This window comes from Thamnophis elegans, chromosome 13, assembly GCF_009769535.1.
Source record: "Thamnophis elegans isolate rThaEle1 chromosome 13, rThaEle1.pri, whole genome shotgun sequence".
Taxonomy (NCBI): Eukaryota; Metazoa; Chordata; class Lepidosauria; order Squamata; family Colubridae; genus Thamnophis; species Thamnophis elegans.
Genome location: NC_045553.1, coordinates 38,859,295 through 38,931,383, shown reverse-complemented (window position 1 = coordinate 38,931,383; position 72,089 = coordinate 38,859,295).

The following is a 72,089-nucleotide window of genomic DNA, read 5'->3' as shown; positions in this document are numbered from 1 at the left end:
GCTTTTCTCCTTGATTAGTTTCCATCTGTTGTTTCTTGTCTTCATCTACAAAATAAGTTGACCCCTTCTTCTTTATGGCAGACCCTAAAATCCTGGAACACTGGCAGTGGTGAAATTCATTTTTTTTGCTACTGGTTCTATGGGTGTGGCTTGGTGGGAGTGATAAGGGAAGGATACTGCAAAATCTCCATTCCCAACCCACTGCAGGGGAAGGATACTGCAAAATCTCCATTCCTACCCCATTCTAGGGGAAGGATACTGCAAAATCCCCATTCCCATCCCACTCTAGGGGAAAGATACTGTGAAATCTCCATTCCCATCCCACTCCAGGGGAAGGATACTGCAAAATCTCCATTCCCATCCCACTCTAGGAGAAAGCTACTGCAAAATCCCCATTCCCATCCCACTCTGGGGCCAGCCAGAGGTTTTGCCGGTTCTCTGGACTACTCAAAATTTTCACTACTGGTTCTCCAGAACCTGTCAGAACCTGCTGAATTTCACCCCTGAACACTGCTCTGATGTCACTCCTAGTCCTTCTTTTCACTAGGCCAGACATACTCAAAAAGTACACCTAGTTTGCAAGTGATATATCTGATTACACTGCATTTCTCTTCACACCTTTCATCAAAAAAGTACAACAAAGAATGTTCTTTCTGTGCCAACTCAGGAAGCTCAAACTGACCAAAGAGCTGCTGATTCAATTTCACAGAGGAATTACTGAGTTTGTCATCTGTACCTCCATAACTGTCTGGCTTGGCTCTGCAACCCAACAAGACACACATAGATCAACTGATAATTAGAACTGCAGAAAAAACAATTGCTACCAATCTGCCTTCTATCATGTATACTGCATGAGTCAAAAAGAGGGCTGTGAAAATATCTACAGATCCCTCACATCCTGGACATAAATTGTTTCAACTCCTACCCTCAAAACGATGCTATAGAGCACTGCACACCAGAACAACTAGACACAAAGAGAGTTTTCCCCCGAATGCATCACTCTGCTAAACAACTAATTCCCTGTCAAATAATTTACTAAGACTTTCAATTTATGTTGTTTTTATTTGTTTTCTAGTATAATTTGATAGCTTATTAGTAACCTATGACTATTACTTCCTTCCTTGTTGTATCTTTTTATTCTTAATTAATGTCCTTCTGTACACTGAGAGCATATGCACCAAAGACAAATTCCTTGTGTGTCCAATCACACTTGGCCAATAAAGAATTCCATTCTATTCTATATGAATGTTTTTTTTTTTCTTGTTGCTCTGAACTGAAGAGTGGAATGAGTATTTCTGGTCAATGATGGTTAAAATGTGAACTGAACAAATATCTCCTCTCTCTCACTATGCAAATGTTCTCTGCAAGAAGAGCCAGTCACCTGCTCAGTCTCATTTTGACATTGGCTGGTGGCACATGTTTGGAATGGCCAAAGATGAAATTCTGTGGGAACTCCATGGAGAATTTATTTACAGCGACCACCTGCACAATGTTCTTTTGCAATTCCTCCCTGAAAATATTACAAACAAGCTCGGCAGCAGATTGTGGCAAGGTCTGCCCTGGCAGCTGGTGGAGCTCATTTGTAATATCAGATTCTGGAAATTAGCCAACGGTCCACCACTCCGGCAGCGGATGATTTCTATCTACCCTTCTTCAGCGCTGACCACCTTCACCGATGAACAAATCTGAAGGAATGTCGTGGCAACTTTTCCAATTAACAAATTCTGTTCCAAAGAATCAGGGTTTGTGACTTCACTTCGTCAGGTGCCTACAAGTGGCCAGGATGATGGAGGATTTAAACTGGGGTGATGCCAAGAAAAAGGGAGGGGAAGACAGGTTGGTTATGCAAAATGGCCCAATGGGCAACCCAGAAGTCCATTCCCAAACTTCTGGTTTGCGTGTTGGATCGCTTTTCGCCCTCCCGAGGCTCCTAAAAATCCTCTGGAGTCAGTCCAATTCTGGCCTCCGGATGGCGTCCAGGGGAGCAGAGGAGGCCGTTTCTGCTCTCCTCATGTTCCAAGAAAGCCATGTGCACATGCATGGGATAGTGTGGGAGAGTCACACACGCATGCGCAGGGGGCATGGTGCGGGGGACATTAAATTATGGGGGTGGGCATGTGAGAGCATGCCAAAGAGTACTTTAGGCACCCGAGGCGAAAAGGATTCGCTATTCACTGCCCTAGGGGATGGGACTCACAACATTCCCTGCCTCCCTGCCAGAGGTGGGTTCCTACCTATTCGGTAGAACCGGTTCGTCAAATCTACCGAACCGGTTAGAAGAGGTTCCACCATTGGGCCCGGAAAGCAGGCCACACCTACAGAAGAGGTTCCAAAAATTTTTGAAACCCACCACTGCCACACACACACACACACACACACACAGACTGACACAAAGAGAGAGAGAAAGAGAAAAAAGGAAGAAATAAATAAATAAAGAAAAATAAAGAAAAAGAGTGAGAGAGAAATGAAAGAAAAAAAGAAAAAAGCAACAGAGAGACAAAAGGAAGGAGAGAGAGAGAGAGAGAGAGAGAGAGAGAGAGAGAGAACACATGGCTGGCAAGCCACTCCCACAGGTCACATGGCTGGCAAACCACTCCCACAGGTCACATGGCCGGCAAACCACTCCCACCAGGTCACATGGCTGGCAAGCCATTCCCACAAAGGAGGCCACAATCACAGAGTAGGTTCCAAAAAATTTTGAAACCCACCACTGCTCCCCGCTCTGATGTGACCAGCAAGAGTCCCTCAGATAACCTGCTCCCAAGCTCTGTGCAAAACCATGCGGGCCACTGCATTTTGCACCAACTGGAGCTTCCGAATGCTCTTCAAGTTCCTACTCCTGTTTCTAAACCAGCCTGGATATCACACATTTCTTTTTCTATGGATGGGTTTAATGGTTGCACGACTTGCAACAGTATTTTGTTTGCATGTAAAAGAAGATTACGGTCCAGCACTTGGAAAATTCGCACGTGTCATTCTTTTGGTGCTCCCCCCCCCTCTTTTTTTCGTGGAATGCAATTGAGATGAACATCAGCCTTTTCCAATATTTTAGCCTTTCTTGGTGCGCCGTATTTTTTGTCACAAGTTTCTAACTGATGCTGGGTGCTGTTTGCTAGAATGCAAGCAGGTTGCTGAGCACCCAACATGCGTGTCTGTTAGATGGAACAGATGTTGGGATTTTGAATCTGCTGCTATTGAGTCTGTTATGCATAGAGTTGCCTATTGAGGTTCTCAGTCTGGTCCTCTGTTGGAGAGGGAGGGTACTCTCTCCTGATTGGTTGTGGGCTGATCAGCTTCCCTATAAAAGGAGCTGTGTCAGACAGGGAGCAACAGTTGCCTCACAAGGCGGTATTGAATAAAGAGCTGTTAGGAGTCACTCAGGCCTCACCTCCACTCTCCACCCAAAATATAAAAGAGTCATTAAGCGTCAGGTCATTAAACAAGGACTACCCATTTAACGGTCCAGAAGTTTTCTGTCTCCTGTTTCTGAATAACAGAATTGATTTTTTTTTTCAGGGGGAAGAGTGGGAAAACATCTGTGCACTGCTTCGGAACAGTCTTGGATTGTCTCAGGCTTTGACTTTGGTTATTCTAGAAGTCACACTAGATGTCAGCCCTGTATCATAAGTAATAAAATATAATGCTAAAATCAGTCTTTCTATTTCTTGAAAACCTTTCCTGATTGAAGAGTTTGGAATTTGTGGCTGTTTTTTTTATTTCCCTCACGCTTTACAACCCCTTTAGAATTTTTTGGGGGTGGGATTTTCCAATTTACCTTAATTTTGAGGTAAGGTGATAGTAGGCCTTGCTGTTTTTTGTTATCATCACCACCATCATTGTCCTCTTATCTTGATTACCTATTTCCTACTTGGTTTCCCCCGAAAATAAGACCTCCCTGAATAATAAGCCCAATTGGGCTTTTGAGTGCATGACTAAAATAAGCCCTCCTCCCAAAATAATCCCTCCCTGAAAATATTGCAACACAGCAGCAACCATGAGGTGCTTACTCTCTCTGCCTCCTACACCTCAAAACTAATAAGACCTCCCCAAAAATAAGGCTTATTTCGGGAGTCAAAAGAAAATAAGACCCTGTCTTATTTTCAGGGGAAAATGGTAGTTCTTGAATGAAAAGGTTTGGGGAAAATGATTTCTCTCGTCGGGAATGTTTTGGATAGTAGGAAAACTGCAAACTATAGAAGCAACTGCATAAAAGAAGATCATCTACTTGCATTCACAAGCTAAGCCACCTTTTAAAATGCGTAAGAATCCCACACCCTGTCCGTAAAAATTGCTTCATTTTGCCTTTGAAAAATAACGTTAAAAGCAATTTCCTTCCCATTAGGATGACTGAGAATAATCAGGGGAAAAAAACCATATCAAAAAATACATTCACCCAGCTGTACTTAAACAAATCTCTAACGGCAGTGAACAATTTTAAGGAACTTCTCATAGTTAACGGTACTTGGCAAACAGACCATTGTTCTCCCTCTGCTAAGAATAACTGTATTTATTGAACTTGACTTATGCATATGGTTGAAAAATTGTGCTATAGATTAGGGGATAAGAAACAGACATTTCTTTCATAAATTGGTTATAAAGAACTCTAGATTTTAAGTATTGCAAAGTAGGAGAAATCAAAACAGATTCATATTTCCATGTTCTGGGCATTTTATAGTCTTGAGGGAATAGACAGACAGCTAACTGGCCAGATAGATTACCACCAACCAAATCCTAATGGAATTTTTAACTCTAGTCCAACATCAGGAGTTTTCTCCTGTGGTTTAACTCAAACAATGGGCTTGCTTAGCAACCAGGGTGCTTGCTTAGCAACCAGTAAATTAGGGTTGATCATGTGATGTTCTACTTAATGATTGGCATGACTTTAGAATATTAGAATGGGATAAAGCTGGAAGTGACCTTGGAGGTCTTCAAGTCCAGCCCCCTACTCAAGCAGGAGAATCTATACTATTTCAGATAAGTGGCTGTCCAGTTTCTTCTTAAAAACCTAAAGTGATGGAGCAACCATGGTTTCTCAAGGCAAAGCTGTTCCACTGGTTAATTGGCTTATGACCATAATTCTAAGCTCAATTAAGATCACAGGTCAAGGTCTACTGTACATGTGTGTATGTGTGTGTATATATGATAGATAGGTAGATAGGTAGATAGGTAGGTAGGTAGGTAGGTAGGTAGGTAGGTAGGTAGGTAGGTAGGTAGATAGATAGATAGATAGATAGATAGATAGATAGATAGATAGATAGATAGATAGATAAGAAATAGAGAGAGATATAACTACAAAAACACAGATGGCTTAAGACTTGTTTGTAATGATGTCTCTATTTTGTTCCTGTTTTTCTAGAATTTATAATAAATTAGCTTTATCAACACTCTGTGTATCTTTATATATTAGGTGTCACACAGGTATAACTCTGACTGCAACCAGACATTTAATTGGATGAAACTACCATAATATTCGAATACTTACAGCACTGGCCTTCTCTTCCTTTGTACTTATTTAGCTAGATAAACACATGTATAGACACATAGTTCAAATTCATTTCTTGTACTGATGCATTGGTTATATCTGGCTAGGATGCAGTAATTGCAGACATATCTGATCCTAAGTAAATATAATCATATCTGATGTCAAGGTAGGGCAATCAACTCCCTTGCCCTGCAAAAAACTCTGAAGTGTGTATGGATTCTGAAGTCTTGTTAACTTTAGTAAATATTTATTTATTTGCTGTGTACTGCCCTTCAATTAGAAAGGAAGGAAGGAAGGAAGGCAGGAAGGAAGGAGAGAGGGGGGAGAAAGAAAGAAAGAGGGAGGGAGGGAAGGAAGGAAGGGAAGGAAGAAAGGAAAGAAGGAGGGAAGGAAGGAAGGAGAAAGGAAGGAATGAAGGAGAAAGGAAGGAAGGAAGGAAGGAAGGAAGGAAGAAAGAAAGAAAGAAAGAAAGAAAGAAAGAAAGAAAGAAAGAAAGAAATTTTTTTTCAAGTCAGCTTCTTAGTAAGGAGGCTTAGGTTTGTGGATTCAGTGCCATTCTTCACTGACCAAGTTTTTCATATCTCCAAAGGTATTATACAAAACAATCAATAATCAAAACCTTCCATTTCACCCCAAAAAGTCTTTCTAGTCTTCTCATCCTTATCTTCCTTTCAAGCCAGCCTTCCTGACTACCTGCTTATCTCCCTCAGCCTGTGCTGTCCCTGAACTTGTTCCTTAATAGCTTATCGCAGTCACCAAGACAAGATTTTTGGAAGCTACCCATGCATCGGGGAGATCTTGCTTGCACTTCCTTATCAGCTCTTCCCAGATTAAGGAAAAAGATCTGGTTCAGCTTTGAAAATTCTTTAAATCAGATAGATTATGGTAACCGATAGCGTTTCTGAAAATGCTGATTTGTTTAATGCACTTCCTTTGCTCTGCTTTTCTCCATTTCTTTCCTTCCTTCCTTCCTTCCTTCCTCTTTCTTTCTTTCTTTCTTTCTTTCTTTCTTTCTTTCTTTTGGATAGAAAAATAGTAGCTTCTATAAGATGTTAAAGATGCTCGTTGCTTCTGTATCTACATTCCTTATTTTCAGGGTTTGGAATGATAGAGTTTGAAATCTGACAATCCCTTTTACACACACTAGGAAGCTAGAAAAGACAATTGTCCGATTTGATATATAGAGGTAACCCTTGACTTACGAACACAATTGAACCCAAAATTGATGTTGCTAAGTGAGAAATGTGTTAAGTGAGTTTTGCTCCATCTTACGATTTTTCTTGCCACATTTGTTCAGCAAACCACTGCAGATGAGAAGGTAGTAACACCGTTGTTAAGGGAATGTGGCTTCCCCATTGACTTTGCTTTTCAGGAGGTCCCAAAAGGGGATTGTGTGATGCCTGGACACTGCAATCATCATAAATGTGAGTCAGTTGTCAAGCATCTTAATGTAAATCATGTGACCGTGGGGATGCTGCATCGGTCACAAGGGTGAGAAATGCGACTTTTTTCAGTGCTGTTGTAACTTTGAACGGCCACTGTTGTAAGTCGACGACTACCTGTATTTGCAAGGTGCTCTCTCACCACAGGCTAACAAGTCTGTCCGTCAGGGAGATGAATAGTTGTCTGCCACATCTAGTCATCTCCACCCCTTGCCTTTTATCCCCAGAGCTAGGGTGGGGCTTCGCTAGCAGCAATGACTCTTCCTTCCCAAGAATCAGCCCATAGATTTTCACTGCTCTCCTCTCCTCTGCCTTTTGCACATCCGCACATCAGGCATTGGACCCAGCTGTTCCTCCTCTTCTTCATCAGCCACCTCCAGATCTGGGGGCTGATGACTCTTGATCTGAGGCCTGATGGATGGCCCAGGCTCTGTCTCTGTCTGTCTCTGTCTCTCTGTCTCTCTGTCTCTCTCTCTCACACACAGCTCCATTCCCTCTTCCCCCTCAGAGCTCTTGGGTTGCCTTGATGCTGACCCTGACTCCCACGCCTCCTCCTCTGATTCCCCTGATGGAAAGGCCGGTGGCTGGCAGGCCACAACACTATGGAAAGCTACGAAGAACCAACACTGGGTGGAAACAACAGAGGAGCCAGCATCTGGTTCTGACCAAAGCTGGGAAGTATGGAAGTTGTTGTAATAGACTGCACATGGGTACAACAATATCTAGAGACAACCTGAGCAAATGGGGATAGCCAGTGACTTTTGCTTTTTGAGATTGTGGTGACATGCAGACAATAACACATACAGTATGTATACCTGTCCTTTGTGCCCCAATAAGTGTATACCTGGGGACCAGTGGTGGGATTCAAATAATTTAACAACCGGTTCTCTTAATGACCAGCTGGGTAGGCGTGGCTCGGTGATCATGTGACTGTGTGGGTGTTTGCCAACTCAACGTCACTAAGGTCGATGAGCGCTTCGCCTTAGCTGTTGCAATGTCACAAGGGTTAATCAGAGAGGCAGTTTCTGTAAGCAGGGCAACAAAAATTAGCTAGAAATAACACCAGAATGTTTCCTTCCTGCCTTCCTTACAGGATTAGCCTTGTAAAGTGAAAACAAACAAAAGGAAATTTCTTCCAACAACCGATTCTCCGAACTGCTTGGAAAGTTAACAACTGGTTCTCCCGAATAGGTGCAAACCGGCTGAATCCCACCACTGCTGGGGACCTCATGGCAGTGTGACAGAACAAAATTACTGCTTGTTGCTAGTTTCTGGGCAATAACTGTTTAATGTGTACATATTTTCATCTTGTATTTTATATTTTAAATTTTATGTCGCATAGTATGTCTTGTTTTAATTGTGATGCTCCAGAGACAAGTAAACAAACAAATTCTACATTATGTAAAGGTTCTTACAGCACCACAAACCCTTCACAGAAGCTTAGAGCTTGACTCAAGGGTGTTATGGGCTTACTCCTTAATGCTACGACTGTTTCTCATTTTATTTCTTCCTTTCCGCAAAGGCTTGGAGCGATCCTTCCCCAACTCAGCCCTGCCCTGCACAAGGCCTGCACATCCTAATATCTGATTCTTATAGTTTTTGCAAACGTGAATCTGACATCAATCAGTCAGTGAAGAGGTTGAGGAGGAAAATGGGCCAGTCCTGGAGTCTGGGGAAGCCTCTGACAAGGGCTCTGCATTGGAGGCAGAGAGGGGATCAGGGCCGTCTGACAGTTATCAGCTGCCTTCAGAGTCAGACATCAGTGAGGCAGACGAACAGCTGGAGCCTGTTCCCAGTGTGCGCATGCGCAGAGTTGCCAGATGAAGGGAACAGCTAAAAAAACAGGGGTCGACTTGGGAGTAAAGCCACAGATGGATGATGAATGGCCCCTCCCATAGGGAATAAAAGAGGAGCAAAAGGGGTGGGGTGTTTGCAAGAGAAAATTTGTTTATTCCTGTATTCTTGCGGCATTCGGCCTGGACATTCTCCAAGCCTGATAAAGGTCGGTAATTGTGAATCTACCTTGAAAGACTGTGGGAGAGGAAAGACTTTGCTGGAGAGGAATTCACTGTAAATTAAATAAAAGGGGTTAATTGGGATGAGGACTTAGCTTCGTGCTGCTGGGAAAGCCTAGTTCTGAACACCTTTGACGTTTTCCATGTGCCTAAACTTTCCAGAAGTTTGACTAGAAATATTGCCGTTTTTGTTCTACTCTGTAACCATTTAAAAGTATTAGGTCATAAGAGTCGCAAGACTCACGATTTCAAATTTATAAGTGTTAGACTTACACTGTTGCGCTTGAAGATGTCTGCATCTATTGCTGTTACTTGTGGTATACTTCAAGGGGTCTGGAGATTGATTCAATAAACCATTGTCTGCTTGCTATTGTACAGAAAGGAAATTTAGAGGGTGTAATTGGCCAGTCTTATTACTGAAATGTGTGCAGTTCATGGGTCACCAAAATTTATGAGTTTGTTTACACAGGGGAAAAGATATATATTTAACCTTTTCTACTGAATTCAAGAAGAAAGGATTCACTTCCTGCTTTCTGTTTTTTTTCACAGAATCGGTCTTCAGTGGTTGCACCTAGAAGGATTCTCAGGCAAGGCAGAACCAATTTCAGGTAGTCCTTGATCTACAACAACAGCTTGTTCAAAGTCACATCACTGAAAAAAAGGGATGGATAACCATTTTTCACATGACCAGTGCAGCATTCCCCATGGTCACGGGATCAAAATTCTGATGCTTGGCACCTGACTCATACTTATGATGGTGAAAGTGTCTGGGGGGGTTATGTGATTTCCCCTTTTGTGACCTTCTGACAAGCAAAGACATTGGGGAAGACAAATTCATTTAACAACCGTGTGACTAATTTAACAAGTGCAATGATTCGCTTAACAGCTGTGGCAAGTAAAGTCATAAAATGGGGCAAAACTCATTTAGCAAATGTGCCACTTGGCAACAGAAATTCTGGGCTCAATTGTGGTCGTAAGTCAAGGACTACCACTACAACTAGCCCCTGCCTGAATCCTAGGTGGCGCAGTGGTTAGGGTGCAATACTGCAGGCCACTTCAGCTGACTGTTATCTGCAGTTCAGCGGTTCAAACCTCACCGGCTCAAGGTTGACTCAGCCTTCCATCCTTCCGAGGTGGGTGAAATGATGACCCAGACTGTGGGGGCGATATGCTGACTCTGTAAACCGCTTAGAGAGGGCTGAAAGCCCTATGAAGCGGTATATAAGTCTAACTGCTATTGCTATTGCTATTGCCTGTCCCAATACAAGCAGAAATTTAGATTGCTACATAGAGCAAGGATAAAGGTAACATTTCCCCTCACACAAATGTGCTAGTCATTCCCGGCTAGCAAAGTTGAGCTATGAAAGACAGTGAAGGGAGGCAGGGAGAAAGGAAACAAGTGTTTTCTAAACTGGCAATGGCAATTTTCAGGCGTTTCCGATCACCATGCGAAATGTTCCTATTTCATTATCCCAGTAAGGAGACGTGATAATGAATCACAGCACAGTGGTTCAGCAAAAGGATTAGCCTAGGATAACTGGAAGAGATTCTCTGCGATTCACAACTGAATTATGGAGCCCTTGGTGCTCTCTGAACTCAGTTGCTTGCTTGCAGACGTTTCATTAGCCAACTAGGTAACACCATCAGTGCCATTGGTCAGATTATTTAGTTGGGCAAGGGAATGTCTGCAAGCAAACAACTAAGGTCAGACACTGTCACAAACTCCATAGAATGATGATTAGGATTGCTTTCCATTCGAATATTCAAATGCTTTATAATAGATAAAGGTTCCCCTCGCACATATGTGATAATCATTCCTGACTGTAGGGGGCATGCTCATCTCCATTTCAAAGCCAAAAAGCCAGCGCTGTCCAAAGACGTCTTCGTGGTCATGTGACCAGCATGACTAAACGCCGAAGGCGCACGGAACGCTGTTCCCTTCCCACCAAAGGTGGCCCCTATTTTTCTACTTGCATTTTTTTACCTGCTTTCGAACTGCTAAGTTGGCAGAAACTGGGACGAGTCATGGGAGCTCACCCCATTACACGGCGCTAGGGATTCGAACCGCCAAACTGCCGGCTTTTCTCATCGACAAGCTCAGCGTCTTAGCCACTGAGCCACCGCTGAGCAAGGATATATGACAACTTAATAAGCAGGCTCACATAAACCTAGGGAATTTAAAGAACAATTGGACTGACAGTCATAAAAACAGCCATCTAAAAATTGTTGTGAAATCTGCTCTTCCAATAACCAATACAAATTGAGTGCAACGCTGTTGGCAGGCCTCATCACTACTTTCCTAAGATGAATGGGGCTTGCTATGGTCCATTGACCAGATTCTCTGTTAACCTTTCTCTTTGCACTAAAGTTTGCACCATAAACAGGTTTTGCATTTGGATGCATTGCTGGCTCTGTGGCTCCTGATAATTTCAGCTCCAATTTACCCACAAAAAAATCTACAATCGCTCTGCCGAACTCTTGCTACTTTCTATGTAAGTTGAAAGCATAATTTGTCTCAATGTCTCTAACGGGCTCTTGGATTTCTTATTCTTGTGTACATTTTGTTCTATTTCATAAAAGCAGAAAGACTCCAGGCAGCTCATTATTAGGTGATTATTACTGTTCCCAGCTGGTTAAAGCCATTCATTCATTACCTCCTGCCTTGAACCGGAATGAAACCATGTAAAAGGCTACAACTTTTTTGGATCAGAACCAGTTTGAGCTTTGGTTTCATTTGAAATCTGAGATGATAGCATTATCCATTTCATAGCTTGTGGCGGATGTGCTGTTGTGGGTTGAGTAAAGTTAAAGGTTCCCATCGCACATATGTGCTAGTCATTCCTGACTCTAAGGGGCAGTGGTCATCTCTGTTTCAAAGCTGAAGAGCTGGCACTGTCTGAAAATGTCTCCATGGTCATGTGATCAGCATGACTAAACATCGAAGGCACAGGGAACATTGCTACCTTCCCACCAAAGTGGTCCCTATTTTTCTACTTGCGTTTTTTACATGCTTTCGAACTGCTAGGTTGGCAGAAGCTGGGACAAGTAACGGGAGCTCACTCCGTTACGTGGCGCTAGGGATTCGAACCGCTGAACTGCCGACTTTTCTGATCGACAAGCTCAGCATCTTAGCCCCTGAGTCACCATGTCTCGTGTGGGTTGAGTAGTCAAATACTTTTTGATAAAGTGATGAGGGTATCCATTTAGATGGAATATATTGTATAGGCGGCCCGTTTCCTTTTTCTAGTGTTGCGAGTTGCTGCAGTACATTTCTACTTATCTGAATCATGTTCTTACCTAACTCTGGTGGGAATTTGGGTTGTTACTTTGGTGATGGAGCATTTGCTCAGGGGCTAGTTTTTGATAGATTTATTTTTAATTTGCCATTGTAACCTCTGCTGAATTTTAAAATAAAATTCATAAGGAAATAAACCCCACACTCACAAGCACTGATGTGATTACCTGGATGGGTAATGAAACCTCTGCAAGTAAATAACCAAGGGAACATCAAGGACTCCACAATTCAACCCCAAACAACAGATATTCTTTTTTTTTATTGTTTTCTTTCCAACCTATTCCTGGGATTTTTAAGCCCTCCATCTACTACTAAACACATCTGAACTGATTTGTTATAATTGGGTAGGTTGAGTACCTGCTAGGGTATATAAAAAAAAGAACCAGACACTCACTTATGAACAAGTGCAAATTATTTTCTCCCATATCTAACCTACAAAATGCATCACACCTGCTGAAATTCTTATCACCGTCATTTTAACCAGGTTAGTAAACCATAGTTTACTAAATAAATCAAAATTGCTGCATGCAACACTAAGCCCTACAGCAAGATTAATGCTAATAGCTGTATTCACACAATTTATTAAACCAATCCTGCCCTGAACGTTTAGAATAAGACTCAGGAACGCAATCTCTGTGTCTTTTCCATTTCATCTATTACCCAAAGACCTCAAACGTCAATCCACCACATCTGAACAACAACCACAATATAATTTTTGAAGTCCTACCGCATTAACAGTATATCTGCTGGCCAAACTATTTAACCAACAAATAAACCATAACCTGCTTTAGAGTCTAGGACAACTGAACTCAACCCAAACAAACCATTTTTAACTGGGCTGTATTGGGCTTCAGGAGTTAATAACCATGGTCTAAACCTGTGATGCCAAACCTATGGCAAGCATGCCCAAAGTGGCATGTGGAGCCATTTCGCCTGGCACATTTGTCGTCGTCCTCTTCCATGTTTCTGGTGTGCATGTGAATGCAACAATCAGCCGGGCTTCGTGCCTGTGGCAGTGCTGGAAACTGGAAGATCTAGTCTTCTGATTTCTGGCTTGAGTATGCACGCTTGCCAGCTGATTGTCGTGCACGCATGCATACCAGTAACCAGGAGACTAGATGGCTGGTGCATATGCATGCACCAGAAACAAGAAGTTCATTTTCTGGTGTGCACATGTCCCCTGGGCTGCTCCTCTTCTGGTCTGCAGCCCTGACGAGCACGCATAGGGGCGTTCTCCCTTTTTGGCACTCGGTCCTGAAAAGGCTCGCCATCACTGGTCTAAACAATAGGCTTCCTGACATTTGCTGGCATTTTCAGAAGCAAGGTAGTTTCCTCTATAGACAACTGAACAGACACTCGCTCTGTTCAGGCAGGTGTCCTGACTGTTGACTGGTTTTTAGCTAGCTGATTTCTGATTGGAGCAGGATAGTGAGCGCTGGTCTGATTGGTTCCCTTTTTTAATGCCTGATCTCGACTGGTGTTGATTCCTGATTATCCTTTTGTTTATGCCAGCTTCTAATTGGTCATTTTGAGAATGCTGATTCCTGTTTGTCTTTGTACTAGGTCCTGGTGCTTGGTCTATGCAGTGTAAGTTTGTAAGTTGTAAGTTTGATTTTATTTATAGGCCACCCAATCCCGAAGGACTCTGGGCGGCTTACAGAAGGGAAGAGAAAGAAAATAAAGGAAAGTAAAAATAAAATAAGACAAGTTAAAATGACACAAATACATTCATTTCAATTGGGGCTGGACCTCAACAATGAGGTCAACAGCCCCAGGCCTGCCAGAAAAGCCAGGTCTTGACAGCTTTTCTGAAGGCCATGAGAGTGGGTGAGGTCCGGATTTCTGGGGATAGTTCGTTCCAAAGGGTTGGGGCAGCCACAGAGAAGGCTCTCCTCCAGGGAGCCGCCAGCCGACATTGTCTGGCTGACAGCATCTGAAGGAGGCCAACCCTGTGGGATCTCACCGGCCGCTGGGAGGAGTGTGGCAGTAGGCGGTCTCGCAGGTGTGCTGGTCCTAAGCCATGTAGGGCTTTAAAGGTAATAACCAACACCTTGAATTGCGTCTGGAGACCAATGGGTAGCCAGTGCAGCTCACGGAGGATAGGTGTAACATGGGTGTACCTAGGTACACCCCATATCGCTCGCGCGGCTGCATTCTGGACTAGTTGCAGTCTCCGAACGCTTTTCAAGGGTAGCCTCATGTAGAGCGCGTTGCAGTAATCCTGATTGGCTCCATGTCAAAGCGAGTTTCTGATGTCCTCATTTTTGGAACTAATTCCAAAACCCATTTTGTCTCTGGAGATGCCAATCATAGTTGCTGGCAAAATATCAAGAAATCTGTTGTCTAATTGTTTCAAAAGCTTGAACGGCAACAGTGCCCAACAGATACTGGTTGTGAATTCCTACACCAATATAAATCGCTTTAAGTTTTAACCTGTTGTGCAATGCCGAGTGTGTATGCAGTCTTTGTGCTTTATTATCCCGAGTCTGTGGTTTGGCATGCAGACAGAGCTTAGCAGTTATTTTCCAAATGATGTTTTGTCTAAAGAGGTTTAAGTGCCAACCTAAAATGAACATTCCAAATTACAGTCTTCAAAATATTAAGGTTAGGGATTAGCATAGATGCAACTGTGACCTTTATATTTGACATACACCTAAACAACTTAGGTCTAATATATTAATAAATGCTTCTTCTGTATGCTAAATCAGGCACACAGAAGTGGTAGACTTACCATATCTGAAGAGCTTTAAGGAAAAAAAAATGGTGACTAGGGCACAGTTAATTATTAATTGTGCACGTTTTAGCCCATAAGTTGCCTAATTAAATTTGCACTTGAATAAAAATACTAGATCAGGAGGAAAATGAATGACCTTTTTTAGATTATCATATTTTAAAAAAGAAATTTCCTGCTTTTCTTTTTTTTTAAAAAAAAAAAGCAAATAATGTTTTTTAATAAGGTACTTATTATCTGCAGAGTAGAGATGCCTGTGTCCACTCAACATGCTTATCCACCTTTAGTCATTTTGCTGGGTTTACACAAATACACTGGTTTCACATAACATGCTAAAAAGTGGTTGAATGATACTCAGTGTTGTGTGCCAATCAATGGTGGGTTCCTACTGGTTCGGATTGGTTTGGCCGAACTGGTAGTGGTTTGGTTCCCTGGGTCGCAAGTCCCCAAACCGGTTCCCCGGTCTCTTCTCCCATTGGATGTTTCTGTGGATGCACAGACATTTTTCACTAAACTGCACATGTGCAGCAACAAACGGTGGGTGCATGCATGAGCTAAGCAAGCAGCGCCCCCTCTCCCTGAATCAGTAGTAAACCGGTTAGGAACCTACCACTGGTGCTGATGAACAGACTTTTGATTCTTCAAAATCTCACCGCTAGGTCTTTCCCAACTGTCTTGGGTCACAAAAGAGACTGAAGGACTTTTGTATGCAAAGCAGGTATTGAATTACTGAACTATAGCATTACAACAGCTGTGGGTTTCCCCCCCCCACTAGCGCCACAAGTAAGAAAACAAAACAGTTGCAGCAGCTGGTGGGACTTTCACAACTCCAAAGCAGCGTTTCCCAACTTACATACGTTGGCATCTCTGGGAGATAAAAACCAATGTTGCATGCATCATGACCCAGCCCTACAAATAGTCCACAAACGATGCCATTTGCATTGGTGACAGAACCATGCAAATTACATAATTCATGTAATTTGTGCTGTCATGCATGTGGACCAGATGTTTAGGCTAATACCTGGGGATTTATTTTGTTCCAATGACATTGACCTGTCCCACCCTGTCAATCAGGGAGGGTGTGCCACATATCCAGAGATGGGTTCCTACCAGCTCGCACCTATTCGGTAGAACCGGTTCGTCAAATCTAGCGAAACGGTTAGAAGAGGTTCCACCAGTGGACCCGGAAAGCAGGCCACACCTACAGAAGAGGTTCCAAATTTTTTTGAAACCCACCACTGGTCCTTGGATATGATTATTCTACACTATCATGCTCATATTTATAAAACTCAGTGCCTCTGTGAAAGGTAAGGATGACTACTGGGTTTGTGGTGCAATCAGAACATTGCGTGTATTGAAGTTGTTTTAACGCAAACCTTTAAAGGTGCCTTTTAAAAAACAAGTTTACATCATATTCTTATGCATGCCAGTGCTTTGTGTGAGGTAATATAAGGTGGTTCTGACAAGTGTCGTCGACATCTTCATATCTGGACGCATGGGCGGCAAGCCACTCCCATCCAGTCACATGGGCGGCAAGCCACTCCCACAAAGGAGGCCACACCCACAGAGTAGGTGCATATCCCATTGGTCAAGGAGGTTTGACTGATGGGATCAAGGAGGAGGGCCTTCTTAGTTGCTGCCTCATCACTCTGGAACATCTTAACTCCAGAGGCAATAGCAGTAGCACTTAAGACTTACATACCACTTCACAGTGCTTTACAGCCCTCTCTAACCAGTTTACAGAGTCATCCTATTGCCTTCAGCAATCTGGGCCCACATTTTACCCACCTCGGAAGCCTGGAAGGATGAGTCAACCTTGAGCCTGGTGAGATTCGAACTGCTGAACTGCAGGCAGCAAGCAGTCAGCAGAAGTAGCCTGTAGTACTGCATTCCAACCACTGTGTCAACACGGCAATGTGAGCCTCAATTCTTCTGGTTTTCTGGAAGAGAATTGAAATTTGGCCTTGCCAATTAGCACGGGGGTCTAAAAGTATGATGCAGCCCTGGGGATAGTTGGCAGCCTGAGGGCATTCCTTCCCCCTCATTAACCCTCTAGTCTTTTGAATTGTTAAACAAATTTTTTTTAAATCATTTCACTTGTTTTAAATTCAGGTTTTAAAGTGTGCTTCCGTTCACATATTTATATAGTCTTTTTTTAAAAAAATGAAGTTGTAAAGTTCCCAGAGCCTCTTAAGTGAAATGGGCAGGGTAGAAATTAAATACATGCTTAAAATTTGCTCTCCCCTAGAGGTTTGGGGCTGCTTTCCTTGGGCAAAGCCTACATTGCCTGGAAATTAAGAGAGTTGAAATCAGGAGCCACTCGAAAGGGCTCAGTTGGGAAGCTGGTTCTGCTTCATATAGTAACCCATTTGTAATTTAAATGTGGAAAATCTGTTGCCCCCTCCATCCAATGGACGCATCTGTCAGGCCTGGAAACCATCTTTCGCGTTGGGCCTTCTGGCCTGCTACATTCAATGCTGTGAGAAAATGGGGGGGGGGGTATGGGAGAGATATAGTCATAATAACATTCCTTTCTCAGAGAGTCAAAGGCATCTTGCCCTGCATCTGAGTGGTGTCACTGAGATGGTGCCTGATTGGGCCATGTGCAGAGGTGGTATTCAGCAGGTTCTGACCGGTTCTGGAGAACCGGTAGCAGAAATTTTGAGTAGTTCAGAGAACCAGGAAATACCACCTCTGACTGGCCCCATTCCCCATCTATTCTCTGCTTCCCGAGTCCCAGCTGATCGGGAGGAAATGGAGATTTCAATTTCAATTTATTGCCATTTGTATGCCGCCCACTCCCTTGGGACTCTGGGCGGCTTACAGGCAAGACAAAACACACACACACACACACACACACACACACATATAATGTTATATTTGTGCTGATAAATAAATAAAGGGAGACTAGTATAGATCTATTTCAAGCTATTTAGCTCTCATCAGCTAGCCATACCCTTGCTGGGAATCGAACCAGTATGGCTAGCTGATGAGAGCTAAATAGCTTGAAATAGATCTATACTAGTCTCCCTTTATTTATTTATCAGCACAAATATAACAATTGTAACAAAAAGGCAACAGTAAAAAATATTGGGTTTCTGTCTGGATGGTCTCTTGTGACGAGCCGAAGGACAGAGAACAGAAGTAGTGATCTTCCTCCCATATATGGGGTTGTGACTTTAAATAAATAAATATAAATATAAATATAAATATAAATAATATAAATATAAATATAAATATAAATATAAATATAAATAATATAAATATAAATATAAATATAAATATAAATAATATAAATATATATATATATATATATATATATATATATATATATATATATATATATATATATATATATATATATATATATATATATATATATATATAATATATGTATGAATACAATGGTTAAAATTTCACACCATGCATACTGTTAGAGTGGGGCTAGATACTAATCAACAGCCCCAGGCCTGCCGGAACAGCCAGGTCTTAGCAGCTTTACAGAAGGCCGGAAGAGTAGTAAGGGTCCGGATCTCTACGGGAAGATTGTTCCATAGGGCCGGAGCAGCTACAGAGAAGGCCCTCCCCCGGGGAGCCGCCAACCGACATTGACCGGCCAATGGCACCCGGAGGAGGCCCAATCTGTGTGATCTTATTGGTCATTGGGAGGTAAATTGCAGGAGGCGGTCTGTCAGGTAGCCAGGTCCTAAACCATGTAGGGCTTTAAAAGTAACAATTTTGCAGTAACCTTTCCCTGGAGTGGAGAGGGATGGGGATTTTGCAGTATCCTTCCCCCGGCCATGCCCACCAAGCCATGCCCACCAAGCCACGCCCACAGAAGTGGTAGTAAAAAAAAATTGAATCCTACCACTGGCCATGTGATGGACATGTGTGTACTGGGCAGGGATTTGGACTTTCATTTGGATGGGGAAAACCTGGAAACTTTCAGACTCGGGTTTTCCCAGATGTGCCAATATGACATCTCAAATAAAATGGAACTTCGAGGAACTTGAAGCCTCGGATTCTTCTTTCGTTGGGGGTTTCACTTGGGGCCCTGACACGAGAACTGTTGGATCCCTTTTCTTGAAAACAATAATATCAGCATACTAAATTGTCAGAAATTAGACTTGGAGGGAAAAAAATTGTCCGCTGGTGCTTTCTCTTTGTCTAGACATTCTTTCTCATTTGATACTTGCAACGTACAGTTCAAAAATAGCACCAGACATTTCTATTTTATTGAATTTTCATAGCTGGTTCACTTGTTCTTGAAAGATTTATTCAATTTTTCAATATCAGAGACAACTCAGGTTCATATACAACCTGCCCTAACCTAATAACTATTATTTTGTTTTGTTTAAGCCTATCATTCATTTAACAATAAAAATGCCACTATATTCCCAACTGCAGTGCAAATAATAATAATAATAATAATAATAATAATAATAATAATAATAATAATAACTGATATAAACTGTAATTCTCATTATCCCATTATAAAAGTCCCAGATAATCAGATGAGTCCTTGAATAAATGCATGCATTCTTAGGGTGAGAAAGATAACATTGGCTCAACATCTTTAAGAAAGGATAAACATGTATAAACAGATTTATGGCATGTACCTGACTCAGGCCCAACAAGTGATTGATAAGCTGCCAAGCTTAATATGTCTATCATAGCAGGTAGGGAAAAATGTAATAGATGAAGTGGGTTTTTTTGGCCTTGTGGCACAATGATCGGGGGGGGGGGGGGAGAGAATCTTTATTTCCTGGATTTTATTTTTCCATGTGAGCCTGGTCTGGCAGGGCAAAGCAACTCTGTACCAGCGACTACCAAGAAGCCCCAAAATATTTATTGTTAAGTGAATTTTCCCCCATTTTACGACCTTTTGTGACACTGTTGTTAAGTGAATCACTGCAGTGGTTAAGTTAGTAACAGGGTGGTTAAGTTAATCTTTCTTCCGTACTGACTTTGCTTGTCCGACGGTCACAAAAGGGGATCCCATAGCCACGGGAAACTGCAGCCGTCATAAATATGAGTCAGTTGGCAAGCCTCTGAATTTTGAACAGGTGACTAGGGAGATACTGCAACGTTGGTGTGAAAAATGGTCACAAATGACTTTTTTCAGCGACGCTTAACTCTGCATGCTCACTAAATGAACTGTTGGACTACCTGTATAAAAGGTAAAGGTTCCCCTCACACCTATGTGCTAATCGTTCCTGACTCTAGGGGGTGGTGCTCATCTCCATTTTAAAGCCAATGAGCCAGCGCTGTCCGAAGACATCTCTGTGGTCATGTGGCCTGCTTTACTAAACGGTGAAGCCGCACGGAATGCTGTTGCCTTCCCACCAAAGGTGGTCCCTAGTTTTCTACTTGCATTTTTACATGCTTTCGAACTGCTAGGTTGGCAGAAGCTGGGACAAGTAACGAGAGCTCACTCTGTTACACCGCATAGGGATTCGAACCGCCAAACTGCCAATCTTTCTGATCGACAAGCTCAGCATCTTAGCCACTGAGCCACTGTTTCCCTTATACCAGTGTTTCTCAACCTTGGCCACTTGAAGATGTCCAGACTTCAACTCCCAGAATTCCCCAGCCAGCGGACATCTTCAAGTGGCCAAGGTTGAGAAACTATACTATCTGTGTAGACCTGAGCAATTTAAGCATGCTCAGTTTCCAGCAGTGCTTTCCAGGAAAGGTGATTTCATGAGCTCAGGATGGTCTCAAGAGAAATTAAACAAGTAAGTCACCTGCGGTGCTTTCCAGGAATGTGAGGTGTCCGGGGAACTGACAGGCTACTGCCGAAGGTATTCAGATTATAGTGTCATTTTCTAGCCTCTCCCTCATGTTCGAACCCAAGAGAAGAAGCTTCGTGGCCAAAAGAGAAGCAGGATTATTAAGGGGGGGACAAAGAAGAGCCAGAATCAAACATGCTTATTTGTTCCACTGCAGCCAACGACAAGCTTCTAACGTCTATTTCTTTAATTGCAGCTCCAGGGAGAAGGTCAGAAGTGATATTCAGCAGGTTCTGACTAGTTCTGGAGAACCGGTAGTGGAAATTTTGAGTAGTTTGGAGAACCGGCAAATACCACCTCTGACTGGCCCCGCCCCCATCTATTCTCTGCCTCCCAAATCCCAGCTGATCAGGAGGGAATGGGGATTCTGCAGTAACCTTTCCACGCCCACCAAGAAACACCCACAGAACCACTGGAGAAGGTGGACAGGTTGCCAATGTTTTCCTTGGCCTTCGCTCTTCTGCACCTACACAGGCCTGTTTTGCAGAGATGAGTAGGTGAGATCCACCTGCTTCAAAAATTAAAGTTTCCAGCTGTCCTTTTTCTGCCTTCTTGGGCTTAAAAGTCCAGCGAGTGGCCAAACTCCACCTGGCTTTTTTTTTTAAAAAAAAAAGTCAATTTAGAAAGGATCACAAGGGATTTAGGCAGGAGCAACATGTCCAAATTGGAGGCCCTGCCTAAACCCCTGCCTTCTTCCCTATACAGGTAGCCCTGGAATTATCACCACCATTGAGGCCAACATTTCTGTTGTTAAACGAGACATTTGTTAAGGGAGCTTTGTCCCACTTGTTACCACTTTTCTAGCCGTGGTTGTCTAAGTGAATCCCTGCAGTTGCTATATCAGTAACTGGGTTGTGAAGTGGTTCTGGCTTCCCCATTGACTTTGCTTGTCAAGGTTTGATTGATTTTATTTATATGCCACCCTTCCCCCCCCCCCCAAGGTCCCAATAGGGTCTTTTGACACTGCAAAGCTCATAAATACGAAGCAGTTGCCAAACATCTGAATTTTGACCATCAAAATGGGGATGCTGGAAAGGTGGTAACCATGAAAAAGAGTCATAGGTCATTTTTTTTTCAGTGACCTTGTAACTTTGCTCACTAGAGCAGCTGTTGTAAGTTGAGGACTATCTTTATTTCTTAAGGCAGGGCTCAGCAGGCTTGTCTTGACAATTCTAGGGACCCCCTAGAGATCCCATCCTCCCTTATAGACTAGGTCAAATTGGGCCACGAGCAGAGATTTCCTACATGTACTGGAGGAGAATTGTGTATGTGTGTGTGTGTGTGGGGGGGGTATGATGCTTAGTAAGGCTCCTTCAGCTGCCCTTCCATCTCACAGAGTTTTCTTGCCAGGGTTAGCAGAATAACAGAATAATAAGAGTTGGAAGGGACCTTAAAGGTCCTCCAGTCCAACTCCCTGCTCAGGCAAGAAAACCCTATACCAGCGGTGTCAAATTCACAGCATCACATGACACATTGTGGCTTTCCCCCCCACTTTGCTAAAGGGGGGGGTGAGTCTGACACCCCTGCCCTACACCATTTCAGACAAATGCTTGTCCAATCTCTTCTTTAAAAAAACTTCCAGTGTTGGAGCAGCCACAACTTCTGGAGGAAACCAGTTCCACTGATTCATTGCTGTAACTGACAGGAAATTTCTCCTCAGTTCTAAGTTGATTCTCTCCTTGATTAATTTCCACCCATTGCTTCTTGTTCTACCCTCAGGTGCTTTGGAGAATAGTTTGACTCCCTCTTCTTTGTGGCAGCCCCTGAGATATTGGAAGACTGCTATCATGTCTCCCCTAGTTCTTCTTTTCATTAAACTGCAGTTACCCAGTTCCTGCAACCTTTCTTGATATGTTTTAGCCTCCAGTCCCCTAACCCTCTTTGTTGCTCTTCTCTGCCCTCTTTCTAGAGTCCCCACACCTTTCATTTTGTTACATGGTGGCCATCCAAAACTGTATTCCTAGCGTGGCCTTCCTTATCAAAAGTGGCACTAACACTTCGTCTTATCACCCAACCGCCAATAAGCGTTTTTTTTTGCCCAGGCCAAGAGCGGCCTGAGGAGAAAGAGGAGAGCCTCCGCCTCAATGGCGGGCTGCCCTCTCGGCCACGGGTCGCGCGGCTGGCCTTCGTGCGAGCCGGCTCGGAGAAGAGCCCGCTGACCTTCCGCCGCGCGCAAAAAGCTGCGCCCCGCGTCTCCCCGTCCCCCCCCCCCCCCGCTCCAGACGCGCTGAGCTCGAGCCGCCGTTCCGTACCTCGCTGGGGCTGGGCGGAGCGGCTGGCTTGTGGCCCTCGGGGGTCGCTTCCCTCAAACTTGTCAGGCTCGCGTCTCCCCCCGCCCGCCCGCCCGTCTTCCTTCCCTTGGCCAGGAGTTCCTCTTGAAAGCCTTCCCCGCTCGCCGCGTCAGTCAGCCAGGGTTGCAAGGCAGCGGCGGTAGGAGGAGCTCCTTCGCGAGAAGAGGAGGCGGAGGCGGCGGCCGGCGAGGCTCGGAGCTCGGGAATGGAGCGGCGGAGAGCGCGTACATGAGCGACGAGGCCGGCCAGCTCGCCAGTCGACGGGCAGCGAGGGAGGAAAAAGGCTGAGGAGACGCCGCTGTTGCTTCTGCTGCCGCCGCCACCACAGCTGCTTCGCTCCGGCTCCTCTTCTAGCCGCCGTCTTCGCCTCTATTAACCGCCGCAGCTGCAGCCGGGGAAGCTCGGGTACTCGAGAGAGACAGAGAAACAAACCGAGGAGCGCCGGCCGGGAGGATCGCTGGGGCGAGCGCTCCAACTGTGGCTGAGCTCCAGCGCGCAACTTCGTCTCTCTTCTCCCTTCCAACTCCGAGGAATGAAAGCTTTCCAGGCGGATTTGGCTCTGCTCTGCTTCTTCCTTCTCAGCCAAGGTAAGGAAAGGAAGGGAGATTTCCTCGCCTTTGGTGACTTTTTTTCCCCCCTTCCTCCCGAGGATGGCTGGTTCTGGATGGGAAGCCCGCCCGACCTGCGCTAAGAAAGAGAAAAAAAAGGGGGGGACGGGAGAAAACTCCTGACGACTTTCTGCCCGGAGCTCCTCTTGCACCCTTCTCTGGCTCTCCCTGCGCTCCGAAGGGGAGAAGGAGAACAGGAGAAAGGGGGAGATTTGGGGGCCGGGGGAATTTCCCTCTTTCGGAACAGCTGACGGCCGATCGCCTTTCATGGCTCGCCTTGCTTTCTTCGCCTTCTCCTAAAAAAAAAACCGAGTTTGTGCTTTCCCCGCCACGGGTTCGAGGCGCCTTTTCAAGCTGCCCTTTTCTGTAACGTCTGGAAGAGGGAAGGATGGTCGCGGAGGGCTGGACGTAGCAACGGCCCCTTCTTGTCCGCGGTTGCTCAGAAGTAGCGACCGTGGGACTTTTTAAAGGATCCTTTATTCTGCCCTGGGGTGTGTGTGTGTACACCGAAGCGCTGCCCGAACCCTCCAAGTGTTTTTGTCTAGGATTTCCCGGTTAGCGGTTTTGGTCCTCCCTCAGCTCCTCCGTGGGTTTTGTTTAGGTGTTGGTGTCTCTTGAATGCACCGAGAGCAGCCGTTCGATTTTGCTAGGGCAGAGAAAATCCCCTTCGGTTGGATTTTATTTATTTTGGGGAGGGGGATTCGCTTCGGCGGAAGAAGCCTGTAGGGTTAGCGCGGCGGCAGGAATGGCGCGGTCTGGTATGCTTTCAGGGGTCAGCTCAGCATCCTTAAAGGAAAAAAAAACGAGGAAGGCGTGTGTGTGTTTTTGTGTCTGTCTGTCTGCAGGAGAGAGCGCAGAAACACGAGAAAATCCTGTGCCTAAACTTGAATCCTGGCACCGTTTTCTGCTGCAATCGACTTGGCTTAGGAAGCAGATCCGGGATGATTTCTGGAGGTGGGATAAACGGCTTGGATCTGGGATGTTGGGAGGTCACCTGTGGAATTAGGGAGTTGGAGTAACTTCGTGCGCCCTAGAATAACAGCCCCCTCCCCGTGCCAAAGCTGTGGTCCACCTGAGCCTTAAGGTGACATCCACCTGTTCAAGCTTCCTGCCAGATCTGGGAGCTGAGGTTCCTGAGTGTTTTTGTCCTGGGGAATCCAACAGGTTTGTGGGGTGAAATGAAAAGGCAAACGTAGGTGCTTCTGACTGCCAAAAGGTAACCCAAATCTATCATCCTGTCTCCTTTGTTGGAAGTAGGAGACTGGGTAATTATCTCTGTGCTCAGCTGTTTCATATTCGTTTTGTATTTTATTTTGTTTGTGTAAGGGTTAGTTCTCCTCTCCTTTTTTCCTTCTTGAATATAGACCAGAATGGCTTCTGTCTTTCCTCCTTCCCTTTTTGAAATCAAAGTGTGCTTTTTTTAATATAAGCTTGTCCGGCAAAGGCTGCTTCCTAAGAGGCCAAGATTTGAGAGCTGGTCCGGTCCACTTCCTCTACAGAAGTCGGCTCTTGATTATAATTTTTGTGATGATGATGATGATAGCAGCAGTTCTCCTCCTCACCTTGTGGGTACCAGGAATCGCTACATTAGAGGAACATACAGACAGTTAGAGGGACATAACAGACAGGCATTTAACCTGAGATCTAAGCGAGGTTTCATTTCCTTGTCCTCCTGATTTTCTACTTCAAAGTCTGGGGAGGCAGGAGAGGGGAAGACACCTTTAAAAGTAGAGCCATTCAACATCCAAAGTCTGTCCGTCCTGTAAAAAGTGCATCCTCGGGATCTTGTTGGCATCTTTTGAGGTGATAGTGTAGATCTTCTCCCAGAGCTATTCCTGTTCCTTTCTACAGTTGAGTAATTAAACTTGTATGCATGTGTGTCCAGTGTGTGGGGGGGGAGTGTTATATTTGAAGGCACAAAGGATAGGATGGCAGGAAACTGGGTTACTAGTCCACCAAAACTTGCCCTAGGAATTTGGCATTGCTTTCATCCTTTTGCTGTAAACACTAAGCCAGCGTCTAAAATACTATGAAAAGATTGAGCGAAATGAGCCACATGCAAGAAGTTTTCTCTGCCAGATGCATATCTAAATGCATTTGCTACTGCTAGGACTTTTGCCCCACTCATGCATCTTGAGTAGATCAGGACCCGAAGGTCCAATTGTTTTTCCAGGGGTGAGATACTAGAGACATTTTTGATTGGACATGATTTCTTCCTTGGCTGTGAAGTTTGTTGGTCCTAGCACTGCATGCCAAACTCTTCAGTGGCTACTTAAGTTTCACGACTACTACTATATGCTGTCCACAAGGCTGGGGAGACTGAGTTAAAAGCCCAGCAGTCTCAATTAGGAAGCAAGAAAAAGCAGTGTTCTAGCCCTCAAGGCTGCTGGAAGATCTGCATTGGGTTAGGGAGGAAAAATTAACTAGCTGCAGAATAATATATTTGGGAACTGGGGGTGAGAAGGAATCTATAAGGTATTTGTGTCTGGCCGAGGTATATGAATAAGATTACTGAGTACAGAAGTGGAAGGAACTCCAAGTAGAATGCCTGTCTTACCTAGGGTCTCACAAAAACGTACTTTTGTGTGAAACAATGTCCATTCAAGTCCTCCAAATCAGGTGGTCAAAGTAGATGAGCTTTTAGAAAGTGATTCACACTACTCAAATCTTGGGAAGTGATGCCTAATCATCAGATGGCCGTTATCTACTTATTGTTTCCCAAATCACTTGTTTTGTAAGGATTGTTCTGCATCTCTGCATTTCCCCCGTAAGCAAGTCTTAGTTTGACATCTCTTGGCTCGTAACCTCCTGTTGCAAAATACATCCACTTTTTTTCTTCTTTTTTTTTGGAGGAGAGCCTGTTAATATGCTCCTGCCTTCCTGCAGAGCCTCTTAAGCGGTATCATTTTCAGACTTGCTCTTCAAAGCCAAATTTCCATTGTACCACCAACGTGTAAAATGTTCAGGGGTAAATCCACAGTGCCCACTCTTCCACACTTGTGGTATCTTAAGTGAGATTCTCAGTGCTGTACAGTAATTAAAGTGGGAGGAGATATAGAAAAGCACAGATGGAAGGGCTCCATTTACAGTCATCTTAAGTTTCCCTTAAGATGGCACAGCAGCTCAAGAAATTGCTTCTCTGTGGGTGGCATTAGGATTCTTGGTCAGCATGTATATATAACTAGCCTATATCCTGTCTCAGGATGGCTAGATATATATTTGGTCTGTTCCTCCCACCTTACTGATTTTTTCCCCTTCCCTGCTGCTTTTTCTTTCCCTAAGCTGTCAAGACTATATCGTATGTCATGAAAACTAGTATAATGTCATGAGACAATTCACTTCCTACTAGCGTGTGACATCAGTGGTGTTTCTTGGTAGAAGAAATATGTCCCTATCGCAGGCAAAACACAAAAGCTTTTGGTAATTCCTGGTTTTCCCATGTTTTGTTTTGAATTTGAATTTTCCTGCTTTGAAACAGCTTAGGGTAGAAGTAAGGGAAGAGACTTCCTTCTCTCACACCATCTGCTGGGGTCATCACAGCCCTGATAGGATGCCTAGTTTTTGAGTGGTATGTTGCTTTCACAAAACAAACTTCTAGAGTCGGTGGTGTAAGATCTTCCCACCTCTACCACCACCACCACCTCCTCCTCCTCCTCCTCCTCCAGCTATAACATTTGACAAAGGACTTGCATTTCTCAGTAGCTTAGGAAGAAACAGATCTAATAATCAAGATGTCTAAAAACCTTGGGGAAAACTGACTCCATAACTTGAGAATCTGTCATGGGTTGGCCCACTTCCTCTACCGTTATCACGCTTGCCCCATTGACTTGCCTGATACTATTTGATGGAGCTCAGATTTTCTTTTGTTTGTAAGCATGTGAGATGGCAAAGATTGCTGCTACTTCTTCCCTCTGGTCACTTAAGTAGAACAGTTTAATGGTAGGTAGCAGGTACATCTAAGGTTCTGTTATGGGTCTTGCCATGTATGTATGCAATGATGCAGATCTCTGATGCCATTTCCAAAATGGAAATCAGTAGAGGAAACTGAGGTCTTTCTTGGATAAAGTAACACCAGTGAGACAGGTTCTAATCAACTTCTGGTTGTGAAGACCTTCTCTTTATGTATTCGGTGTCCACCCAAAGGAAGACAAGAGTCAGACATTTTCTGCATTCCCTTTGGAGTAGTTTCTCAAGGAGAAGCCATATGACATTTTTCAGGCTTTCCACCAAGACTTCAGATTATATCTTATTCATCAATCAGTTTTTTTCTGCCACTCTTAGCAGTATTTGATATTTTGCAATCTGCAATAATACCTAACATATTTAATGCAGTCTAGTGCAGAAGTGGATCATCTGATCATTGCTGGGTGAAAAACCAACAGGGAACCAGCCACGGTGAATAAAAATGAAAAAGAACTAAGCTATTAAAATTAATAGTGAGATGCTCTTTGGCTCTCAATTCCCTTTGTAAAAGAAAGTTCGTGGAGAATTTAGCTAACGATAATCAGTATTCCTCTTGGAAATATTACCTGCCCAATCTTTTGTGACGGTTCCTCTATCTTTAGATCTAACAGACATTTAAATACATTCCCTGTGTTCGCCCCCCCCCCCAACAACGGTTTTCTAACCGTGTCCTACCAGAACTATAGCGTTTATTAGAGCCTAGTATGCTGCTTATGCATAACCATGTTGTCAAGATTTTGGGTTGAGATACAACATTTTAGCTAAAATATGATTGTGATGCTAGAAGTTGATACAGTGAAATATGAATGGAGTTATGGATGAAGTCTTTTAGAATTCTCATAACATAGGACCAGAATCCTGCATTCACGTGGATTGGTGATTTAAAAAGAAGACCTCTCATGCTTGTTAAGTATTAGTAAGCATTTAAGTTCTTATTCGATAGAGTGTTTTTTTTCCGTAAACCCTTGCTGGGAAATCTGGTTGATGAGAAATCAAGAATCAGGTTCTGGAGTAGGGAGGATTTGAGACACCTGAGCACATTGTTGGAGGATTGATAATTTAAATATAAGAAAGGATAAATGTTTGGGGAAATATCAGAACGTTCATTTTGGGGAAAGATCTAAAAGAGTAGCAGGGTTTGGGGAGATAGAAAATAGTAATTCAGAGTGGATATAGATGGATGGGTAGATAGGTAGGTAGGTAGATAGAAAGATAGATAGATAGATGATAGATGATAGATAGATAGATGATAGATAGATAGATAGATAGATAGATAGATAGATAGATAGATAGATAGATAGATAGATAGAGATAGAGATAGAGATACCGTGTTTCCCCCAAAATAAGACAGGGTCTTATTTTCTTTTTATCCCCCAAACAAGCACTTGGGCTTATTTTGGGGGAGGTTTTATTATTTTTGAGGTGCAGGAGATTGTGAGCGTGGTCACCTCATGGCTGCTGCTGTGTTGCAGTATTTTCAGGGAGGGCTTATTTTTTGGGGATGGCTTATTTTAGTGCATGAGCTCAAAAGCCCTATTGGGCTTATTATCCAGGGAGGTCTTATTTTCAGGAAAGAAGGGTAGATATAAACAAACAATTTGTGGCACATTTGCTGAAATAAGGAAACTGTGATTAAGATAGGTTCCTAGTTACATATGTATATGTATATATTGCAGCAAGCATTACCGCCATGTGGAGAAGCCTTTGAAAGAAGCCGAAAGCAATTTCCCCTTACATCCCTAAGCTGAAGATTTATTTGAGAATTTACTTTGTATCAAGTGGGGGTACCTCGTCGGTATTTTAGAATCTTAGTTTGCTCGGTCTAGGTTTAAATTATTGCCCTCTTAATGAGAAGCATGCAGAAACCTGTTTTTCCCCCTTCCTGCAGTGAGAGACACTTCATATGAAGTCTCTCCAAAGTCTATTTTCCCTTTACCTGTGAGTATTGAACTGCTGCTTCCATCCTGAAGAAGCCAATGTCCCAATGATTTTGATGGGTACTTATATCCTGTGTGTTCCCAGCTTGTCATTAAAGGCAGACTCTCCAAGGAGCCTTTCGTCCACAGGATCTATCTGCCATTCTAATATTCATTATATATACTCCAATGTTCCTTATTTGAGGAGTTCTTGAGCTCTCCGAACTTGGTTGTTTTCTTGCAGACCTTTCATCAACCCAAATGAGTACTGATGATATTACTTAGTGATTGAGTGATGAAATGTATCTCCAAGAAAATATCCAAGCTCAGAGAGCACCAAGGACTCCTCATTTCAACCCTGAGCTACAACTATTCTCCTTTATTGGTTCCTTATAGAATAGAATAGATATAGAATTCTTTATTGGCCAAGTTTGATTGGACACACACGGAATTTGTCCTTGGTGCATATGCTCTTAGTGTACATAAAGAAAAATAAGATAGAATACATTCATCAAGAATCATAAGATACAACACTTAGTGTTAGTCATAGGTTACCAATAAGCAATCAAATCATACTAGGAAACAAATAAACAATATAAAATTTAAAGAGACAAGCAACATGGTCATAAGTGGAAAGAGATAGGTACTAGGAAGAGAAAAATAATAGTAATACAGTCTTAGTAGATAATTTGACAGTGTTCTGGGGAGTAGTTGTTTAGCACAGTGATGGCATTTGGGGAAAAACTGTTCTTGTGTCTAGTTGTCGGTGTGCAATCCTCTCTAGCGTCGTTTTTAGGGTAGAAGTTGAAAAAATTTATTTCCAGGATGTGAGGGGTCTGTAGATATTTCCACAGCCCTCTTTTTGACTCAGTGGTTAGAGTGCAGCACTGCAGTTCAGCAGTTCGGCTGTTCAAATCTCACTGGCTCAAGGTTGACTCAGCCTTCCATCCTTCCGAGGTGGGTAAAAAGAGGACCCGGATTGTTGTTGGGGGCAATATGCTGACTCTGTAAACCGCTTAGAGAGGGCTGAAAGCCCTATGAAGCGGTATATAAGTCTAACTGCTATTGCTATTGCTATATTAGTATATTATATTAGTATACATTTACTTACCATATACTAAGCCATTATTTGGCAATGGCTTAGTATATATAAGAAGACTCCGCCCCTTGATCTGTCAATCCTGGTTTGTAAAATCCTTTCATGCATGACATGATGGTTTGGGGCAACAGAGAATGCCTTCATGGGATGGGTGAACTTAGCCAATGAGTCAGCGGATAGCAATAGCAATAGCAATAACAGTTAGACTTATATACCGCTTCATAGGGCTTTCAGCCCTCTCTAAGCGGTTTACAGAGTCAGCCTATCGCCCCCACAGTCTGGGTCCTCATTTCACCCACCTCGGAAGGATGGAAGGCTGAGTCAACCTTGAGCCGGTGAGATTTGAACCGCTGAACTGCAGATAACAGTCAGCTGAAGTGGCCTGCAGTACTGCACACTAACCACCGCATCATCTCAGCTCTTATAAGCGAAGCATTGTTCTGAAATGTTTGCAGAAACTAAAGGCTCAATTCGTGAGCATTGTACGTGGTTTGGCTACCCCCCCCCCCCACTGCCCCCAATCAAGTCGATTAGGAGACTATTCTCAAAGAATTGGATTCAACAGAGGATTAGGTGGAAATGGGCAAAGATAATTATTGTAATCTAAAACCAAAGTTGCTTATTTATTTATTTGTCTTGAATTGGTTAGCAGTTAGCAGTTAGACTTATATACCGCTTCATAGGGCTTTCAGCCCTCTCTAAGCGGTTTACAGAGTCAGCATATTGCCCCCACAGTCTGGGTCCTCATTTTACCCACCTCGGAAGGATGGAAGGCTGAGTCAACCCTGAGCCGATGAGATTTGAACAGCCGAACTGCAGAACTGCAGTCAGCTGAAGTAGCCTGCAGTGCTGCATTTAACCACTGCAGCACCTCGGCTCTAATAGGCTTTCTTTTTTTTTGTGCTTTTTAAAATATCCAAGCTTTTAAAAAAAAAAAAAAATCGGTGAGGTTGCTGTCTTTTTTTCTTTCTCTCCTTTTATAACACAGTCTCTGGTCTGCCTGTTCTTTGCCTGTTCCATTTCTGTTCAGTTTAAATCATGAGCCAAACTTTTTTTAAAAGAGAAATCTGTGCCTTGAGGGGATACACTTACTATACCTACATACTTTCTAATTGATGGAGCAGACCCCCCAACCTCCTGGAAGCATTGTTGTGTCCCGTCCCCCCCCCACCCAATTTCTGTTTAAAGCTTTCAGAGAAATAGAGGTGCCATATCTATGGAAAGATCACTTACTTGTTCACGGTGTTATCTCTCAAAGTCTTTTCTACAAACTGTTAAAGAGATTCCAGTTCTTAATTAGTGATTATCTCTGCACTATTTCTGATGAATGAAAGTTAAGCTAATGATTTTATAGACGGAGTGGAATAGTTTTCCCTTTATTACACTGCTTAGAAGCATTTATCATCTGCTCGAAGATGGCATTTTCTCCCAATACAATACCTGCTTTTTGTTTTTGTTTCTTTAAATGGAGTAGGTGCTTTCCCCAATCTAGAGGATGGTTTCTCTCTTTCCAGAGGTTTTAAGGAATGCAAAATGAAAACGTAAAAACATAAAGGTGTGTGGGAGCTTTTCTCCTGTACAATAGATTGGAATACATTGGAGACTCACATTTGGAGATTCCTGCATTTTATGCCTTCTCACAATAAAATGAGCATTCAACCTTTTCATGGTGAACCTTTCCTCCTTCATCCACGCCTTAACATGAGAACAGACTGGAACTGCACTTCATAACATGGTACTCAAAATGCGGAGGAGTTAACATAAGCTACAGAAATTCAAGCACAGGATTTCAGCTGCCATTCATGCTTCTAGCCTTGGAATATGGTTCATGACCTTCTGTTTTCAGAAGATGTTTTTTTTTTTAAAATCAATTATTGGTGTCGGGTAGATAAATGTCATTTGATTCTTCCCAAGTTGGTTTATTTTGCAACAGGAAAGGATGTCATACTGCAGGGGTGAAGACCTCAATTATGCAAGGAGGGTGTTCGCCAATTTAGTTTGCTGAACCTCATGACCAGGAGGACCCTGCCATCTTGGGTACGTAAAGGTGGACCAGAAATTCCTTATTGTAAGGCGATAAGGAAGTTCTGATTCAGATGTACCAATGGAGGAATTCAATTTTTTTTTTACTTCCGGTTCTGTGGGCGTGGCTTTGTGGGCATGGGAGGGGATACTGCAAAATCCCCATTCCCTCCCCACTCTCAAAATTTCTGCTACTGGTTCTCCAGAACCTGTCAGAACTGGCTGAATGCCACCTCTGAGCTGTACCTACACAACATGATTGAACTGAGGCACAGCAGATGAATTCAGCCAAAGCGGTAGGGTGTTTTGGTTGAAATGTTCAATGTTCCTCCTCCTCCTCCTCCTCCTCCTCCTCCTCCTCCTCCTCCTCCTCCTCCTCCTCCTCCTCCTTCCATATCCATCATCAGATGTTGGCAATTATGTTGGTGATCCTATTTTTATCAACAGCCGCACAAAAAAAGTGCAGCTGAGTTTTGTCCAAACCATGATTTTGAAGCCATGATGTTCTTCTTCTCCCTGGACTTCATTTGCCTTCAGCCTTTCCTTGGAGGATTAAGTGAAGGATGCCGTATTTTCTGGGTGTCGCATCACATGTCCAAAATTTAGGTTTGGGAAGTTCCTATTCTAGTCAACTACAGTCATCTATGTTCATTGGTGTTTTCGGGCCAGTTGCTCTCTTTCAGTGCAGGTAGCTCCACAGGGCTGCTGTGGGGAGAATTTGGAAGAAGTTGTGCGGCGAGAATGGTACCCCCACTCTTGAAGGAATGGTGGGATATGAATCTCCTTCAAAAGCTGAGTATATTTGGCTTTGTGGGGCTGCTTACTCAGCTCCTCTGCCTTCTGTTCCAAACGACAGATAAACACCAGCACAGAACATTGTTGCACATCACCTTTAATTGTTAAAAAATATTTGCATGCTGCTTCGTATTTTCAACACCTGGCAGCATTTTGCAATAGTAACAAAAGAGACAATGCCTGGCAAATAGTGCAATTTGTTCGAAGCAAAATTGGGGAAGAGTTCATGCTTTGAGGAGGGCACTTAAGGGGATCTGATTTTAAGTGATACACACAGTTGCACGGCATCACAAGAGGAAGTCATTTGATCGGGCAAGTATTGCTGTTCTTAAGACTCATTGCAAGGAGCAGTCACGCTGGGAAATGCAAATACACCCGTTTCTAAATGATTTTGATCATTTTTTAAAAGACCTGCTTCAGAACCCAGCTTTTCCTTATAGGTAGTTTGCCTAAAGCAGGGGTGTCAAACTTGATTTCATTCAGGGCTGCATCAGGGTTGTGTTTGACCTCAGGGGCCCGGGGATTGGTGTGGCTTGGATGGGCATGGCCAACTCAACATCCCTTGTGACAGGGGCAACTGTGGTGGCCAAGTGCGTTTCAGAGACCCTCCCTCACTCTCATTACAATCTTCCTTCCTTTTCTTCTTTTTCCTTTCCTCTTCATTCTCCTTTCTTCTTCCTTCCCCTCTTTCCTCCTTTTTCCTTCCTTGCTCTCTTCCCATCTTCCCTTCTTTTTCTTTGTCTCCCCTCTTCCCTCTTCTCCTTTCCTGTCCCTTCCTGCATGTTCAAATGCAAAAGGGGAAACAGTTCTTTTGTTTTGCTAGCCCTCTGCCAGCCAGAAGAGAGTGGCAGAAGCACTGAAGGGCAGTCTTCTGCTGTTTCCAGGATGGCCCTGCAGGCTAGATCTAAGCATCCAGCCCATGGGCCTTGAGTTTGACACCCCTGGCCCAGAGGAAGTGCTGTAAGTGCCAGCATAAGACTTCAAGTGGGAATCCACAGCTTATGCCCTTATTTCCATTTTAAGGAAAGGGAAAGACTATCTTGTTTATGGAATCCACTGGACCAAAGCGCATCTCATCATTGCCCACTGAAAAAGCAAAATAACTTGGTTGTGTTACCTAAATGCATTCACAGTAGGAACTGGAACATGGGTTATATATCAAGAGACAGTAAATGCCAGTGATGGCTAAGTGTTTCCTTTATATTGCAACAATTTAGCGAACTCATCTTGGAAACCCATGTCTTGTAAAACTCAACATTTAAGCCGACTGTCAACAGTGTTATGAAGAACAAATAAGTGTCAGGGCTGTTTATGTGTGCAGCAACAATTTAGGAATGTTAGTCTTGCAACGAAGATCTGCGCTCAGGCCAACTTTTCTGTGGGTGGCAAGGGGAGGAACAAGAGACCCTAATTTTGGCATGATGCATTCCTGGTTTCTCTGGAAGACAAGTCAAATCCTCTTTCATAACAAAGAGTCATTGGCTGAGCTAGCTGCAAATGTTGGGAGTTGTTGTTAGTTGTGAAGTCATGCCTGACCCATCACGACTCCATGGACAACGTTCCTCCAGGCCTTCCTGTCCTCTACCACCCCCCACCCCCCAGAGTCCATTTAAGCTCACGCCGACTGCTTTGGTGACTCCATCCAGCCACCTCATTCTCTGCTGTCCCCTTCTTAGCCCTCCATCGTTCCCAGCATTAGGCTCTTCTCCAGTGAGTCTTCCTTCTCATTAGGTGGCCAAAGTATTTGAGTTTCATTTTTGGGATCTGGCCTTCTAAAGAGCACTCAGAGTTGATCTCCTCTAGGACTGACCAGTTGGATCGCCTTGCAGTCCAAGGAGTCTTCTCCAGCACCAGAGTTCAAAGGCCTCCATTCTTTGGCACTCAGCCTTTCTTATGGTGCAACTTTCACAGCCATACATTGCAACTGGGAAAACCATAACCCTGACTATATGCAGTTTTGTTGGCAGGGTGATGTCTCTGCTTTTTATGATATGCTATCTAGATTTTTCATAGCTTTCTTTCCCAGGAAAACTATGACACATATAGCTATGACACATATGCAACACATCATACATAAACATATACATAAATGTCATACATAAATGTATGACCCCAGGAAAGCTATGACACATATGTAACACAGCCTTACCTAAAGATGCTACATGGGAAAAGATCCTTCAAAGCAAGCATTCTGTTACAATAAGAATGAGCCTGCTGGATATCAATGGAAAAGGGATAATTTCCCAACTTTTGGAACTTCAGTTTAACAAGAAATGTAGAACTGGTTCGTCAAATCTACCGAACAGGTTAGAAAAGGTTCCACCAGTGGACCTGGAAAGCAGGCCACACCTACAGAAGAGGTTCCGAAATTTTTTGAAACCCACCACTGACACACACACACACACACACACACACACACACACACACAGAGAGAGAGACAGACACAGACTCACACAGAGAGAGAAAGAGAAAGAAAGAGAAAGAAAGGAAGAAAGAAAGGAAAAAAGAAAGAAAGAAAGAAAGAAAAAGTGAGAGAGATGAAAGAAAAAAAGGAAAAAGGGACAGAGACAAAAGGAAGGAGAGCAAGAGAGAGAGAGAGAGAGAGAGAGAGAGAGAGAGAGAGAGAGAACACATGGCTGGCAAGCCACTCCCACCAGGTCACATGGCTGGCAAGCCACTCCCACAAGGGAGGCCACACCCACAGAGTAGGTTCGGAAAGTTTTTGAAACCCACCACTGGTTTGGTGGTTTAAACCTTGAGGAAACCTGGAGGTTTTTAAGAAGAGATTGGACAACCATTTGTCTGAAATGGTATAGGGTTTCCTGCTTGAGCTGGGGGATGGACTAGAAGACCTCCAAGGTCCCTTCCAGCTCTGTTATTCTGAAAGCCCTGTTTAGACCTGTGTATGTGCATAGAAACCCAGAACTGCACCATTTTTACACTCCTGGAAATTGGAACGGATGTAGGTAAACTTGAGAGCTTCAGGGCACTCTCTTCTGACTTTTAACTTATTTTTAATTCAGCTTTAACTCTGTTTTTAATCTCATGCCTTTATAGCTTTTATTTATAAACTGCTCAGAGTCAGTTAAACAGCAAGATGGACATTATCTAAATCGGACAAATAAAAATGAAATAAAATAAAAGGGGGGTAAAGAAAATTGCATGTTGCTGACATAAAAGAATGAACCCTTCTTGGTTTATGCTGAACATTTATTTTAAGGGACGGCCTGATAGATGAGCCGGGCAGCGTTGAATGTGGGATATTCAAATGTGAGTATAAAAACAAGACCAGGATCCCTTGTGAATGGGATGATGGAGATGATTACTAAGTCATTCATGATTGTTTTTGGAGGGAAGCCAACAGGCCTTAATGTTCTTACATGAGCGCACAGGTGGTAAGTTTCAAAAGATGCAGATTTGCATTGGAATCTCATCAGGCTAAGCTGGAGGTATATTTGATATCCTTTCCTACAGTAATTTTAGCATCTGGCTTATGTCTGTATTTACAGCTCAGTCTGCGTAGGACAGAAGGATGCCCAGAGAATGTCTACCGCAGCCTCCACTAGTCCATGAAAACGATTGTCCCTACTTTTGCAGTGGTTAATGCCCAATTTCTTGGCACTCTTATTATAGACATTCTGTAAAAGAGGTAGGGAAGGTTGTGATAACTATATCAGTGCAACTATCCTAAAGAACGGTTGGCCAAAATGCTAGCATTTTAAAGCAGAATCAGCACGCTGGCTCCCCAAAGTGTGAAAGAGCCTGTAATTCTGACTTGCCAAAAATAAAATGAGGGGTTATAGCAGGGGTGGGTTCCTATAGAAGAGGTTCCACAAATCTACCGTGCCATTTAGAACCGGTTCCAGCTCCCTCCCCCCGCCCGTCCACACATCATCAAGATGAAGAGCGAGAGGAGGAATTCTGGGAGTTGAAGTCCACAAGTCTTAAAGCTGTCAAGTTTGAACACCCCTGGGTTTTTTTTCTAAAGGGTTAGGGGTGCACGGGTCTTGTAACTGGACAGCTTTAAGACTTGCACACTTCAACGCCAGAGTTCCTGAGCCAACATTTTTGTTGCTAAGCAAGAGCGTTGTTAAGTGAGTTTCACCACATTTTACAAGTTGGCCACACCCAACCAGTTACATGGCCGGCAAGCCACTCCCACAAAGCAGGCCACACCTACAGAAGAGGTTCTAAAAAATTTTTGAAACCCACCACTGGGTTATAGGGTCTGTTTGTAAAGAATAGTTGCAGCTTTCTGCAGTGGTTGACTTTTTTTAAACAATTCCCAACAGAATACCAGCAGATACTGTTCTCCTTAGAGTATGAAAGTGGCTTAGTTTTGAAAGTAAGTGTTGCTTCTTCGCGCTCCTCTTCCTTCATTGTCCGTGACGCAAATGTTCACTTCATTAAAATTGAAATAATACGGGCTTTTCTTAAAAGGAACCTATTGAAGAGCATCAGTTTAGACACCATTCCTCAGTTTCACTTTGGTGGTTATAAATAAAGAACTTCAGACAGGTCATGTAAAACAGGCAAGAGTGCACCTTGCAGAGGAAGACTTGAGAGGGAACAACAATTTCCATTTTGGCATTTAGTTTAGTTCATTTTACTTTATTGTCATTGCACAACAAAATTACAACAAAATTAAATGCCATCTTCAGTGTACATTATACCTATAAAAATAAAAGCACAAGCAAACATCCTTCACATTCCATACAATTGAATTGAAAACCTCTGATATTGCATTAATATTGCACTATACCGTAGAATTCAGTATAGTGACTGCCCTGGGATAGAAGCTGCTTTTCAGCTTATTTGTCCTTGTTTTTATTATCCTGTACTGTCTGCCAGATGGTAATAGTTCAAAAAGAAAGGGTGCCCTGGATGATTTGCTAACTGGGTACTGTGAAAATCCTTGGGGAAAAACTATATTTCATCTCAACGTAGTTGAAAAGTTTTCAGAGAATGTAGCAGAGGTGGGTTCCTACCAGTTTGCACCAGTTCGGTAGAACCGGTTTGTCAAATCTACCGAACTGGTTAGAAGAGGTTCCACCAGAAAGCAGGCCACACCTACAGAAGAGGTTCCAAATTTTTTTGAAACCCACCACTGACAGAGAGAGAGAGAGAGAGAGAGAGAGAGAGCGAGAGAGAGAGAGAGAGAGAAAGAAAGAGAATGAAAAAGAAAGGAAGAAAGAAAAAAAGAAAAAAGAAAAAAAAAGAGAGAGATGAAAGAAAAAAATGAAAAAGGGACAAAGAGACAAAAGAAAGGAGAGAGAGAGAGAGAGAGAGAGAGAGAGAGAGAGAGAGAGAGAGAGAGAGAGAGAGAGAGAGAACACATGGCCGGCAAGCCACTCCCACCAGGTCACATGGCCGGCAAGCCACTCCCATAAAGGAGGCCACACCCACAGAGTAGGTTTCAAAAATTTTTGAAACCCACCATTGGAATGTAGGGTCTGTTCAGTTTCCTGTGAACTATACACACCTAGGTTGCTTCAGGTACCCATCGGATATGGTTCCAAATCAAAGCCCCCAATTGAGTATTGGACTTGAATTGAGCCTACAGTGTACTCTTTTGCACCAGCTCACTTGGTCTGCTCATAACTGCTCGGATTAATTAGACATTGAAAGATGGCTTTAATCTAGATGCCAGTGAAATCAGATCATTAACCATAATGCCACTTACGTAATAGATAATGCATCTGCTTTTCAAGCTGCTGCCTAAGGATCAATCTGACTTCCATAGCTGTATGTCCCCCATGCATCCCGTCAGCTGACCAGAAGTCCTGAAGCTTGCCAGGACTTAGCTTTTCCTTCAAGAGTGGAGAGCAATATGACCAGGAGGGACACCAAGTGAAGAAAACGTATCAACGTGCGGTCATATTTATGGCTTGTAGACAGACGACTCCTTCGCTTCCAGGTGATTGCAGCTTTGGTGACTTCTGGGCTGGGTCAGAATCGCTGCGGTGATTAGACTGAAGTAGAAGAACTATTTGGGGCTTCCTAATAAATTGCTCCTGGCTCCTCTTTGCATTAAGCTTGTTTCCTCCAGCATGTCCTTTACTGCTGCGCGCCTGATAATTTGGGTCTGATTGGTCACTGCCCACTATTAAGCGATTTACAGACAATTGAACAGTTTTTTTCCCCACCACTGCCTAACTGTTGTGCTTCTCTTCTGCTTGTGCCTCTGGGGAAGCACTGGGAAAACACCCTGTGCGTTAAAGTGGGATGCCCTTATAACCTCAATATTTGGAAAGGAGGAAGACAGCTATTCTTCCCTCCCCCCCCCACGCACACAGAATGTAAATTCAAGACTCAAAAGGGGCCAGGTGGTGCACTGGCTCTCCTAAAATTGGTCTGTTGGTGGCAGCAGCAGCTCTTCTATCAGAAGGAGCGAGCAGCTGTGTCTGGAAGCAGCAGAGTTTTCGTTTGCTGCTGTTTCGACCAGAGAGATCCAAAGATATGATGATTCTATAGGTAGGATGCTCGTAGTTGGGCTACCGAGGCTCTACCAAGCAACAGCAAGATAAGATAATAAGATAAGATCACCCTTATTGTCACTTTTTTTTTTACTGTGAACACACTGCCACAGTTTAAAAATTGTAAAGCAAATTCTGTTGCCTGCTCTCAAAACAAAATATATTTATATCCACGTGCATACATCTCTCTCTCTCTCTCTCACGATAGATAAATAGATAGATAGATAAATGTAGATTTGTGTGTCCATGTGTGTGTGCATGCACGCGTGGAGGGAGGGAGGGAGGGAGGGAGGGAGGGAGAGAGAGAGAGAGAGAGAGAGAGAGAGAGAATGAGAATACTGTGTGGCTAACTCACTGCTCACTCCACGAGTTCAATTCTGAGCAGCTCGAGGTTACTCAGCCTTCCATCCTTCTGAGATTGGTAAAATGTGGACCCAGATTGTTGGGGGTAAGATGCTGATTCTGTAAAAGGGTTTAGAGAGGGCTGTAAAAGCACAGTGAAGTAATATATAAGTCTAAGTGCTATATCTATCTATATATCTGTATGTCTTATCATTGTCCATTTTGAATACATAGCGGAAAGGGGAAACCTGAGGTTTCACGAGGTTGGTACTATAGGGAATAAAGCTGTAATTGAATCTGGATGTTCAGCTTCAGGTACCACACAGCCTTCTCCCAGAAGATAGTGAGGAAAACTGGTCATGGAGAGGATGTGTAGCAGTGGTGGGTTTCAAAAATTGTTCGAACCTACTCTGTGGGTGTGGCCTCCTTTGTGGGAGTGGCTTGCCGCCCATGTGACTGGGTGGGAGTGGCTTGCCATCCATGTGACCGGATATGAAGAGGCTGACGACACTTGTCAGAACCACCTTAAATTACCTCACACACAGCACTGGCATGCATAAGAATATGATGTAAACTTGTTTTTTAAAAGGCATCTTTGGTTTGCGTTAAAACAACTTCAACACACGCAATGTTCTGATTGCACCACAAACGCAGTAGTCATCCTTACCTTTCACAGAGGCACTGAGTTTTATAAATAGGAGCATGATAGTGTAGAATAATCATATCCAAGGACCAATGGTGGGCTTCAAAAATTTTTGGAACCTCTTCTGTAGGTGTGGCCTGCTTTCCGGGTCCACTGGTGGAACCTCTTCTAACCGGTTCGGTAGATTTGACGAAATGGTTCTACCGAATAGGTGCGAACTGGTAGGGACCCACCTCTGATGTGTAGCATCCCAGACAATACTGTCTGTAGGCCTTACTCAAGCATCGCTTATATGCCCTGTCCTGGATAGAAGAAAATGAACTTCCAATAATCTTTTCTGCCATCCTCACCACTCTCCGCAATGCCTTAGTAAGCGTAATGAGAGGTGCATGGGATCATTGTTCTGGGACATACCAATGTTTATTTGGAAGCCACTGAACTTAAGAGGTGCAAAGTTCTTGGGGTTTGACTGAGCCTGAATGTCTCTCTAATGTTCCCTACTGAGATGAAATGGATAAATAAAGCTGGGTCCACACAGTGCACTAAATAATGTGATTTATTTAGTGCTGCCTTAGCATGCTGTAAACCTAGCTATTGTGATTTATGAGCCCCGATGGTGGTTTAGCATATTGTGCGAATATAACCAATGGTGACTTATTCTGCAGACTGGTATTAAGCAAATAATGGCTAAATGCAATGTATAAATCCTGATCAGACACTAACTAATGTTTATCGCTTAAGGTGGTTTATGGTGGACAGTTGTTCCTCAAGTGCTTATCATTTTTTTAACTTGTCCATATTCTCAAAGTGAGTGAAAGGGTCATTAGATTGGGAAGAAAAAGATGAGAAACCGAGCAAAGACAAATTTTGTGGATCAGTTCTTTTTGTGGAATTATTGGCATTTCTTGTAGTAAAATTAAATCAGGGGGGGGGGATTTCAGGCACAGGCTTAATATTCCCCTAACGGATTCTGGAGAAGACACAGAATGCCTCTGCTATTTTCTTGTTCACCAAAAGTATTATATTTTGGTCTGCCTCCATTAGTGCTATGAGTTAACAAGACCTGTTCTTGGAACATTATTCCTGAAAACATCCCAGGAAAACAGAGATACTATACAATATGTATAACACTACTCTTTCACCAGTAAAAGTGTGCTTTCATGCCTCTTGTAGTATAACAAACACAGGTAACATCACCTTTTTCTTTTATTATCCTACAATGCTCCATTATTTATGGGCCTTTATCATTTTTCTCATCTTGTCTTATTGATGACCTCTGCTTAATCCGAGTTTGGCAGCTGCCGCTGTGGTTATTATTTAAATCTATATGCTGCCTGGCTCCCAGTGGCTCTGGGAGATTTACAAATGATTTAAAATATGGAAAACAAGACAATAAAAGCAACAAGAAACAAAGGAAGAGTAGGGATGCCAGAATAACAAATTGGTTGGAAACAATAACAACAACAAAAAACTAAAGTTAAGGTGAGGTTTCAGTCATCCTCACTAAAGGCCTGCATGAAGAGCCAGGTTTTTAGACCCTTTTAGACCAGCAGGATAGGGGTCCATTTTGATCTAGGGGGAATTTATTCCAGAGATAAGGCATGTGACAGGGAAGACCTGATTCTGGGATCCCAATAGATGACATTGCTTAACTGAAGGAACCTGGATTACTCTGCCAGAAGAAATTGGCTGGGCAGATGGTATGGGAGAATGGCATACTCTCAAGTAACCAAGTCCTATGCCGTCCTTGTCTATGTAGCTTCTCAGTCATCCAGGTCATGGTTGTCCCAAAGGTGCTTTTTTTCAAAAGGCAACTGGATTTTCGTTTTTCCTTGAAGACATTTCACTTCTCATCCGAGAAGCCTCTCCAATTCTGATTGAATGTTAGAGAATGGAAGGTGTTCTAGCTAGGAGAACACAGTCAGACAATGGAGGTGAGCCAGGACTTCAAGTCAGCTAACAGTTTCTTTCTAACAGGTTGCCAAACGTGGCACTTCACATTTCGCGCGTATTAGCTAACTGGCAACAGCTGAGCTCTTTATATACCCAGCTGTCAAACAGGTAACCAATCAGTAACAAGGACACGCCCCCCCCCCAGCCAAACGGACCAGAGAGGAAACTGTAGTACACAACAGAAGGATTTATATTCCTGGTCATTAGCACTCTTTCTGAGAGCCATTGAGGCCACCTGGAGGTTTTCCTTTGCCCCCAGGGCTACCTGAAGAGTGCAAGTGGGTGTGGTACCTTCTTGCAACTACTGAAAGAACTCTGCACCTCAAAAATATGAGCTGTGTGGGAAAACAAACATTCTATACGAATCCGTTGTGCATTTCGGTGTTCAATCACTGCACAATCTCTGCTTGCCATCTCATGTGAGCAATAGAGTTTTAGCAGGCTGTTCTTAGATTTTTCATGACACCTGTGGTTGAAACTGTGAGTCAGCCCCACTCTTTTTATCATATTTGCAACCCAAAGCATAATACTGTATATGAGTAAGAACTTTTTTTTTAAAAAAATGATGTACTGAAATCCTGAAACTTTGCATGAGATCAGAAGTAGCTTTGCTGTTGGATCCTATGATAGCTGAAATGCTATTCAGATGGTCCATTAATGTAGCATGGTTAAGTTGGATGAAAGCCTGTGGGGTTTGCATTCCTTTCTTTTTTCCCTTCTAGAAGAATGAAATATTTTCAGAAATATTTAAAAAGGCAGGATAAACTATTCCCCCTAAAAGAGAAATAAAAAATCTTAAGCGAGACAGAAACTCAGAGCCCTAACTATCTGCCCCCCCCCCCAAGCAGATACTGAGCTGGGCCAACCTTTAGAAATACAGATTTGGCAATTCATTACTCCCTGCAGCAAAATCTGAACAATGGCAGAGTGACAGGATTAGCCCTGGTTCAACATCCAAACCAGGACAAAGCCATTAAGCCATAATATGATTTGCCCAACATCCTTTCAGAACAGAAAGCTTTGCATCATCTCAGCAGTCCAAACCTCAACCAAACCTGGGAGCTCAGACAACCTATAGAGCCAGCTATGACTCCTACAACAACCAATAGAATACATGTTCTTGCACAGGAACAGGAAGCTCAAGTGCAAAGCCCAAGAGAAGGTATGAAAAAACTCCCACTCTCAACTCCATGTGGCCAGCTGCCCAGAATCACAAACATGTGGTTCTGCTTCATCATTAAATCCTCTTTCCAATCAGCCTCCAGCCTCCATTTTGTCTCCAGTGCCTTTCTCCCAGCTTGGAACTGAACCAGATGGATATTTCTTCCAACAAGCTTATGACATTTTTGGTTGTTGCGTGTGAGCAGGTTTCTCTTTTCTGCATTCGGAAGAATTTTTGAAGGTGATGGCTTTCTTGGGTCACATTCCAGATTACAGTGTTGGTTTAAATGAGAGAAAATTTAAAACAAAACCAGGTAACACAGAAGTTTGTTTTCTAATCTTCGGAGCCCTTTAAATGATTTTTTTTAAAAAAACTGGGGTCATACTGATGTCTCTATTCTGGTTTTTTTTTAAAAAAAAAACCTGATGAAATATCATCTTTTCCTAACATCCCATTCATCTTTTCTTCATGAAATCTAACATAGAATTGCTGTATCTGTTGCTTTATAGGCATGTTTCTAAGTAAAGTACTTCTCTTTTACAGTTTTGGTCTCTTACTGCTTTTCTTTAACACAATGGTATCATAAGAGAGCAGAAAGGGCCACCTGAATGAAATGAAAAAAATGTAAGAAGAATAGAAGTAATATAGAGTATATGAGAAGAAAATATGTGTTGTAGGACATGATGTCTTTAACTTCACAATGGAGTAGGTAACCTGGCAATAAGCAGTTGAAGCCTTTTGGCATCTCACCACTTGTTTTTTTTTTCCTCTTCTGATCACTTCTTAAAAAAAAAAAAACAAGTAACAATCCATATTTTGGAACAAGCCACCTGGTAACTTCTTAAATATTTGGAACTGACAGTGGCTGATGGGAGCAGGTTATATTGGTTGGTGTACAAGTAAGTCTTCAACTTATGGCCACAATTTCCTGGGACCAGAATATCCATTGAAAAGAGATGCGGCTATTAATTTAATTAATTAATTTAAGAAAAAAAATATATTGCTGCCTACTCACCCATGGTGACTCAAGGCAGCTTAAAAGGTAAAGGTTCCCATCACACATATGTGCTAGTCGTTCCCGACTCTAGGGAGCAGTGCTCATCTCTGTTTCGAAGCTAAAGAGCCAGCGCTGTCTGAAGACCTATAAATTCCTGAAAGAAAGCAGGATCGTAAATGATGGCACAAACGCATCGTTTTGCAATCGGGAGCTTTTCCCAATAGCTGCAATGATGATCATAGTTTGCAACCTAGGAACTCTATAACTTTTCGTGCATGCAGGAGATAACAGCTTGCCTAAACCCAGAGACTGGAGATCAGAAAAGACAAGCCTATGGCATGGGCTGTTTATTCAAGCGAGCAAAGTCAAGCCCAACAGTTTTTGCAGATTCTTTAGAACTGGGTAGAAATGGACTAGAGGGATTAAGATTAAGCTCGCTGATAAATTTGTCTATGAAATTGACTAAAGACCCCCACCCCCACCCCCCAGTGCAGAAAGCAGGAAGGTAGCTGAGGCAAGATTTCTAAACCATACAGTAAAAGGGAGAAAAAGTTTGCTTCCTTAAAAAAGAAACAGGATGAGAAGCACACACGTTAGTCCAATAATTGTGCAAACATTTAAGACACTAAAAGATAAAGGTAAAAGTTCCGCTCACATATACGTGCTAGTCATTCCCGACTCTAGGGGGCAGTGCTCATCTCCGTTTCAAAGCCGAAGAGCCAGCGCTGTCCGAAGACGTCTCCATGGTCATGTGGCCAGCATGACTAAATGCCAAAAGCGCACGGAACGCTGTTCCTTCCCACCAAAGGTGGTTCCTATTTTTCTACTTGCATTTTTACGTGCTTTTGAACTGCTAGGTTGGCAGAAGCTGGGACAAGTACGGGAGCTCACTCCGTTACGCAGCGGTAGGGGTTTCGAACCGCTGAACTGCCGAACTTTCTGATCGACAAGCTCAACATCTTAGCCACTGAGCCACCGCGTCCCATCAAGGCAGCTTACACAATATAAAAGCATCATATCAAATAGAAATAATAAAATAATAAAATAATAACCCCCACCCTGGTGACAACACATTTTTATACAAGCCAATTATGGTTTCCATCCCACTCTGGGTTCTCCAGGCCCACTGGCAGAACCACGTCTTCAGCACCTTCCGAAAGAATGTTAAGAGTGTAGTTCATTATAATTTCTGGGGGATGTTCTAGAGAGATGAGCCACCATGAAGAAGGTCCTTTTCCTGGTCCCACCAGATGTATCTTCCTAGGGAATGGGACCCACAATATTCCTTGCCTTCCTGCCCTAGTGGGCAATTGCATCCAATTTTGCTGTGGTGGTCTTAAGCAAATCATCACAGTCATTAAGTGAATGTTATTTCTTGATGTTCCTCTGAAACCTAGCTACAGGTTTTGTTTTTTGTTTTTTTGCTTTTTATTAGGTTGCAATCAACCTAATTGAGGCCTATGGCAGAACCCTTGTTTATTCTCATAAAGCACTATTCAGTACATTTTATTCAACCCAGAGTTGTTACTCAAAGCACAAATGACCAGACACATTATGTAAAAACCTGGGTCTTTGAAAAAAAAAGTCTATAATGCTGGGGAAGGGTAAAGGAAGGAAGGAAAGAAGACCTGTAACAAGGTGTTTAGTTTTAGGTATGTGAAAATGGGAGTAGAATTGGAAGATTGTACTACGAGTTGGCGCAGACTTGATGGTGGTTAATCAGTTACCCCTACAAGCTGGCATAATATAGATTCTGATCTGTCCATATTCCCCACATATTCAATATGTGTCTTTGATCACTGATCTTTCTCTCTGCAACTGGAGTGTTTCAAACAAGATACAGGGTCAATACAAGCATCATCACCAATTTTATGAGCTTTGTAAATGTTATGTGAATATTGACCGGTTATTCAGTTGTTTATCTTGGATTTTTTAAAAAAATTGTATTGAATTTATTGTCCGTTGGTTTGTTTGACTCCCTCTGCAGTGGGCATTTATTGTGTACTCTAGATCTATTGTAAACCCAGTAAAGAGTCTGACTGTGATGAACATAAATCTGATAAATACATAAATTAAAAAAAGGGATGGTAACATCGGCTTATGTAGGGAACCGAACATCAAAACCTTGTAAAGTTTAGTGAACAAGCAGCTTAATTTCTCTTGGCAACCCAAGCCTGATACTTTGGTCTGTGTGTGTGTGTCTGTGTGTCTGTTTTTTTAAGACTACGAGATAACTGATGGGAGTTGGCTACTGTGATTATACGATGCCCATGTTTTCATCAGCTGCACTGATGCTGTATCCTTATTGTCTCAATTAAAGTATCTTTGGATACAGGATTTTAGTGTCCTTAGGCTTCAGATACACTGCTTCTGAATCAGACTTGGCAAAGAGTTCACGGATGCAGCTTTTGTCAGTTTGTTACATTGCCTTTAAGAAAGTTTGTCGGGGGCTCACACTACGGACTGTTTTGGCCCGTGGCGAAAGCATTTCAGACTTGGTAGCGTGTAAGTGCCAGCCCTTAAATATATTTACTTGGCCTCCCTGTTGTGTTTTACTGTCTTTTCATTTCTTTCCTTTGTAATCCACCACCACCACCACCCGAACCTTTCCCCCCCACGAGCCGATTTAGCATATCAATGCACATCCAATTTTGTATAAGCCATGTTGACATTCCTCCGGAGTTGAAAGGCGGGTGGATAAGTATTACCACGCTCAACTTCGGACTGTTTTCTGCTTCACCATCTATTTTGTTTCGTTTGGGTCGTGACAGATCCCTTTCTGCTGGATAACAGCAAAGGGGAACATGACTTGGGGGTCTTTCCTCTTGGAAAGAGCCTTAATCTGTTCATAATTACATTAGAAATTCCCAGTGATTAAAAAGGTGCTGACAAAATTCATTTTGCCTCTGTGCAAAGAAACCAACAGAAACCCTTTGAGGCAATACAAACTGATTGATAGGTAGGAGTGCACAGAATAGTAATTCTCTCTCTTTTCCCCCCTCCCCTCCTGTATGTTTAATAAAGTGGTGATTAATGACAAAAATATGGGCCATTCCTCCCCGCCCCCAAAAGGCCAAGAGAGGCAGTTAAGCATTGGAGCTGCTAACTTAATGAGGCTCTGCAATAAAAATGAAACATAATGAGCAAAGTATAATAGTCCCGTTATGTTTATAACAGTACTTCATCAGCAGAGAGCTACAGGCGGATTCAGAAAGGCTCTGGTTGGGGCAAGATCTTTGCAGATGGCTGGATCCTATAGATTTGGCAAAATGCAGATGTTGAGGATCAAGGAAAATAGTCCCAAGGATTCTCCTGGTCCGGTCCTTTTAGTACAATAGATGGTTTTGTGTTGTGTTGATTTAGATCTAGTAGAATCTTTCTCAGTAAGGGAATTGCTCTAGCTCGGGGGTGTCAAACTCGATTTCATTGAGGGCCGCATCAAGGTTGTGTTTGACTTCAGGGGGTGGAGTGGGCGTGGCTGGGCTGGGTGTGGCCAGCTCTACATCACTTGTGTCGGGGGGAGGGCTGTGGTGGCCCGAGCATTCTGCCAGCGAAAACGGGCTCCAAAGCTCCGTTTTGAGCTGGGATGGCCTCCTGCAACTGTCTGCCAGCGAAAACGAAGCTCGGGAGGGCTGGACACAGTCCTCATAAGCTCTGTTTTTGGCTGCAATGGCCTCCTGCAGCCCTCCACCAGCCAAAATGGAGCTACATTTTCACTGGCAGAGGCACTGTGGGCCAGTTATTTGCTGTTTCCAGGGTGTATCTAAGGGTGGATCTAAGCACCCTGCAAGCTGGATCCAGGCCTCAGGCCTTGAGTTTGTCTACCCCTGCTCTTGCTCCTTAATCATTATTTTTTTGCTTTAATTTTTTCCTCTTCTTTTTTTTCTGAATATCTTTTCCAAATCTTTGGTGTCTTCTTCTGAAGCTTGATGACCAATTCATTCTAAATTAAGAAAAAGATAAAGTAAAGTAAAATCCTATGGATTTTACTCTGCTAGTCATTGCTGACTATAGGTGGAGATGCTCATCCCCGTTTCAAGGCCATTGACCCAGCACTTTCTAAAGACATTTCCATGGTTGAGTAGCCAAGAATGATGTCACAGAATGTTTCCCACCAAAGGGGTACCCATTTATCTACTTGCATTTGCATGTTTTCAAATTGCTAGGTTGGCAGGAGCTGGGGCAAGTTACAGGAACTCACCCTTTAGGTGGTGCTCGGGTCCCTTTGCAGCTGACAAGCCCAGTGTCTTAACCACTGAACTATTGCACTGCCGTAAATTGGGAAGGAGGTATTAATATATCAGGAGCCTGATTTTCAACTGTTTTCCAAGGAAGGATTTTTGCTAAAATTATTCACTGAAATACCAGCCACTAGGTATGCGCAAATTAAAGCAAAAAAAGCTGTTGTTTGGCATAGTGCAGTTTTTTATGTGAAGAGTGAAGTGATTATTAATTGGTGCTTATAGTTTCTTTGATGTGAAAATGTGCATTCATAATGTCGTCTTCTTTGGCCGCCCTATAGAATAATGGCAGGGAAATTGATACCCTTTAAATGAGCTGAATAGATTTCTCCCAGTCCTCTGGCATTTGCCATGCTGGCTGGAGTAGATCTGAAGTGAAGTGCAAAGTTTCTGGAGGGTATCGGGGTACCTACTCCTGTTATAAAGACGACTGTGTCCTAGTATTCCAATTTTACTAAGTGTTTCCTCTGTTCTCCCCTTTCAATCTTCTCAACTTTCTTAACTTGGCTTGGAGGCTCTGAAAGTTAGTATAGAAAGTCCTATATATTATGTCTGCCCAGTTTCTCTGGTATGTACATTTCTCTTGTGAACTTTATGTAGCTTTGAGAACTCTCATATTTTATATTGGCTTATTCTCAGTTTGAACAATCAGAAGGATTTAACACCAATTCTCCAGAGAGAGATCAACTGCTGTTAACTTTCTGTAGGACAAAGCTTAAAAGCTACTCCACTACTTTTCTAAAGTTCAACACCAGTGGCATAGGTCTGTTGTAATTTAAATGAAACCAGTGGTGGGATTCAAATTTTTTTACTACTGGTTCTGTGGGTGTGGCTTGGTGGGCATGGCATTGCTTGGTGGGTGTGGCTTAGTGGGCATGGCAGGGGAAAGAGACTGTAAAATCTCCATTCCCTCCCAATCAGCTGGCACTCGGGAAGAGGAGAATAGATGGGGGCGGGGCAGTGGTGGGTTTCAAATTTTTTTTGAACCTACTCTATGGGTGTGGCCTCCTTTGTGGGAGTGGCTTGCCGGCTATGTGACCTGGTGGGAGTGGCTTGCCAGCCATGTGTTCTCTCTCTCTCTCTCTCTCTCTCTCTCTCTCTCTCCTTCCTTCCTTTTGTCTCTCTGTCCCTTTTTCCTTTTTTTCTTTCATATCTCTCTCACTTTTTTTTCTTTTTTCTTTTTTCTTTTTTTCTTTTTTCTTTTTCTCTTTTTTTTCTTTTTTTCTTTTTTCCTTTCTTTATTTCTTCCTTTCTTTCTCTTTCTCTCTCTGTGTGAGTCTCTCTCTCTCTCTCTCTGTGTGTGTGTGTGTGTGTGTCAGTGGTGGGTTTCAAAAATTTTGGGAACCTCTTCTGTAGGTGTGGCCTGCTTTCCGGGACCTCTTCTAACCGGTTCGGTAGATTTGATGAACCGGTTCTACCGAACTGGTGCGAACTGGTAGGAACCCACCTCTGGGGTGGGGCCAGTCAGAGGTGGTATTTACCGGTTCTCCAAACTACTCAAACTTTCCACTACCGGTTCTCCAGAACTGGTCAGAACCTGCTGAATACCATCTCTGAATGGAACCCATCTGAGAGCCCATGGTGGCACGGTGGTTAAAGTACATATGGCAGGCAAACTCTGTCCGCAGCTTGGAGTTCAATCCTGGCAGGGCTCAAGGTGGTCTCAGCCTTCTTCCTTTCTTCAAAGTTCAGTGAAATGAGGACCCAGATTGTTGGGGGCAATATGCTGACATTGTAAACTGCTCTGAGAGTGCTATGAAGCATTATGCAGCAGTGCATAAGGCTAAATGCTCTTGGTTTTGCTATTGCTATGCTATCGCTTTTCTTCATGTTTGAGCATTCCATGTAGTTTATCCGAGTGCCTCTTTGGTTTAGTAGTTAAAGCGCCAGGCTAGAAAGCAAGAGACCATGAGTTCAGGTCCTGCCTTAGCCATGAAAGCCAACTGGGTGAGCTTGGGGCAGTCATTCTCTCTCTCTCAGCCCAACTCATCTCACAGGGTTGTTGTTGTTGTGGGGAAAATAGAAGGAGGGAAGTGTATTGGGTATGTTTGCTGCCTTGAATTATTTGTGAAAGTAATAATAAAAGTGGGCTATAAATAAAATAAAATAAAAATCTCTTGCCTGCATCTATTCATAAGTCCTGCATGGTTGCCAGACAACATTTCATAGATTGTAGTCAGGGGTAGGGTGCTACAGGTTCACCTGGGTTCAGGAGAACCCATAGCTAACTTTATGGCCAGTTTGGAGAACCTCCAAATCCCACCACCGGCTGGCCCTGCCCACCATGCCCCATCGCTGCCACCTCACCACTCCCAGGAGTCTTCACATGGCTCGTTTTGGATGTGAGGTAAGTGCAGGGCCCATGCGGAGGCTTGGGGAGGGGGAAAAATGGGCCTCCCAGAAGGCCTTCGGAGTCTGGGGGAGGCAGTTTTTGTCCACCCAGGGGCTCAGGGAAAGCCTCCAGAGCCTGGGGAAGGCAAAAATGCCCCTCCCTGCCATGGTGCAGGAGGCCAACTAGGCCATAGGAGCCGAGGTGGCGCAGTGGTTAGGGTGCAGTACTGCAGGCCACTTCAGCTGACTGTTATCTGCAGTTCACCGGTTCTAATCTCACCGGCTCAGGGTTGACTCAGCCTTCCATCCTTCCGAGGTGGGTGAAATGAGGACCCAGACTGTGGGGGCGATATGTTGACTCTGTAAACCGCTTAGAGAGGGCTGAAAGACCTATGAAGCGGTATATAAGTCTAACTGCTATTGTTATTGCTATGGCTGTGCCTACCCAGCAACCAAGCAGAGAACCCATTGGTGAAATTTTTGAAGCCCACCCCTGGTTGTAGTGTGTGCAAATCCAGAGCCCTGTAGCTTGTTTGAATTGTCTGAATTCAGCATCAGTGGTGAAGCAAAGCTAATGTTTGCCCATTGCAAGGAAATGCTGTGAGTGTTTGCAGTAGAATCTAAGCAGTCGTCTTTTCCTTGATCGGCACTCACCTATTGTAGTTTTATAAAGGAACTAAGACCCAGATTGCACATGCCACATTCCTGTACATCCCAAAATGACGAGAAGCTACTCAGATAATCTATTAGCCAGATTGTATCACATCATGGATGGTAATCGGAAACCATCCCTGCCAAATTTCATTTCTCTCCCCCCGCCACCTTAAAAGGTAAGAGGATCTCAGAATCATGTGGCAGAAGAGAGGATGCGGATTTGCGTGCTCACTCTGAAGCAGTCTTTTAAAATGCTGTTAGTTAAACCTCAATGACTCCCGGCTAATAATGAGAGGAAAGGAAGCTAGCGCTCTAAATGATGCATGCCGCTTTTGAAATGTGTGCTAATTGAAAATAGATATTTACTTCAAGTGAAAGTGTGCTGCACTAAGAAGATGTGTTTGAGAACTAGGCAGAAGTAGCAGGAAACATTTCTGTCCCCTTTCCTTTGTGCCTCCTGTCTTCAAAAGCTGTTCTAGGAACAAGGCTGACTGTAGAGAACAAAGCTTGCATAGGAGAGTTTCTGTCTCATCAGTGGTGTCTTTTGCAAGAGGAACTCATAGCAATAGGACTTAGACTTATATACCGCTTCGTAATGCTTTAACAGCCCTCTCTATGTGGTTTACACAGTCAGCATATTGCCCCAACAATCTGGGTCCTCATTTTAGCGACGTCGGAAGGATGGAAGGCTGAGTCAGCCTTGAGCCGGTCAGGATTGAACTGCTGACAGTCAGTAGAATTAGCGTACAATACTGCATTCTAACCATTGAAAGGGAGGGAAGGAAGGAAGGAAGCAAGGAAGCAATAGCACTTAGACTTATATATCACTTAGCAATAGCAATAGCAGTTAGACTTATATACCGCTTCATAGGGCTTTCAGCCCTCTCTAAGCGGTTTACAGAGTCAGCCTATTGCCCCCACAGTCTGGGTCCTCATTTCACCCACCTTGGAAGGATGGAAGGCTGAGTCAACCTTGAGCCGGTGAGATTAGAACCGCTGAACTGCAGATAACAGTCAGCTGAAGTGGCCTGCAGTACTGCACCCTAACCACTGTGCGATCTCGGCTCCTTCACTGAGCTTTACAGCCCCGTAAGAGAACAAAGCTTGCATAGGAAAGTTTGTTTCTCATCAGCAAGAGGAACTCCTAGCAATAGCACTTAGATTTATATACCGCTGTACGGTGCTTTACAGTTCTCTCTAAACTGTTTACAAAGTCAGCCTCTTGCCCCCCAAAATCTGGGTCCTTATTTTACCGACCTCGGAAGGATGGAAGGCTGAGTCAACCTTGAGCTGTTGAGAATCGAATTGCTGGCAGTTGGCAGAATTAGCCTGCAATATTGCATTTTGTGGCTTAAAACCCTTGTTACTACCTTCTTAGACTACTACAATGCTCTGTTACATTGAATTTGCTCTTCTGTTACTCCCAACCCACGTTCTAACCCTCATCCTGTGTGACTGAAGGATTTTTTTTTTAAAAGAATGAGACTAATAATCTTAACAGTTTATTAATTGAATCTTACAGTTGTCCTCTAGCTTTATTTATGTTTTTTGTCTTAGCCCTCAACTTTGTTTGAAGAGCGTGAACATCTCAATGAATATCTCAGATGGAACATTTACAGACTTTACTAAAGCTATAATATGTAAAGCCCCAGTTTGCTACAATGATCTGAATTAACATAATATGCAAAATCACAAACCATGGCTTTTAAACTACAGCGGGCGATGCATTACATAGAACTTTAAAGCTGGATCCATTTAGAAGAGTGTTTCTCAGCCCTGCCTATCGGAAGATGTGTAGCTCTTCAAAAGTCCGCATACTGGCATTCCTTGACTTTATTTAACAGTTGTTCAAACTTACAGTGGTGCTGGAAAAAAAGTGATTTATAAACACATCCTCACAATATGATCAAAATTTGGGGGCTATTTAAATGTAGGGTTAGACCCTAACTCTAACCCAAACCAGGGGTGGGCTGCTACAGGTTCGCCCGGGTTCAGGAGAACCTGTAGCTAACATTATGGCTGGTTTGGAGAACCTCCAAATCCCACCCCTGGCTGGCCCCTCCCAGCACACCCCACCCCTCCCAGGAATCTCTACACAGCCCATTTTGCATGCAAGGCAAGTGCAGGACTCGAACGGAGGCTCAGGGAGGGGGAAAACGGGTCAAGAAGGCCAGAACTGGCCTCCAGAGGGCTTCGGGAGCCTGGGGGAGGCAGTTTTCGCCCTCCCAAAGGCCTGAGGAAAGCAACTGGAGCCTGGGGAAGGTGAAAACGCCCCCCCTCCCGCCATGGTGTAGGAGGCCGACTAGGCCACGCCCACCACCCAGCAACCTGGCAGAGAACCCATTGCTGAAATTTTTGAATCCCACCCCTGACCCAAACAATGGTCGCAGTGTCCTGGGGTCACATGATAATCGTTTGAGGCCTTTCCAGCCAGCTTCCAACAAGCAGAGTCAAGGGTGGAAGTTGGATTTGCTTAATAACTGCAGCAAAAAAAGATCATAAAACAGGACACAATTCACTTAATAACCACCTGGCTCAGCCATGGAAGTTCTGGTCTTGATTGCAATCCTATGTTATGAACTACCTATCTTCAAGTGGCCAGGTTTGAGGAACACTGATTTAGGGAAGGTGTGTGTGTGTGTGTTAAATTCAGCCTTCGACTTCAAAAATGTTGCATAAAAAGTCCGTGGTCAGATGATTATTTCAAAGCTTGAGAAATCCTCCTTTCAGGAGAGCCAAGCTCTCTGTCTGCATGAATTAGCTTCATGCTTTCTCTTCTGTCTCTTTTATGTTATTATTTGAAGAATCAGATTCCTCTGCAATTAAGGAAAGCCTACAGAGATAAGAAACACCTGATTCAGAATTAAGAAATAACACAGTTAAATCTCTTAATGGCTTGGAGGAGAGGAAGGCTTTTTCTGAGAACAAAGACCCAGCCATCCCAAACTGAGGAAATACGTTAGCCGCGGAGATGGTGAACTTTTTCCCTTGTTTGCATTTCTGTCGACGCTGGAGAACCATCTGTGTGGGAAGCGTTGGCCCCGGGCAGAGGTTACGGCTGGTGGCCTTAATTATCTCATTGGTGATTCTGCGGCAAAATCTTGTTTAACAGGATGCTAGCAGGCATAGTTTCTATCTAACATGAGAATTCGCCAGCTCGGGGCTGATTATATACGTACATAGATGCCTATTTCTGGTTTAGCAGCAGATTTCCTATAGGAGCACGGAAATAGCCTCAAACAAGAGATGTAGCAAGCGGGTTACAGCAAGCATCAACTTAGCCTGGAAAGAGAGGAGGAGATGAGGAGGGAACTCAAGATAGGCACTGCCTTTTGGATACTCCATCGCACTTTCAAGATTCTTCCACTACTAGATGGGTTAAAAGTTTTAAAGAGAATATAAAAAAATGGAACACAAACTAACACACAACAAAGAGAACAAAGAAATAGAGAAAGAATGGTTTGAACAATGACCAGGAGACTGGGAATTCTAGTCCTGCCTTAGGCATGAAGCCTAGCTTGAGGACTTTGGGCCAATCACCAGGAGAACGTGAGTTCTAATCCTGCCTCAGGCATGAAAGCCAGCTGGTTGACTTTGGGCCAATCACAGGAGGCTGTCAGTTATAGTACCCCTTAGGCATGAAGCCTGGAGAGGTGACTTTGGGCCAGTCACCAGGAGAGTATGAATTCTAATCCCGCCTTAAACATGAAAACCACCTGGTTGGCTTTGGGCCAATCATAGGAGGCTGTCAGTTCTAGTACCCCTTTGACTTGAAGCCTGGCGAGGCGACTTTGGGCCAATCACCAGGAGAGCAAGAGTTCTAATCCCGCCTTAAGCCTAACAACTTTCTGGGTGACTTTAGGCCACTTCCTGTCTCCCAGCTCAATCCACCTCACAGGGTTGGGATAAAAGAGGAGGAAGGAGAATTATGTATGCATATTCACTTTTTCCAGAAGAGGGGGAGGGAATGGTCACACGTGGGTTGTTGTCAAAGCCTGATTGGTCCAAGACTGAGAGAAAACGCTTAAATACTGGTGCCTTCCATTCCTATCCCAGTTTCCTCTCAGTCTTTTCTGGTCCAAGAACTGTTGAGAATTACTGGTAGGATTACTTTATTCAATTTGGTCTTATTTGGTTTAATTGGGCATTTAAAAGATTTCTAAATTACTAAATTCAGCAGCTGCGGCCCCAAGGGACAGTTTACTGCCCCGGGCGGTGGGGGAGGGCCCAGTGGGGCATGCTGCCTCCCCCCCGCAGGCCCAGAGTCTCAGCCCGTCCCCGGGTGCGGGGGTGCCAGATCTCCTTTCAGCTGCTGGAGAGGCTACCTTCTCCTTTAAATAGCCAGGAGAGGCAAGAGAATCGGCTCGGACTGCTACGAGCATTCCTGGGGGAGGGGGAGCGTGCCTGAGAGCCGCGTGGCCTCCCCCGTCCTTGCCTGCCTCAGCACGGCCTTTCAGCAGGCCATCGGAGCCGCAGATCGAAAATGAAAGTTCCGGCGGCCATGTTGGCTCTGTCGCCACGTGTGCGAGGACCGGGCCTCGACCCAGGTCCATTGGCTGGTGCGGTCTCTTCCTTGGCATGGCAGGCAGCGGAGAAAGCAGGCCCAGGTCCCGGTGGGGCCTACAGTGGCTTGGAATCCTCCATTCCTTCCGGCTGGACGCGTAAGTGGGGAAATGGAGGGGGGGCTTGGAGTTTCCCCAGGGCCAGGTGGCAGACCTGGCGGCAGGTGAGAAAGCCCTTGCAGGGGGAGGGGGAGGGTGTTCCCCCCCCCCCATGTCTTCCTCTGCCCTGAAGTCCTTCTCGTGGGAGGAGGTCAGGGGCTGCATTGTGCAGGAACAGTATTGTGGCTCGGAGGTTTCACATTGCAATTAACATAAGGTCTAAATAGCTCCCTTTATTATAAGACTAGCTGATGAGAGCTAAATGGATTGTAATAGACTATACGAGTCTCCCTTATTTGTTTATCAGCTCAAATACAAATATATATATAGATATATATATACATACATATATGTACAAACGCACTTCACAACTGTGCTTAATTCAATGCCAGTAAGGGATGACTAGCAGATGAGAACTTAAGGGCTTGCAATATTAGTCTTCCTTTTGCTACTGGTGCCCGGGGCTTCTACCCGGGCCTACTCTGGGTTGGCTCTGCCTTCCTCCTTCAGAGGTTAGCCATTTGGGAACTGTTGTCCTGTGGGGCCCAACAGAGGGCCGTGCACATTTCTGGGGACTTGCATCAGGCCTACATGTATGAGCCTTTGACCTTATCCCAGGGTCTGGGGTTGGTCCCGCCTCAGGCCTTTTTTTCCCCCCAAATCACTCCTAGGGGTTGGTTTTCCTGCCCTGGGGGTCCCAGGCAGGTTTCCCCTTCCTTCCAAGTAGAGTGGGGTTCCTCTCTCCCTCCCCCACTCAGGGGGTCCAGGGGGTGGTGGTGAGTCGAGGGTCTTAACCCGTGTGCAGGTAGGCTCTCCCGGGGCCTGGTTTTGCCTATGGTGGTACGGAGGATTAGATGGTTCTCCGCCCCTTCTAGACATGGAGGTCTGGGCCGCGCCCATCGTTGGGCTATGTTCCCCCCTACTTGATCCGCGGTCAATGATGAAATTGGAAATTTGCTAGGAAAATAAAGTGGACTAAAAGTTAATGAATAAATAAATAAATAAGTTAATAATAATAATGATAATTTAAAAAAAAAACAAAAAAAAACATTCTATTGAGGCCAGGGGTTCTTCCTGGCCTGCTTAGATCTGTAGCATTCCCTTTTGGAGATTGAGTTCCAAGATGCCAGGTGGTGAGTTTCTGTTGCAGGCTAATCCGATCTTTGTTATGTAGAGTAGACCGGCTCAGGCGTTTTAATCGCAGCTGTGGCCCTGGATGGGCCCATCTCTGGGCGTCTTGGCTCAGACTGTTTGCTGTGCCTGGGGCAGGCTCGGTGCATGGCCAGCTGGTGGGGGGGACCTTGATGCCTCCACCCACTGATCCTGGCAGGACCACGTTCTGCCACGGCCATGGTCTGGAAAGAGATCTCGACTCCTCCCTTGGCACGGAGGCGCTGACCACAGTGGACGCATTCCTCCGACCTGTCTGGGGGCCTGGGCCATTGGCTCTAGAGTAACTGGGCCCTTGCCTGGGCGATCCAGTTGCAGTCCGTCACCTCTAGTGGCTGCCCTGGTTTCATCGGGCGCGCTGAGCTTCTAAGATGTCCTCCTGTTGCCGCTGCGGGGGTCGCCCTCTGCGGACTCAACTCCCGGTAGTTTCGTCAGGCCTCGGTCAGTGACTGGGGCAGCGCCGGGAGCGCTTTCACGTCCCAGGGAGCCTCGCCGCCTGGGTCTCTTCTGACTCGGGGCAGCCCGCCCCTCCTCCCTGGGGCGACTGGGGCTCGCTCAAGTTTGCGTCCAGGATGCTGACCACTTCGGTCACGTCGTCCGGGCTTCGTTGCCGGCGTCACTGACTGAGGACCGGCTCGGCCCGCTGTCTCTGGATGACCATGCCTTCGAGAGGCCTGACCCCTTGGGGGGGGGCTCTTCCCGGTCCGAGGATGGAGACACGGGACAGTTCGCCCACTTGTGACAGCTGAGCCGGATCTAAATCTTCTTTGTCATGTGCCAGCATGGATTTCCGATTCTGTCAATAATCTTGCGTTTTTCTCTTCCATTTGTAGGCAGTTCTCCAGCTCATCCCTCAGGAGCGCCTACGGCTCCCTCCTCTGGTCCAGACGGTCCAGCCACAAGGGGGGGGGCAGCACCCCTTCCGCTCGGGGGGGGGGCTTGACCTCGGGTCGTCCCATTGGAGGCCATCAGCCGCTAGGCGTGTTCTCAGAGCGGCCGGCATTGGACGCTTGGGCACGGGCCTCTGCTTGCCTCGCTCCCGCGTTGGTTCTCTCCACCCCGCCGGCTCTTTGGGGGATCCCTCCGTCCGGGAGCCGGGGGGGGGGCTGCTACCCGGTGGTTCAGGCCATTGCCCTTCTCTTCGGCCTTCAGGGAGTGCAGATGACTCCTCCGGATGACCAGGGCCTGGAGCGCCTCTCGCATCTGTCTGCGGTTCGGACGGGTGGCCGGAAGGCTTAGCGGGCCCTCTCGTTTCTGCACCGCTTTAGTGCACAGGCGGGGAGAGCGTTCTCCCCCCTTTCGGTCCTTCGGGGTTTCAGACAGGAGGCCCCTGGCCTGGTGGCTCTTCGGGGGGCTTATCTTCGTTCCTCGGCTCTGGCCGGCCATCGCGGGTCCCTGAGGTTCCCCCCTGGGGCTTTTCCCTTGGTCTGGTCTCCGTTCTCCGGATTTCACTAAGGCCTGGCGGCCCGGGCGACTTGTCCGCGCCCCATCCTGGGGGCTCTGATTCCTTGGCGGGCTAGCCTATTCAGGTCTTCGGTTATTTAGCGCCTGTTCTAGGAGCCTGGAGCCCCGTCCTGTTCCTCGGCTGGCTTCTCCGGCGTCCACCTCTTCCCTTTCCGCTTGCCTGGTGTCGGTCATAGGCTCCATGTCAGGGGAGGGGGTGAGTCTGTCCAGGAGCTCCACCTCGGCCTATGCCCGCTGGCGTAGGGCCTTAGGGATGTTGTTCGGTTTCAACCTCCCTCTATCAGATCGGGCGAGATGTTTCTTGAGCAGGGATAGTCCCGCCCGCCGGACCCTTGGACTCTCCTGGGGAGCCTCGTCCTGGTTAGGGGGCTCCCGGTTCGCTCTCGGCAGGTGGTCGCTTTCGGGGCTTACCCTTCGTCACTGGAATGGCACTTGTGCTGTCCCGCTGGGCTCTGCGCTCCCTTGGGTCCCGTAGCTGGGCATCGCGTGACCTCCCGCTGGCACGGGGACCGCTCAGGCCCTCATCTGTCAGGGGGGGGGGGTCTTCTCCAGCCCTCGACCGGAATGCTCGGGACTGGACGTCTGGGCGGTGGGGCCTCTGTTGCCCCCAGAGTCGAGAATCTCCCCAGGCTCTCCTGTCTCCGGGCGGCTCGGCAGCGTCGGGCGGCCCTGACCAGGGGAGCGGGCCTACTCCCTCAGTCGTCGGTTCTTCCTTTTTTGGCAGATCTGTTGACAGTTCGACACTCCCTTGCTCGCCGCGTGTTCTATTCCTCCCTGGGGTTTCACCCATTTCCTATCCTGATCTGTGGAGGGCGCAAGTGCCCTCGAAAGGAGGTGACCTGCGGTCTCGGTATGGGGCCTCCCGTCCCCCTGGTTCCAGGTCTCCCCGGAGGGGGGTGGCATGGGGACCCTGATCGTGGGGGTGGGCCATTAGGACCTAGGGGCCTTGGTTCGCGGACCTCGTCCAGCTGTCGGTGGCCCTCCGCGGAGGCGCCCGTGGGAAGGGTTGGCCTGGCAGCGGGGGGTGGTGGTCCTGCTTCGCCTGGTCCCTGGGGTTGCATCCGGCCCATGACTCTTGTCCGGCAGCTGTTGGAGGCTGGTCTAGCCAACGGGGTCACTCTCGACTAGGGATGCCTGGGGGCCGTACGGACCGCGGCTGCGGTTCCACCTGGGTATCGTCCGGCGGTGTTATCCGCCTGGCCTCCCCTGGCTTCGCCTGGCAGGGCACCTTTCTCTCAAACGTCAGGAGTTCCTGCAGGAGGGGCCTGACTTCGGAAACCCACAAGATTGTGCCGCCTGATGGCGGAATTGTTTCAGCCCTGGAGGGGGTGGGGGTTCTCCCTCTCTCAGGTCCCCCTGATCGAGCTTCTCGGTAGGGGGCGGCTTCTGGGTCCCCCTCGGTCCGCGGGTTCCCCGTGTGTTCTTCCCCCTTGTGCTCAGGGGGGGCTTCTTCGAATCTCTTCGGTATGCTCGTCGGCTGGCTCCCTGGTGGCGGTTGTCTCCGCCCGGGTACGTGGAGTTGGGCACCCTGCTCTGAGGTCGTTCCCGTCGCCTCTAAGGGGCGGGGCGAGGCTTCGCCTTGCTCGTGCCTTCTTCTCGTAGGTGGCCACTTCCTTCGCTAAGCTCTGGCATTGGTTGGGCGCGCACCGCGCCCTGTGGCTCCATCGCCAGCGGACCGAGGGGTCCGTAGGTCGAGCCCTTGTGGACTGATCCTCCAGCCGGGGGTCGCTGGGTTCGTGCGTGTCTTCAGCCACCGTTGACGTTGGCTGCGCCGGGCCATTGCGGAAGCCCTCGGGGTTTCGGGTCGACGGGCCAGTCCCGTCAGAGTTCACGGCCCAGCCTATTAGGAGCGACACGAGCGTGGCCTCGGGGGCCGCGGGGGGGGCCAGTTGAGGCCGTCTGTCGCGTGGCCTCTGGATTCCCCGGCTTCTTCCTCCGGCGCTATGGTCTGGGAGCTTTGCAGATGCGAGTGTGTCCTTGGTGGCAGGACCCTCTGGGGGTGGCGGTTGAGGCTCCCCTTGGGCCCTGGTGATTCTCGTTCTCCCTCCCTGGGACGGTAGCTTGGGTATGTCCCACGTGTGACCATTCCCTCCCCCTCTTCTGGAAAAAGGACGTTGGTCTTACCTGAACGTCTATTTTCAGAAGGGGGAGGGAATGGTCACAACCCGCCCTGAGACCTTTCCGTCAGGGCCAAGGGGAGGGCCCGGGTGGTTCCCGGGGGTTTTGTTGTGTGTTGTTTTTTTGTCTTTTCAGTTCTACCGTTCGCCTTCGAGGAAACTGGGATAGGAATGGAAGGCACCAGTATTTAAGCGTTTTCTCTCAGTCTTGGACCAATCAGGCTTTGACAACAACCCACGTGTGACCATTCCCTCCCCCTTCTGAAAATAGACGTTCAGGTAAGACCAACGTCCTATCTTCCTAATAAAGTAATAAAGTCAGGAGAAAAAAATCAAAGAAATACCCATGTTTTCACAAACACAAAAGTTGTTTCTAAGCACTTTATGTATTTTTTTAATTTTTTTTTTGAGCTTCTCTTGCAACTTTCTAGGCTAGCATAAAGCCTGAGTATTCCCTATGGCTTATGACTGCGGGGAGTTTTTGCTGCAATTACAGACTAGGTGAGAGAGAAACAATGATGACTCAATTCCCAGCTGTACCACACATTGCAAAGCTACAACAAAAAAGAGAAACCTGGAGCTGCTTTTTCCCATCCTTTCCAGGTAGTCCAGGGATCGGCAACCTTAAACACTCAAAAGACCCACAAAGGGCTTAACTGGAAGCCTCCTGTTCAATTCCGGAGCCAATTGGAAGTCCATGTCAGGCCTGCAGCCATCTTTTCTTTTGGATCTTTGGCCTGCCACACTTTCTATTATTCTACTATGATATTTTCTATTGTGGGAAAATGGGAGGGGGATTGTAAGGAGTGAGAAGCTATGTAGCCATAACAACATTCTTTCTAGAAAGCCAAGGTCATCCTTTGTCTTTACACCTCTGCACCTGACCGGAACTGGATGGGTGGAACTGCCAGCATGGCAGTGGAAGATTGGACCATGTGATGGACTTCTGGGTGTGGGAACAAGATCTTGAACTTTCAACTAGGAAAACTGGGAAGCTTTCAGATTCAGGTTTCCCCAGATGTGCCAACATGGCTCTCTTAATAAATTGAAACTTTGAGCAATGCTTTGCCTTGGACTCTGATTTAGTTTTGGATGCTATTTGGAACCCTAACAGCCTGGTTCCCCTACCATAGAGTCTCCTCCTACCATGGCATCCTTTTTCCTCTACCTGTCCTAACTGAATCAATTGTGGAGCTGACCTGTGACAGGGAGCTGCAGCAGAAGGATGACAGGGCCGCATGTGGCTCAGAGCCACGAATTGCTGATCCCTGAGGTAGTCGAATGCAGTGTAAACTGGCCAAGGTATGTAGAAGTTTCAGATGCCTGCTTGTCAAATCTCTCTGCCCTTTGACTTCTCCAATGCATCACTGCAGCTAAGCTCATTATGGGAATCTCTCTTGCCTGTTCAGCCGCTTCAAAAATCCAGAGGGAACCAGGTTGAGCTTGTTCGTGTCATGGGCCTTTCAGAGAGACCTCAAGACTGCAGCTAATACTCGTACGAGGAACTAGAAAATGTTTGTCATTTATGATGAAAAGAGGAAGGGTTGCCATATAACTAGAATGACGGTAGGATTAAAAATGGGCCTTCTGTACTTAACCGTAATTTAGCTGAAGTAATATAAATGCAAATGTCCAATTTTTGTATGTCACATGAATTAAAGCACCCTGGGCTTGGACCTAAATAAGATGCTGCTACTGGTGATATTCAGGACTGAGAATTTAAGGTGGTGCACCATGTTTCTCCGAAAATAAGAGAGGATCTTATTTTCTTTTGACCCCCAAAATAAGAACTTGGTCATATTTTCGGGGAGGTCTTACTATTTTTGAGGTGCTGGAGGCGGCGAGTGTGGTCACCTCAGAGCTGCTACTGTGTTGCAATATTTTCAGGAGGGCTTATTTTTGGGGAAGGACTTATTGTAGCGCATGCACTCAAAAGCCTGATTGGCCTTATAATCCGGGGAGGTCTTATTTTGGGGGAAACATGATATTATTTGAAGAGTGCTTGGCAATGCATTCTGTTTTGATGAATGTACCAAGTGAGGTTTTGTATGGACAGATTGACCAATGTTCTGTTGACCTGACAAAAGATGGAATGCAATGATTAGTCATAGGAGAAAAGCTTGCGTGTTAAAATAACTTTGTTGGAGACATAGAGGGACTTCTGAGCTTTGTATCTTTCTATGGTAGTCAAGAGCAGAAGTCATCAGGTAGCCAGTGGCAGAGACATTACCTTGCCAACAAAAGTGTGTCTAGTCAAGGCTATGGTTTTCCCAGTTGCAATTTGTGGCTGTGAAGGTTGGACCATAAGAAAGGCTGAGTGTCAAAGAATTAAGGCTTTTGAACTATGGTGCTGGAGAAGACTCATGTGAGTCCTTTGGACTGCAAGGTGATCAAACCAGTTGGTCCTAGAGCAGATCAACCCTGACTGCTCTTTAGAGGCCAGATCCTGAAGATGAAACTCAAATACTTTGGCCACCTAATGAGATGGAAGGACTCCCCTGGAGACGAGCTGAATGCTGGGAACGATTGAGGGCAAAAGAAGAAGGGGATAGCAGAGAATGAGGTGGCTGGATGGTGTCACTGAAGCAGTAGGCATGAGCTTAAATGGACTCTGAGGAATGGTAGAGAACAGGAAGGCCTGGAGAAATGTCCATGGGGTCGGGATGGGTCGGACATGACTTTGCAATTCACAACAAAAACAGTCTTTAAAGAAAGGATGCCAAAGGAATGACAAATGAAAGGTGAATGTCAAAAATTAAAATAATTTTTAATTAATTTAAATGATTAAATTGGATTGTTGACTTGCCCCACAGCGAGTTGCCCTGTGGTGGGTTGACCTTGTTGAGTTGTCCCACCATAATGAGTTGGCCATGACGAATTGGCCGCAGTGACATTTGTCTTAAGTATAATCATTTATTTCTCTATAGGAATTAATGAAGAGATCAGAGACAATTACTTGTCCACCTTTAAGCATGGACACTTAGAAGAAGCAAGAATCCTATAAATAGAACAACAGGCTTGCTGATATCCTGATTATTAGTTCTTTCTAGATCTTGTTTCTCAATCAAACCTTATTTATCATCATTCAATCTTTCCACTTAGTTCTTTCAATCTAAAAAGGTCCAGAATTCTGGAGTACCATAGTTGGGGCAAAAATCAAGCACGAGGACATTAATAGGGATTAGCTTGGATGATTAGCCAGTGACTACCTAAACATTATATGTGATTTATATTACTGAAAACATACAACAGATGTTTTTCTGGGCTTTTAAATGCTATTCCAAAATCAGTGGGTTGGTCCTCAATCAAACTGAGGTTTGGTTTGGTTTATGTTTAAATTTAAATAAAATTAAACTGAGTTAATGATGACCCATTATCAGAAATTTAATACTTACCCTATTCTGTCACATTACATTACAATTTTGTGACTGTCTGGGGATTCTATTCAAGGCTTTGTAAATCTGCACAATATTAAGGTGAAATGTTGGCATTAGTCATATAGGTAGATTTGGCAAGTCACGAGTATGGATTAGCCAAAACATTTTGGCCTTATTACCTTATTGGCAAGCACTTTGTTTTTTAAATGATCCAATCAAGGTTTTCCTTCTTTCCATATGCACTTTTAATACTGGCTAAATGGATCAATATATCAAAAAAGTTTTGGCTTTGTTGGATCCCTCACTACTTGCATTTCCTTTTGAATCTAGAGGCACATCATCTGCACCAGCCGTAAAATCAAGTCAAATATTGCGAAATGTTATGCTAGTTAACATTTGCACTTATTGTTCTGGCCCAGGCTTCCTTAGAAAGCAAGAAGCAAAGTCTTGGTCCCTGCAAACTCCTCTTTTCATTCATTTTTCATTCATTTATTGAATTTCTAGGCCGCCCAATCCCGAAGGACTCCGGGCGGCTTACAGAAATGAAAAATTATTTAAAAAGAATTAAAACAATGAGCCACAACAAAGTTAAGAAAAAACACAACATACACCCAATCGGAGTGGGGGGGGGGCGGACCTCAATCAAGAGGTCAATGGCCCCAGGTCTGCCGCAAAAGCCAGGTTTTAAGAGCTTTGCGGAAGGCCATGAGAGTAGGTAGGGCCTGGATCTCTGGGGGCAGCTCATTCCATAGGGACGGAGCGGCAACAGAGAAGGCCCTACTCCTAGGTGTCACCAGCCGGCATTTTCCCGCTGAAGGCACCCGGAGAAGGCCCATCCTGTCCGATCTTATTGGTCTAAGGGAGGTATGTGGCAGAAGACGGTCTCGCAGGTATCCAGGTCCTAGGCCATGTAGGGCTTTAATTTATTTATTTACATGACTGTGAATTTCTTTCATTCACAGTCAGCAAGGCTTAGCAAACTGGTTTCCAAATGCAGGGCAAGGCAACATTTGGCACAGAGTCTCTTAAAGTCACAACTTCATCTCACATGGCTCAAAACAATGTCAAGTTGCTACCAGTTCAGACCGGTTCTACCGAACCGGTAGTGGTTTGACAACCTGGGATGCTGGAACCAGCAGCGACCCAGGCCTGCCATTCCCCACAACTGGTTCCCCATCTTGTTTTTTGGTTCTGTGCATGCACAGAACAATTTTAATCGCACTGCGCATGTATGCGCACGTTAGATGCACACACCAGTCAAACAGCAGTAGTGCCTGCCAGAACCCACCTCTGGCTCAAAACCATGAGACCATGTCGCTGTCCTTGGTTTGGATAAATGCAAAGATTAAGAAGTATAGGGCAGTTTTGCATAACACCGTTTCTACTCTGTAGGCCTGTGAAGGCGTACCTATGGCACACATGCCAGAGGTTGGCATACAGAGCCCTCGCTGTGGGCACACATGCTGTCACCAGCTGCTTTTCCAGGTTCCGTCATGTCCATGCATGTTGGCCAGCTGCTCCGGTGCTAGCTGCTCTCTTCCAGATTCCATCGCATGCATGCACCCTGGCCAGCTGATCTTCATGTGAAGACCAGCTGGCAGATGTGCACCAGAACTTGGAAGAGAGCAGCTATCCAGCATGCATGGGCATGATGGAACTCAGAAGTGCAGCTGGCCACCGCATGCATGGGCACTGGCCAACTTCTCTCCTCCGAGTTCTGGCGCGCTCCAGTTTCGGCACTCGGTGCTGAATAGGTTAACCTTCACTGCTGTAGGCTCTCTGGTGTTTTGAGGTTGGCTGAGCAATCATCTGAACATCTGTGATTGACAGAGCAGGTAAGGAAGGACACGAACCAATTAATGTTCTTGTATGAGCCAGCAAATGCAAAAATTGTCATTCTGTTTTCTTTGCAAACAACCAGAAAGAAGGGAAATAAATTGCTAGTTCTCAGCTCTTCCATGTTTGTATTTGTCTAGATACTTTGTTGAGGGGGGCGGGGGGAGGAGGTAGAAGAAGAAAACTGCCTGGCTGCCAAGATGGAGACTTTCCTTCCTATACATTCCTGAAAGAAAGCAGGATTGTAAATGATGGCACAAACCCATCGTTTTGCAATCGGGAGCTTTTCCCAATAGCTGCAATGATGATCATAGTTTGCAACCTAGGATCTCTGTAACTTTTCATGCATGCAGGAGATAACAGCTTGCCTAAGCCCAGAGGCTGGAGGTCAGAAAAGACAAGCCTGTGGCATGGACTGTTTATTCAAGTGAGCAAAATCAAGCCCAACAGTTTTTGCAGATTCTTTAGAACTGGGTAGAAATGGACTAGAGGGATTAAGATTAAGCTAGTTGATAAATTTGTCTATGAAATTGACTAAAGACCACCACCCTGCAGTGCAGAAAGCAGGAAGGTAGCTGAGGCAAGATTTCTAACAACCATGCAGTAAAAGGGAGAAAAAGTTTCCTTCCTTAAAAAAGAAACAGGATGAGAAGCACACATTGTTAGTCCAATAATTGTGCAAACATTTAAGACACTAAAAGATAAAGGTAAAGGTTCTGCTCGCACATATGTGCTAGTCGTTCCTGACTCTAGGAGGCAGTGCTCATCTCCGTTTCAAAGCTGAAGAGCCAGTGCTGTCCGAAGACAGCACTCCGTGGTCATGTGGCCGGCATGACTAAGTGCCAAAGGCGCACGGAATGCTGTTACCTTCCCACCAAAGGTGGTTCCTATTTTTCTACTTGCATTTTTACATGCTTTTGAACTGCTAGGTTGGCAGAAGCTGAGACAAGTAACAGGAGCTCACTCCATTATGTGGCCCTAGGGATTCGAACTGCCCTGCGTCTTAGCCACTGAGCCACCGCACCCCTTTTAAGACACTAAAACAACATAAAAGGGAGGAAGAGTTTGCTATTCTAAAAAGGAACAGGGTAAGAAGCAGATAACATTGCTACAATGATTGGTCAAATGTTTAAGTGACCAAAAACAGTGAAATATTTTAATCTTTGGGAGTCTTTTTTATTTAAAAAAGTTTGAGTCTCACTGTCATAAATGAAGGTGCTTCTCTAAAGATGAAGGGCTTGGATGTAAAGGGCTGCCTTCTCTTTGGAAATATATTTATTTGATATATTTTTATAGCTGCCCATCTCACATTTGAGTGGTAGTGTCTTTGGGGAGGGCTCAGAGAAGTTCAGACTTGGAGGATGATCTTGAAATGGGAACAGAATTTTTTTCAAGTCATCCCAAGCTCAAGCTGTCCAATGGAACTCTAAAAGACATTAAATGATGTAAGTGCAGACAGATAAGCAGGAGGCAATGGAAGGTTGGGTGGTGGTGATGGTCATGGAGTCCATACAGAGCTCTGAAAAACCAATCGGTGTCATCTCATCTTCAGATATTCTGCTCCTAAGACACAGAAGATGTGAGCAAACTTACACTTGAAAACAAAGTAGAAGCTAAACTTCCAATGCTGGTGAGATTATCATTGCGCCAAAATCTGCCCCCCCCCCCCAGTTTCTTCACGTGAAGGAAGAACTTTTGTACTTTGTTCTCAGCATATTATTGAATTTCTTTTGTGGTTGTGGCTTCCTTCATTCTTGAAAGTTGGGGGGGGGAACAAATGGGCAGCCATTCTTGTTAGAAATCTTTCCATTTGGGGATTCCATCAGTGGTGGGATTCATTTTTTTACTACCGGTTCTGTGGGCGTGGCTTGGTGGGAATGATAGGGGAAGGATACTGCAAAACCCCCATTCCCGCCCTACTCTCAAGATTTCTGCTACCGGTTCTCCAGAACCTGTCAGAACTGGCTGAATACCACCTCTGGATTCCATGGTTACCCACTGCTTCATCACAGGGACAACTGAAGCAGTTCCCCACTATGGTCTTGTCTTTGGAATTGATTGAGGTATGTAAAGTCAGGGAGGTTGCAGACTGCTGACATGGCCGAATGTATTGTTGTAATTGAGGAACAGAGACAATACATAAGCCACATTAATTGTCAAGTGCTAGGGAAATCAGAAGATCCAGGCAGTTCAAACGTGTATAACAATTTATTGCAAACTTTAAGCTCTCTACAAGAATCTGAGCTACTAACGGCCAAAGCAAATTGATGGTAGATAAGAGTCCAAGGAATACAGGGTGGGCTGGATGTAGAACTCTTGTGGGTGTGAAGGGACTCATTACTAATGATGTGTTTGACCATTCCCTTGAGCTCAGCCTGGTCATCTCCTACATGAATATGGTAAAAAGGACTATCCTTATAGAAATTTTCACTTGGGAGACAAGAAGGAACAAGGGAGCAGGTGTGTGATTTCCTTCCTTGTATCCATTTTTTTTAAATTCCCTTCTGTTCCCTTGTCTCACTTTGACTGAAAACTGCTTCAGCCCTTCTGCAAATGGGGCTTAATGTGAATTTGAAAATGCCACTGGCTTCAATCACAGTCCACACAAAATGGCAAACCACTTTTTGTGATGCTGATGAGATTGAAGAGGGCATTTTTAAAGTCATAGGTCTTGATGCTCCAGGAAAGAATATTAAGTGGAAAGCTAGATGAGCTCATTTGTTCTACATTTTGAAACTTAATGAGACCCACATTGGGAGTCAATTGTCATACAGGATGGAAAAGATTGCTGGCTTGTATTTAAATAAAGCATGAACATTTCTTCAATAATGACACTCCTCCCAATAATATGAGAAAGGGATGTGACATCTCTCCCTAGTCTAATGCTCTGCAAGTGCTACCTACTGCAGCTAATTAGCACATGGGTCACAACACCAATTGTCAATATGTGATTCCAAGATGAACATTATTTGAACAGGAAGCTGCGATGGCTGGGTCATATTTCCTGGCTTTATCACCTTGTCATCCAATTTGCATTCCTCTCACTTTTTCTTTTTTTGTAAAGATCATTTCTGGAGTAAAGAACTGTAAATATGGGATCATTACAGATTTCTAAACTGTGTGCAGAGCCAACATATTTAAAGCAAGTTGCTTGCCCTTAATTTTGACCATATTTCCACACTGAGCTAAGTCATAATGTGATTTGTCTGGCTGTAGTTCACAACTTGGATGGATCTGGGTGAGCCTAGCTGTTGCAGTTGATTGAATAAGTTGTGGTTTAAGCAAAAGTGCAAATGAATGTGAAAGACACACGAATTAGGGATGAGGACAGGAAGCAGCACGCCTGCTCATATGCAGTCTAGAATAGAGTAGAATAGAATAAAATGGAATAGAATGGAACCACAGAACAGAACAGAACAGAATTCTTTATTGGCCAAGTGTGATTGGACACACAACAATCAACATCAATATAAACCATAAGGGTACAAGCAACAAAGTTACAATCCTGCAGTCATAAGTGGGAGGAGATGGGTGATAGGAACAATGAGAAGATTTAATAGTAATGCAGCCTTAGTGAATGGTTTGACAGTGGTGAGGGAATTATTTGTTTAGCAGAGTGATGGCATTCGGGAAAAAGCTGATCTTGTGTCTAGTTGCCTTGGGAAGTTTGAGAAGTTGCTGTTCAGGCTTAACATTATGGCTTGATGTTGCAACCATACTTGTTTGTGTATTGAGGGTCCAGTTTGGTATTTCCAAATCCTTGTTAAATAAGGTAATGGTTTCGCCTGTCCAGTTGTGTCTGACTTTTAAGGACAGTGCTCATCTACGTTTCTTTAGCTGAGGGAGCCAGTGTTATCCAAAGATGCTTCCGTAATTATGTAGCCAGCATGATTACAGTATATGTCAAGGATCATGGAATGCTGTTACCTTCCCACCAAAATTGGTACCTATTTATCTACTCACATTTGCGTGCTTTCAAACTGAGAATCAGAATAAAGATGGAAGGGACCTTTGAGGACTTCTAGTCCAAACCCCTGTTCAAGCAGGAGACCCTATACCATTTCAGACAAGTAGCTGTCCAGCCTCTTCTTAAAAACCTTCAGTGATGAAGCGCATACAACTTCTAACTGCAAGCTGTTCCATTGGTTAATTGTCCTCACTGTTAGGAAGTTTCTCCATAATGCCAGGTTGCTTCTCTCTTTGATTAGTTTACATCCATTGTTTCTAGTCCTGCCTTCTGGTGCTTTGGAAAATAAGTTGACCCCCCTCCTTTCTGTGGTAACCTTTCAAATACTGGAATATTGCTGTCATGGCACCCCTAATCCTTCTTCTCTCTAGACTAGCCAAACTAGCTAGGTGTGCAGGAGCTGGGGCAGGAATGAGAACTTACCCCATCATGCAGCGGTCAGGCCTCGGGCCCAGATTCTCAGCTCTCCAGCTCCCAAGCTCAGCATCTTTAACCAGTTAATTAAATAAGGTTATTTGTAAAACTATGTTATTTAGCTCCTTGCAATGTCGGGTACTAGTTTGGTTCATAAGCAATCCTTGCGCTGAAGCTTATAGAAGCCAAAGGCAGTTTTTGGTTCTGAATGTAAGCAAACTTCTTCAGCTAGTCAAAAACACTAGCTATTACATGTGTTAAAACTCTTAATTCTATAGAATAAGGAAAAAACTTCAGCTCCAAAGCACAATCTGCCTAATGCTTTGAAAGTCAACAAACACAGCTGTATTATTCTCTGTGCTAATGCAGGCAAAGAAGGAATTATGTAAAGAGAAACTAGGTATTGATTTGAATATATTTTATGAGTATTTTGCTAAGAAATCATGAAGAGTTTTTTTTCCCCACTGTGCTGCACAGCTGAGAATTAAATCTGAAATTTTCAGTTTCTTCCTGAATTCTCTATATAGCAATAGCAGTTAGACTTATATACCGCTCTATAGGGCTTTCAGCCCTCTCTAAGCGGTTTACAGAGTCAGCATATTGCCCCCAACAACAATCCGGGTGCTCATTTTACCCACCTCAGAAGGATGGAAGGCTGAGTCAACCCTGAGCCGGTGAGATTTGAACAGCCGAACTGCAGAACTGCAGTCAGCTGAAGTAGCCTGCAGTGCTGCATTTAACCACTGCGCCACCTCAGCTCTCTATATCCCAGATTGAGCAATAACTGAACATTCGCATTATTTACTTAAAAGAAATAAATGCATTTTGGTACA